Here is a 72,089-nt window from a genome sequence, read left to right on the forward strand (position 1 = left end):
TTCTCTTCGACGATATCTACCTAACCACCATTTCCCTGTTCGAATATCAGCATGACTTTTTCCAGAGATGTGAGGACACACATATCGTCCTTGCCAACGGCCACCCTACCCAAACAGAGCTCACTGAACAAGTGCTTGATGTTTACGATTACCAGTACTATGTTGATGACATTGCTCAGAAATACTCATCTCACCTACTTCTTCGAGATCTTAAGCACATTACAGCACTTTACGGTGACTGTCTGACATATAATTATGCCCAAGACTTTATGGTGGCTGTCTGACATGTAAGTATGCCCAAGACTTTATGGTGGCTGTGAAAAATGGTCTTAGACTAACGTAATGGGTTAACATATAAAAATACACCGCAATTGCTTACGCCCTCATTAAGCGTTTATCAGTGACAGCGTGGACCTAGTAAACTCCAGGACGCAGGCTTGCCAATATCGGAATGACGAAATATACAAGTACATCGACAAGCACAACGATAATGGCGCAAAGAGCGAACGCAGAATAGTATTGCAAGAAGTAAGGTATGTAGGTGACCGAGTAGATGACTGTGCATATACTAAAGTGGCAGGTAAAAGAAACATTACCTCGAATGACAAGCATACCGTATAGGATGTCATAGAGACCGATCTTACTATCCGAAGTCGTCACAGTATAGAAAGAACACTGGCGGAAAAAGGTGCTTCATTGTTCTTTGTAGGCCGTGGTGTCGCACAGGTCAGGTAGTACAGGGACAGATTGTTGATGATAAGCTCTACATTCATGGTGCTAACAGACACCTGGTTACAGCAAGCTGGCAACGTACCCTTTTTAGATATGACAATCCCATGCGCCTTCCACGTCAGGTCATTGATATGCGCATACAACTGCAAAAAGCTGCCGATTGTGCCGCCGACCGTCTAGCAACTGTTCATTTTCAGCATGCAGTAGTGGATCATGCCGTTATCGTCGACTTGGCTCGACAAAATATTATTAGTCAGTACCTCCAATGGGCCAACTGCCAAAACCTGTCGAAAAAAAATGGAACATTGACTGCTTTCATACAAGGGAACTACAAACTTACACGCATCAACAACTTATGTTTCAGGAACAACACTGCTCGAGAGCAAGAGGATGAATGCGATAAAGACGACATATACCACTAGACTGACATACACACACGCACACATACACATTTATTTGTCCAAATGAGGAACGTTTTACAAGGATATTATGTGGCATACAAACCAGAATATGATATCCAACTGTGGGTAATATCAACTGAAAGTTGTAAGAAAGTGGCTTTTACAAGAAACAGCTATCTAGGCCAATATGCACAAAAATCAGTGCACCAAGATCGTATAAGGGTTTGGTAAGGTATATCCGTCATCCATGCATAAGAGAGTATTTTCTTCGTCAGCAAGAAATACAAGATACACATTGCCAAACCTTTCAGGCCAGGACAGTAGTATTATTGCAAGCTTTGGTTCGGCAGACCCGACTATACCACCCTGATCCATGTGTTTACAAACACATAGTTGAGCATGCAATTCGTCGGATGTATGTGCATATGCATTGGAATCTGCGGAAGGATTTTTACACATTTTAGTACACTAGCGGGCGCTAGATATACCAGTTCGCGTGACGTTGTTTTACAGTGCTTTTCTATATTTATCTGAAAATAGTTAATCTTACCTATCCATACGTAATACATCAGTTTTGTTTTCTTTGTGCTCTTGTCGTTTTGGTGGTTCCATCAACCCCATCCATTTGAAAGGTCCATGATACAGCTAAATATGGCTGATAGTAACAAATATGTCCATTATTCAGTAGTCTCTCATATTCTTTTATTGGGATCAATTCTCCCTCGCAGTCGTCTAGATATTGTAGCAGAAATTCTCTTATTTCGTCTTCTCGAAGTTATCGCTCTTAATCATCACTGTTTTCTGGGTGTCAGCAGGAAGATCAAAGTTCGTCTATCATATGATAGAACATTCTTGTTTGATTAATTGTATAATCGAGCATTTCAATTTGCTTTTGCAATCCGTTTTCCAAGGCATCAAGACATTTGCAAAAATCAGCTATATAGGAAACCGTTGAAATGACAACCTGCTCATGCACAGAGGTGTCGGAATGAAATGCGATAACAGTAGCAAGCTCATTAGGTGGCAATAGTGGCTGTTCCTAATCCTGGTCCCCAAAACATTATTTCTACAATCTGGTGGAACCAATGACAGACTTCTTTTTTTTACCTCATCTAGTGGAGATGTTTCGTTGCAGCTAATCGAACTCATCACTGTATATCGTTCCAATGATCGGAATCGTAGTCCGGATGTTGGAGAACATGTCCGTCAATTCTTGACTAATCGCAACAATGAAACATTATCTGACTGTTGTGTAGCGTAAAAACCACTGAAACAGCAGCAAAATTGTTCCCTAGTTTTGTACTTCTTCTTGTTGTTGATGATGATGATGTTTTGGTTTTAACGCCATTTTCAGCGCATGACATGCTATGCATGGCTACCAGTATCACAGGTGGAAGAAGAACCCAGAAAAACCATCGGCCCACGGGAAACTGCTGACAAGTTTTCTCATTTTTCACTCAGAGTAATGTACCTGATTTGCTAACCTAGGCCGATAAATCAAACACGCACATATAATAATATTGATTTGCGATTCAGTGGCTTATATCGCCAATTCATTACAACCTTAAAAATTATGCAGACAATATTCTCTGCATACATACAGTTTATACATTTACCGGTATTTCAGATCTTGCAATATGTTCTGTCAATGATTGTTTAAACATGTTAGATACTTTTGGGATTAAGTTATGCATCTGTGCATTGTCCCTATGCTGAATGGTGCTGCTATGACGACAGATGTCCTTCAGTCCAGAATGGCCAATGCTAATATCGCTTCTGCATTATGTGCAAAATTACCCACCCACCCCTAGCAAATGTGACTTCACGAAGTTAAACTCCAGCAACCAGTTCTCAAACTTAGTTTCACTGGGCTTTGCTTGCTTTTTGTCACCCTTCCCTGATATTACAGCTGCGTTTGCCATTTTGTCTAATGAACCACATGTGTACTCTAATACAGCTAACAAAATGATCACGTCTTGTGTTTTATATAATGAATAAAATCAAAGAAACGTTGCCACTAATCATAAACTTGCTAATAATCTTTAACAAAGATAGCTTTAACATTTACATTTAGGCAATGATGTTTTTTTTTTTCTCAACAGCCATCTCTTTGATTAACTTGAAGCGAATTGGGTTGATCCACTTTGTGTCCTTGACCTATGCACATTAAGCTAATGGGCTCTCCCACAGCAACGTTCAAAGAATTTAACATATCACCCCGATTACCATAAACCATTTAGTTAATCTCTGAAATGGTGGTTATTTATCTCCTTCTGCCCAAGGACCATAACTCTTTCCAAAATGGAGGAGACGAAAGACGTAGAAACATAGGTCTGTGATATAATGTTCACATCATATTTCAACACAAAGAGTTCAATAGTTCTTGAGCTATGCTGATAACAAGCAACATCCCATCTGAAGGTATGTAGTTCATTGTCAAAGGTCATAACTCTGTCCAAAAGGGGTAGGAAAAAAGAAAAGCAAAAAATATCCAACCATAAACACAAAAATATCTTACCAAATTCTATCTGAATTTGATGACTGGTTCTTGAGTTATGACGAATGAAAGCAACATACAAAGTTTTTATACAGTATGACAGGAATATGCACAAGGGGCATAACTCTGTCCAAAATTAAGCAGATGGGAATAAATAAATGAATGGAACAATGAGTCTGTGATACAATGTTATAAAGCTGGGTACCATAAACAATTCTGTACCATGCTATACCACAGTATTTCTGAATATACTGCAACATGTACCACAGAATACCACAATTATATTGGGGATCAACTATTCATTGTTCAAGGGCAGGTGCCTGACACTTTTTGTTTTATTTCCATCTGTCAAAAGCTGGAGAAAATACTATGCTCTGATTTATAAAAAAATAACACCACATTATATCCTTGATATTATTTGGAAAAAATATGAATTATCTTAAGATAATCTTTAAATTTGTTAGCTACACTATTGATATAATAGGCAGGGAAACTATGAGATGCCCAGACCCAGACAAAAAATTTATCAGAGAGCGACAGTAAATATAAAACACACTTATTCAAACAAACAAGAAATTATTTAGTGAACCTGAGAAATTATGTGAAGTTCAGACAGAAACCAAGTGTGTGCCAAAAACTGAAGGATGATTTACCATATTACAAAAAAAATAAACTATATATATATATATATATATATATATATATACTTAAAAAATTCACATACATTAGAAAATAACTAACTATTACATGACATTTCTTTTCAAATCTGAAATTTTTCCAATTTTCCAAATGTTGGATTTGGTCTGAGTATGTTTCACAATATTCCATTTGGCCTCCATGTTGGCATACACGACACATATTAAACATATGATTAAAGGACCATAAATAAAATCTTTGTAATATTCACCAATAATTTATGATGGGTATAACCCTTTTGTAAATAAAAAAAACCTTTTCCAACTATCTTGTCATGAGTATTCAAAACACACTGTTAATATCATTTAAGTTATGACAAGATTCCTCAGAAATTTCCATACATTCCTTACTGACTGTACTGACATACCAATACAGTGAAAAAGCACCATGGTACGTATCATCGGCAAAAGATTTTTGTTGTTGTTATTGTTGTTATGGGGGTTTAATGCCATTTTTCAGCACATTATAGGCTATACATGGCGGCCAGTATTTATGGTTGATGAAGAACCAGGGAAAACCCCAGAAAGAAGCACAAACCCACGAGAAGTTACCGGCAAGCTTTCTCACATACCCACATTGGCTGTAACAGCAACAGATAGTGGTAAACCAATAAACCAGCAATACCATGCACCTCTACAATATTCATACTAAACTGTACCAGAATGTTTACAAGTTCTTGAGCTATGCTGCTTAAATTCCATGGAAAGATATGAAATTAATTGACAAGTGCCATAACTTTAGCCTAAAAGTATTCAAAACTTAAGGTACATGTTGATTTCTGAGTCAATGTTCATACTAAACTGCACTGATTGTCGACTGTTCTCCAATAATGCTGGCTACAATAAACATCCCATGTGATTAATTCATTGATCTGGTTGGTTTTAACATGTTATTGGCTATATCATGTGAAAGAAATGAAGTCATGTGCCTTTCCCAAAAAAACACCAAGATAGCTGAGCCAAGCAGGTTTGAGCAGATATCGAACCCAAGATCCATGGATTAGGAGTCTGATACTATACCAAATGAGCACCCATCATCACATTTGAATATTATGAACTTCCCAGTTAATTTAGTATCACACCTCAATCCCAAATGGAATAGAACTGACAACATCCAATCAAGGAAAATGCCTGTTGTACTAGATAATGTTCATACCACATTCCATCAAAATATTTTCAATGGTTCTTAAGCTGTGCTGGTTACAAGCAACATCCCTGACACAGGCCATCACTCTATCCAATATGCAGCTGATGAAGCAACTATGGCTATGAGACAATGTATGCAAAATTGCATGAAAATACATCAAATCTTGGAATATGCTGACAACAAGGTCATGCTGCAAGGGCGAATTAAAATTTATTTAAATAGGACATTAACTACATGAAAATTGGACATTAAGAGATGAAACCTTTTAAAGATGCATCATGGTCAATCTTACAAACAAATGGTATCCAATTATACCCAAGGGTTGCAGAGCTTTGGTGGTTACAAAAGGTCTGAATGGATGGAAAGCTAGTGATTTAAGCACTCCTACATCTTGACATTAGGCCAAAAACGAGACAAACAAAATTTCATAATAAGTTATGAAGAAACTAACAGTATCAAACATGATAATTAACAATCAAGTGGTATTTTAAATTTCTGTTCTCTCTTTGTAGTGAGAGTAGTACCTTAATATACCAATTAAATAATATTTTTCCAAAAAACAATTTATTCAACATTGAAAACTTACAATCCTTAATAGCAGCAACTGCATAAATTACTGTAAAATAAGCTTAAACATTCATTTTACAAATAGAATGTTTAGTAATTACATTTTGCCTGAGTATATAAACAGTAGGTATAGTGCATGCCTCATTTCCTGACTTGAAAGTGAAAAATAACATTGCCAGATGAAATCTGAAGTTCTGGACTGATCTTGTGTCTGAATCATGACATTTCAATAAATGAAGTCATTCTGAAGGAACAGTGCGCACAATGAATTACTACAGGATGTGTCACAGTTGTAAATAAGTTAAAAGTTGATTCTATTCTTCTAAGACAGCCAAATGGTTGCTAAGTAAGCTATTAAAACACAGCTTTTGAAACATTTTATTGAACATTCCAGTTAAGTATGATCACAATTTGACTGGTGGCTTTTAAGATGTACAGAATATTCTTTTACAACTGGTTGCTATGGGAGACAAACATTTGTCCCGAAAACTGTCCATAACAAATTAAATCTGAATGTTTTCTAAGGAACTGCTCTGCTGAGTTATAACTCTGGTCCACATCATAAAAGGATGGAAGCAATAAGACTTTCACAGCTGGTTTGCTATGAAAGCTAAAGAGGTTATATAATATAATATAAGCTTATAATATAAACACCCACACTGAATTTACTGCAGACCTGCCAACCCTGATGAGTTTGTCTCAATAAGGCAGTTGATTTTTTTCCGTAAGTTTGACCAGTTTTTAGTAAGATGTAACAAAATATCATAAACTGATATTGCAAAGCTGGAAAACGTAATTAGAAGTTCGGTATTTGGAACGTGCAGCAATGATAAACATTATGTCAACTGAAAAGTTTGCAAAGTATGAGTAGAGTTGAACAAATTTTAGTTCCAAACCCTATGCAGCTCAATGGCTTGCTGCTGTCTCTCAACTTGATGTAATTCTTGGAAATTCTTTTTCCATTTCACATAATGACGGCAAACATATTTCCTGCCACAAGTCATACTCAAACTGGCATGTGATGTCCAATACAACATAATTGTGTCCCTTCCAGCTCTTATTCACAAGAATCTGAATATTCCTTTTTACTTTTCCTGTGTTGATTATTAACACTTTTCAAGAAGCTTCTTTTCCCTTTCATCTTAAAAATGCATCAATTGCTGGACGCCATTGTAAAAACAATTCTATGATTAACAGTTTGATCATGCAGATGCTTCGCATGAACAAATAGGTGGTTTAAAACGTCTGAGATGCTGCTGTAAAGGTATTCTAGTTCCCTGACCAATTTAACTACTTCCAATATGACACACGGATCCAAATCAAACACGGATGAACAAATTTTCCCGATTTTTTTTAGCAATGATTATTTTTTCGCAGTTTTTGCTTTGATGCCCTAAGTCCGTATTTTAAGGGTAATTTTCGTAATTCGGCAAAATTGCAAGAGTTGGCAGGTCTGATTACTGTGCAGAAACCCTCTTTTATCAGAGATACCATGACCTAGACCTTTCACCTTTAGGCTCCAACATTTATATGCTTATTTCTTACCCTAAGTGTATGTCATCCATAAAGCTTGGTCAAGGAATTATTTCTAAAATGTTACTGTGCAAAATCCAATTTTTTTTCTTCTTCACAATTACCTTGATCTTTGAACTTCTGACCCCAGAATCAATAGGCTCTTTCCTTAAGTGAAAGCCCTCCACAATATTTGATCAAGGAGTATGGCTTAAAACTAAATTTATGCAAGAAGAATTTATCCTTCTGTCAGTATCGAAACCTTTGATCTTTTGAGCACAAAATCAAAAGGCATTTTTTTGCCTATGTGGGTATATAAGAAAGATGGCAAGTAGTTTCCCATAGGTCAGTTGTTCTTTCCAGGACTCTCTCTCAGGTTCTTCCTCCACCAAATATACTGGCCATGATGCATAGCCTATCATATGATGAAAAAATGGCAATAAGCCCATAACAACTGGTTCAGATATATGATTAAGAACCAATATTATGGTATTGAACCATTTTCTTATTTAAATCACAGTAACTAACACCTGAAACTTTTCCATCTCAAAATCAACAAGTTTCTTCCTTACCACAAGCGCAAACCATCCACAAAATTTTATAGATTGTGGTAAACTAATATTAGTGTTCTGAAACAAAAGAGGCATCAAATGGATGGATGTATATTTTTTGGATGGAAAGACAGACAGAATGATGTCATAACAATATACAATCCCCATTTTGGCAGGCATACAAAAATAACACTATTTTCATGCTCTTTATTGAACCATATTTTCATGCATCTTTCACAATAAAAAATGTTTAAAAATATTGAGAGTAATAAATAAATGTGGTTAGATACATATACAACCTTATACAAGAGTCTTAATACAAATAAAACAATCACATCATTATTATGGGCATGAATTTCATCCTGATTCAGGGTCTCTTCTAAAAATTATTTTTTGGGATCAAATCCTCCATCCAAAGCACACAGACTCCATGTAAAACAAAAGATCTGACATTGTTCACCTACATGGCATATGCCTAACAGCCAAGTGCAGGAGACCTGGCATTATTAACCTATATGGCATATGCCTAACAGCCACGTGCAGGAGGCCTGACATTGCTAACCTACAAGGCATATGCCTAACAGCCAAATACAGGAGACATGACATTGCTAACCTACATGGCATATGCCTAACAACCATGTGCAGGAGACCTGACATTGCTAACCTACATGGCATATGCCTAACAGCCAAATACAGGAGACATGACATTGCTAACCTACATGGCATATGCCTGACAGCTATGTGCAGGAGACCTAGCATTACTAACCTACATGGCATATGCCTAACAGCCAAGTGCAGGAGACCTGACATTGCTAACCTACATGGCATATGCCTAACAGCCAAATACATGAGACATGACATTGCTAACCTACATGGCATATGCCTGACAGCTATGTGCAGGAGACCTAGCATTACTAACCTACATGGCATATGCCAAACAGCCAAGTGCAGGAGACCTGACATTGCTAACCTACATGGCAGATGCCTAACAGCCAAATACAGGAGACATGATACTGCTAACCTACATGGCATATGCCTGACAGCCATGTACAGAAGAAGTTGGCTAAGAAATCTGGGTCAGTAGAATTCTTTCTGTAGAAAGTACATCTAATGCTGCTGATTGCATATTTCATGGCTATTCTATGTGTAGCATCTTATCCATGTTTGATGGAACATCATGAAAACTTACAAATATTGAAAGAAAGACCTTGATGGCATGAATTGTTTTCAATTCAAAGTTGGTAAATTCTATCAAGAAGTTTTCTGACATACTGCTTATGTGTCTCTACTTTTACTAAAGGTGCCATACAAATTAGAAAGGCCTTTACACTAGGATACTTTCTATGAAATTATGTTACACAGTTTTGTGAAAAACTGTTCTATATTTAGAAATGGCAGCCATAATAATGGCAGATTAGCATAATTTTTGGCAGTATGATTTGTCAAATTTAATAAATGGCATTTATACATTTTAATATAAGGCATTTAAGCATTTTAACCAATGGACAATTATGGCAGGATGCTTTGTCAAATTTAATAAAATAATGCTGAGCAGTAAGCAAGTTTTGAGATGTTTAAAGGTTTTCTCTTTTTAGTAACAGTGGCCATATCTTATAGTAGATCAGCATAATCAAGTCAAGTATATGCTTTGTCAAATATGGTTAAATTTAGTTGAGTGGTCTTTGAGAAGGAATTGAAATGTGTTCTATTATTGGTAATGGTGGCCATCCAAGGAATTGAAATGTGTTCTATCATTGGTAATGGTGGCCATACTGGATGGTGGACCTGCATCATTTGTATAGATTTGAAAGGCTTCCATGCCAGCATGCTGCCTGCCAAGTTGGAATTTTTGGAAAAGCTGAACATATTAATTATTAATATATGCATAATGCATGATTGACAGAGCCATGCTCAAGAGCCTGTATAATGGGATGATTTGAGAAAAACTAAAATGAACAATTTTCACATTCAGCTTATTTTGATGCTTGATTTTCCAAAAATGAGCAAAGTACACATCTTGGAATAGATCTGGATGACTTAGTCATTAAGATTTGACATGAAAGGTTTGGGATAGTTACAGTAAACATGACATTTCTAACCAGGTAATACATCAGACTGCATGTACTGTATTTTCAACTTTATGAAGAGCTAACCAACTGCAAACAGTAAAGAAAAAGATCTGCCATTTAACAACATTCTGGTAGATCATTGGCTATGCTCATCACTCTACTCGATGATTTCAGCACAGACCCTGATCTAGTGGTGAAAAAATGTAAATTATTTCTTTACATGTAAGAAAAATGTTTGTCTTTTTTTATAGATCAACTGTGGTTACGTTGCATTAAAGACGTTTTACTGCTTTAAAAATCCTTTGAAAAATGAAATAAATATAAACGGGATACATTTGGGCATATGAATTTGTTTAGGGAATTTGTTTACTTAATGTAGATTTATGATGGAAAAGATTGCTTAATTTTATATTATTTTTATTCTCAAACTCATACTTATGTATTCTATTTCTGTTTAATGATATGATTACACTGATTATTTACATATCAAAATTGTATTTATTTATGTTTCATCTCTCTTTATATTCACAACAAAGAAATGGGTACTTTTTGGTAATAATTTTACAATCATAAACAAATTCTAAAAATGCACACACTGATATTTTGAAGGCAAGAAAAGAGAAGACATTTACTTTCAAAACCAGACTATCCGTGCTTCCAAAATAATTTTACCAATTTTCTAAAGGAAATTAAGTATTTTTGTATTTTGCATTATAATAGGTTTATAAAATAATGTGTAATGGGCCAATTGGAAAAAATACATACATAATGGCTGCAAAAATATTATTTTCATATCTAGAACAGGGATTCTTACATAGAGCAATCGAGGTGTTTAAAGGTCAAATGTGGAGTTTCAGTTTAAACTCATTTTCACTAGTTTTTATTACTATCCATCTGTTTTTAAAAAACTTAGACCAACAAAAATACACCCTAAATTTGTTAGTGCTTATATCTCTCTATCATTTGTTCAATAGATTTTCCATCTATATGCTAAACAATCCCTCCACCAATGCTGTACAGGACTTAAATACTTAAAAAATTGGGGTAAAATGATTAAATGATGTATCGGTTCATTGATAATTTGGTTATTCATATATACACATCAAGACCCTAAAATAAAAAAAATTTCATCTTCAACAGCCACAAATAATTAATAGTGGTTTACTTCTATCCTTTACACGTATCGATATGTATGAACCAATTTATGTGACAGCCCATCTAAATCTAATTTCATGCCATAGGCGAAAGTGTGCTGCCCATCTTCTCACCAATATGATTTCAGTGTTGCTCATGAATATTTATAAAAGAAAATTATATCAGTGAGCCAATGAACCAAGCTCTTCAGTGGAAGTGACCTCCTACTGGTGGATGAGTGACTGTTTGGAATGATTCAGCTTCAAGTCAAGACAATTCAACCTTCTGAGAAAGATGACTGGCAATAATTGGTTAAACAGGTTTATATATATTCATGGGAAATGAGGAAATCTTATCACAAGCAGCCATGTTTGAAAACACTGCATAGTAGATTTAGACCCATGGCTAGCAATAATGATCTCAATCGATTCTGTTGGCAGTTGGTTCTGTATTCTACGGGTGCAAAGATTGTACATTTTTAGGGCTAACTATAATACAAGATTATAAGTCCTGCTATGCAGGTTAAAATTATTTATAGTTAATATAATCAATGCAAGCAATATAGATATATTTATATATAGACAATAGTTATAAAGGTCCTTAAGTTTTCGAATAAGAAATCTTTAAAAACTGTATCAGTGCTGCAGTTGGACTTACTTTAAACAGAGGTTTCAGTTGTTTACGGTGAGGTAAAATCATACACCTGTGCCACATACTATGTACACTCAGGCATAAACTGAGTACAAACTACAAATTATACATATATCCTGATCTGCCAAATCACACTGTTATTTGTTCTATTGTTTAGTCTTAACACAACAGTGATCCAGATCTGCCAGTATATTGCCAGTATCTAAAGATATGCAGTCTGCAGTTACCTTCGACTTATGAATACATACGGTATATTAATAATATTGCAATACACAACCTATGATCTCCTCAGCTCTGAGGAACTCCTCATCTCCTTCTCAAGAGTAAAAAAGTTCCTACATGTTGAGTTCAAAAAAATTATTCAAGTGATTTTACGTCATTTCTACATTCTTTACCTAAGGCAAAAACACTGATGTTGTCTGAAGTACAATGTAAAATCTCAATATGAGAACTAATTTAACAAAATTTTAGTGAACCCGGGGCAAGATCAACCAATACGCTTTGCGATATAACATCTATGTCCAGGCTGTATGTAATACAAAACACAATTTTATACAAGGATATACAGAAGAATCCTAATGAAGAAAAGCAACCGTTTATTTTCATACTAACCATGATCATCAATTACTGGCCATATTTGCATGATCCAAGTCAATATTTCACTCAAAAAATTAACTCCCATACTAGTCTGTTCCCTTACTGCACACAACATATCATGCTCTTTTGACTTATGAGATTTTGATTTCAAAGGTAATACAGTGGCCCACGACCTGAATCCACATGACCAAAACATAAATGTGATTTTAAGATGGAAATATGAAATGGATATAAATTAAGTTTCTTTCATACTTTATACGTAATTATTACTCAAACCTGTGTGATGACCCTCTAGAAAGGCTATTCTATTCATATGACCACCTTGCTGCTTCAGAACGGGTGGTCCATTAAGCTAGGGACCACTGTATTGCTGTGCATAAATAACTCGTATATGCTTGGTATAGGAGAATTTATGACACTGAGAAATATAATGACAAATTTAAAAAGTATTTTTGTAAGCTTTGGCATCCTTCTATGGTACATTTCGTGGAAGCTCCTCTATATTGAAACTGAGTGATGTTCTATTAATTATCTTTTCTGAGTGGTCCTTGATATTAAAAAAATAAACAATAAAACATATCTAAATTTAGACTTCCAGGTTAACTTTTAGTAACTTCATTCATTATTGCATTTGACTAGACCAATTTAAATCCCAGTTACAAAGGCACTGTTTGTTACAGCACCACAAAATCTTCTGAGTCTACTGTGGATGAACGAATTCGTCCCTCACTGTCCCTTTCTATTCTTCGCACACGAAGATAACGCTCATCGCTAAGACTCAGGTCATTCAAGTCACTAACATCAGATCCTTTCCTTTCTGAAAACACAAATAATGGATATGGTCCTGTGTTTTTCCCCTGAGACACTATCTGAAAGAAAAGAACAAGAATTTTTTTTATAAAAAAAGCACATTTTCTAAATGAAAAGAAGCCAAATTGTGTGCAACATTAAGTTTTGCTTTATTGACATACAATACAGTGTTCTAATGTTTGATGATTCGGGTATGGAATGAATTTAATTTGTTTTCTTGAATACCTTTTGACACGTGTCCAGCCATAATGTTCTCATTTATTTTGCATTAATACATAAATATGATGACAGATTCATTTAGTTAGTTGATAATAAATAAATGTCGTACAAGTTAAAAACATGTCAGTTAAAAAATGGTGTATTTGCTTGTGTAAATGTGTGCATGTGTTTAAATTTTTTGTAAAGCAATGCACAGTCATGGTTCAAGAATAGCATATAGAAATTGTCAGTCTCCACAATGCTGCTTGTCTTGAAACCACTGAACACTTCAACATACTTTACCACAGACATTATCCATTGTGTTACAGCATAGTAGAAAATGGAAAAGATCTGTATCATGACCATTTTGCAAAGACTTTTAGTTTTAGAATCTTGCATTTCTGAAAACCTCAAGACTGCTTTTAAACATTCCCTTCAGTGAAAACATCTAAGTTCACAGTATAAAATATAAGACTGTAATAGTTTAATAAATACTTAAATAGAAGACTGTAATAGTTTAATAAATACTTAAATATAAGACTGTAATAGTTTAATAAATACTGAAATATAACGAACTGTAATAGTTTAATTTTTACTGAAATATAACAAACTGTAATAGTTTATTGAATACTAAAATATAAGACTGTAATAGCTTAATAAATACTTAAATATAAGACTGTAATAGTTTAATAAATACTTAAATATAAGACTGTAATAGCTTAATAAATACTTAAATATAAGACTGTAATAGTTTAATAAATACTTAAATATAAGACTGTAATAGTTTAATAAATACTTAAATATAAGACTGTAATAGTTTAATAAATACTTAAATATAAGACTGTAATAGCTTAATAAATACTTAAATATAAGACTGTAATAGTTTAATAAATACTTAAATATAAGACTGTAATAGTTTAATAAATACTTAAATATAAGACTGTAATAGTTTATTGAATACTAAAATATAAGACTGTAATAATTTACTGAAAGAGTTAAATTAAGGTTGTACAACAAAGAGTCCCTCAAAGGGACTGATGCTCTCTACTGGATGAATATTTTTTCCAGGAATTCAAGATAACAACATTCGTCTATAGATATTGAGTACTGACACCATTTCAGTCTGATATTTTTATGCAATAAAATGACTTCCAAATTACCCACTGTGGCAGCCACATTGGATGTAACATTGGCACTATTTTTTATTTAGGACCAACTAGACATCATGATAAGTGTTTTGGTGATGTGAAATGTGAATATGGCCATCCATTCAGGTGTAGTGGTAAGTTGCTAATGGGAAATATCTAATAAAAAATGTGTATGACTCCACATTGTAAAAATTTAATCTTGTAAATCTTACTGCCAAACTAACCTGTTCCCCAAAACATTTAGGTCCAATTGTCATTCCCACTTATTACAGAAAATCCCTGTAACATAAACTTTTATCACTCTCACACAAAGTCAGCATTACAGCGTAAGTAATAGGCTGTCTCTTTTAATCTGAAATGTAAGAACTTGACACTCTTGCAAATAAGCATCCTTGGGGGCCATCCATCTAGTACATACACATGGAGAGGGGAGGGGGAGCTAAGCCAAATGCATATGCTTGCATATGGCGGGAGTCTACTGATAATGTATGTATGCATAGGAAATGGTGGGGGGCAGTGGCCTTCAAATGAGCCACAGCTACCAAGAGAAGTAAGACTGTGGGATAAGTGTGACTTGTATGCCACCATACCCCTGCTTGCTAGCTATCGCGCAGCTCAGCAGTGAGTCTGACATAGTCTGGCAGCCTGCCCCATGGATTACACATCCTTCAATCTGGTCTCACTGCGGTCTCCCGGTGGCTCAAGATTTTAGCTGCTTTGGTGCTCAAGCGTACGTAGGGGGGTGTGTGTAAGTATGCATGTGTACAGGGAGGGGGGAGGGGTCAAGCTTTGTCAGATTTTTGTGTACATACTAAATGGATGGCCCCTTGTCATGAATGCCACTCTTGTAAAATAATTTTCTCACCTTCTTTTACAATGAGTATTTGAAAGGGTGGATTCTCACTTACCCCAACAGTGTTTTCGACAAATCTGTCAAACTCTACTCTGTTCCTGCAGTAAAACCCAACAGCACAGCTAGGGTCCATCTTACCAAGGTTTACTTTTCGTGGAGTAGGACAATGAAAGGACTGGAAAAGAAAGGATGAATGTTACCATACAACATAGACAGCTATGCCTATTTGGTGTAAATAAAAAAGGTTTGGTTCAATATACAAGAATAACAGGGTTAGTAGCATATTTCTTTCAAAATATTCATGGCTTTTTCAAGGTTTTTCAACGTTCAAAATAATATTTTTCAAGGTGGATTCTTACATTAATTTTAAAGAAGACATCAATGAAACTGTATGCAAACATAACTTAATACTTACTATTACTTCTTACGAGGAACATCTCTTGCAAATTTTTTAAAATAAAAAACATGAAGTTGAGAGTATGATCATTGATATCATTCCCATTAACACATTAACCCCTGGTGACGTGTTTACGTGGCAGGAGTTAGTAGCCTACTGCCGAACTCTGTAGCGTCAAGGTCATGTAAGATACACTAAAGTGGGTGGTATTACAGAAAGGTAGACAGATGTAGCTCTACAATGATACCAAATAATCTGGAAGTTCTACTTGCAATACAAAATACTGAGGAAAAACCTCATTTTTTGGACCTGATTTTTTTCTACCCAAAATTTGCCCGTAGTCTGAATCTGATTTTGTGTCTCGATTTTAGACTTTTGGTCTCAGATCTAATGCAGACTGGTATGAACTGCAAACAGACAGATGAGCCTTTGCAAAAAGTAGGAGAAGATAGGGATTTGGAATAAAGAGTGGTCTCAATATGAAAATAATGGGTCTGTTTAGCAAAAAAAAAGAAAAGAAAAAAAAAACCTCCAACTTTTACCCTTTTGCTCATGTGTGAGCCAAATTGCCAATGAAAAACGATGTTTCTAACACAACTAGGCATTATGTCATTGGAAGATCACCTGGAAGTTGATGTTTTAGTATGTATTCAGAAATAGCTTTCAAAACGTGTTTCCTACTTGAATTTCAGACAAAAACGACAAAAACCTCCAGGGGTTAATGTGTTAATACTAAACATCTTACATCTGGGCATTATAATAATGTACAGTCAATGAACAATGTTTATTTTACTCTGTCTATGCTACACTATTTACAAAGCCAAAAATATTTACAATGAAATTTTCAGTTCTTGTAGCTTGTCATCAATGTTTTAAAAGCTCCAAGTTCAGCGATTTTGTCCTAAATACTTTTACTCAAACTATTTGATGTTGTGATGTTATGTGTTTAGGCTCTTTCAAAACATAAAAAGAAAACAGTGAAGACAACAAGCTTTGTAAAATTTAACAAATAATTTATTTACCCTAGAAAAACAAGGTAAAATTGAGAAAAAGAACTTGTGGTTTCACAAATCAAATCCAAAAATAATCCAAGAAAAAAAAAAAAAAAGTAGTCCTAGTAATAAAAAGTCCTAACAAAACTTGAGTTCAAATCCTGATTGTATCCAAAATGGAAGGTAATGACATATGCTGTGGTCAGTGTCATACTGATTTGTCAACAGTTCTTTGTTGAATCACAGAAAATAATGTTTTTTTTAAATTCTGAATAAATTTATATAAATGTCTTTGTCCAAGAATTTTGAGCACTAGTATTTCCAGAGAAAACAAACTTGAAATCTGAATAAGTTAAAGAAAACATAATAATAAGCCCAAAACTGGTCACAACATAAAACACTTGGACATCTCCAGTGTTAATGCAAGAAAGACTATTCCTTCTCAAAACATCTGTGATAATTCTAACTACAATGCAAAACAGATGCCTGGATGTGGGTCAATCCTCTGGAAAATCCGGAGTTTGTAACAACTGATACATGTTATTTGACACGTAGACCAGATATGACCTTGACTGAAATCGATGGTTCTTACTCTAGGAATTAATACCAAAACAAGTTTCAAAAAAGTTGTTTACCAGTACCCTTAATGGTTCTGAATCAAGGTCAGAAACTAGAAAGTGTTTCTAATTATTAGTTATTTACAACTGAATTAAATTTCTGGACAATGTCAAATCCAGTAAATAAAATTACATTACAAAAACATGTAATGGAAATTTAAAAAATTTAAAACTAAACAAAGTAATAAATTAAATCAATTATATATATGAATGATAAAGGAAATTTTCCAAGTGAATCTCTGCTTTGAATGCATAGTCATCAACAGCAGCTGTCACTGTCTTATTGTCTTTTCAGTACCTGCCTTTCTTCCTCACCCACCCCCATAAAACAATAAAAAAAGTAAAAAAGATATTTGTTTTATTAATCCAAAATCAGAACTGGATCGAACTAATTTTTAAAACATGAATATCTTTGTTCACAGACATACCTCTTTCATCAAAAATGATTTCATGCTGAAGGCTTCTTGTTTTGCAATATTAGCTGTAATGGGTGTTTTTTTTCTCCAGCTGCATGTAACCAAAAAGTACTCTCTCCCATTGCACACAAATCAGTATCCTTCTGCCATAATTTGCATTTTGCAAAGCTCTCTCATAATCCAAACTTTATATTTTTCTTCCTCTAACCACCAAAGTTGGAATTGGCAGCCAGACATTTCAAAGTATACAAATGATTCGAATTTAAACAGAGGCTACATCTGGGCTTCATGAAATCCGAAGTTCAAATGCACGACTACGCAGTGGCAAGATGTGGAAATTTCCATTCCCGCACAAACTTAACGAGAGATCATTTTGTTTTGGGGTTTTGTTGTTTTTTTCCTTTTTTTTATTATTTAAATCTGTAAAACAAAAACTTTTTAGTAATTCTTTGTGGTTTCAAGGAAATCAAGGCTTTTCAAGTTACCCAGCCAATATTTTGAATTTTCAAGGTGTTTTCAAGGCCTTGTGGGACAAATTCATTTTCAAAGGTTTTCAAGGTCCACGACAGACCTGGGAATAACATGTGAAATCAAACTGGGACCTTTACGTCATCAAATTCTATCAAAAGATGTTGAAATCTATTGTGACCTAGGTTTTTTAATATAAAGCCATCAATCAAATTTGGTATCAAGCCATTAAACTCTTCAAAAGTTATTTGTGGACATGAAATTTGTAATAAGCAAAGATGGCTAAAAATACATGCCCTCTTCAAAGAATGTGTAGGAACATTAAAACAAAGTGTCAGTGAAACATAAGCAAGATCTTCTTAATTGAAAGCCATATAATATGGTCCCAATCTAATCAGTCCTTCTAAAATTGTAGTTGCTGTTATTGTTATGGGTTTTAACACCATTTTTCAGCACAAGCTAAGCTATACATGGTGACAAGTATAACTGGTTGAGGAAAACCCCAAGAAAACACTGGAGAGAACTATCGACCCAAGGGAAGCTACTGATAAGCTTTCTCATGACCCTAAAATGGCTGATTCTACCAGTGAATGATTATTTGAGTGCAAATTAATGTAAATTAAATGAAGAACGAATGTAAATGAAGAATGCAATATGAAGGATTTTATTTGCTTTTGGTTTGCTTTAGTTTGGGGCTTTACAGCACAGCAACACAAATAGGTCATTTAGTGCCAAGGCAATTGGAGTAAAGTGCCTTGTCCAAGGACACACCAAGGTAGCTGAATTAGACTGGTCTTGCAGTAGGATTCGAACACATACGTTTCGGTCATGAGTCCAGCATGCTAACCACTATGCCACCGCAGCTCCAGATTTCAAACAAATGAATAATGCTAATGCAAAATGGATGAACAAATGGATTTGAAAATCTATTTACCAATAATGCAAAATTTTCATCGTCAAAAATCCTTTTGCATAAGAATCAGGTGACAAATTCTTTACAACGACAATTTCTCATCACTTATAAGCCATGAAATTGTTCTAACAACCATGATGGCATCAACGACAGCTGTATCTGCAGTTTTTATTTTAGCAAAATGAAATTAAAAAACATGCAGACAAAATACTCCACATTTTAAAATCTACATTTACTGCAGTTACTGTTATATTTTATTTATTGTCAATTCAATGCTGTCTTTTGAATTTTATGATTTTCTATTTTATAAAGCAAACTTTTCATAAGACAAAATATGAAAGCAAAATAATTCTCTCTATTTACAACTAAATGCATCACAAATGAACAAAATGTAAAGAACAGAACATATGCAAAGTCAGAATGCACTTCCAAGACTGTAAACAAAAGACTGATTGATAGCTAAAATGTAAATTTTAATGGAATGAAATGAAACACGAGTAAAGTGCAGTATGCATCTATTAAACAGAATGCTTAGAGGGTTTGATACTGCTCCTGTGGGCTTAATGCAATTTTTCAGCACGTGATAGGCTATACATGGTAGCCACATTAAATGGTGGAAAAAGAACCTCGGATAATCCCAGGAATAATCACTGACCCACGGGAAGCTACTGGCAAGCTTTCTCACACACACAGGCCAAGCCTGAGATTCAAAAACCAAGCGAACAGAGGTTAGATGGAAGTGGCTGGTGAAGGTCAGTGCTTGAAACCACCAAACAAACTAGAGGTTCCAAACATGGTCTGTAACATGGGCATTTATTTACAGACCTGACTGCACAAGCACACATTCAATTATGCTTAAACGGGCAGGGCAGGATAACCTAGTTTCTAAGTTGGAGATCTGATGGTTGGTTGGACAAAAAGATGGACAGATATTAAGTACCAGTGACATCTGGATAGGGATAACAATATCTCTTACCTCGATTCTAAAATCTCTCTGTAAGGTGTCCACAAAGTCCTGACATTTATGGGGATCCAGATAAATCAAACTGTCTTCTGCAATGAAAAATGACACACATTACATATTCTAGTTCTTCACTTACTCATTAGTAAAAGAAGAACTAAAACTGACATGCCTGGATAAATAACAAGAGGCCCAACCATGCCTGATATCACCCACCTATTAAACACAAGACCAACTGGCCAAAAACGTCAGGTGTAGCAGGATTCCAACCATTTTAACCATTCTGTAGATTGTTGAACTTTTATACATATCTGACAACAGATTATCAGATTTTGCATAGCCTTTATGCCAGGATGATTTCTTTAAAATTTGGTGAAATTCTGTTCAGTAGTTCTGGAGAATAAAGTCAATAAAATCTGCAATAGCAAACATCATGCCACTTTTCTGATAGCATGTATGTAAGTGAACAGATTTTCCACAGTGTATACATTGAAATATTTCTTGTCAATCAGAAATTTTTTGTGAGCTCAGAATAGAATTAAGTGTTGGAAGAATAGGAAGATTTCCAAAAAATCAGACTACTCTCAATTTCTACTCTTTAGCAAAAAATACTGTGTAATTAGTTATCAATCACTCAGATTGTTGACATGAAGCAAAATTACAACAAAAATTATAATAACAGAAAAGAATCAAGATATATACTATGTAATTCAGTCTAGTCTTTTCTCAAAAAAATCATTTGTTTGGATTAGAAAAGAATTCATGCAATTAACAGTCAAATTGGGTCAAATTGTGTAAAGTGATTTTTCAGAAGTTATTTACAGGTTTCCTGTTTTGAGAAATAGCTGCCTATTTGACAGTGTTTCAATGTCAATTGTATAAACTTAAAACATCTTCATACCAAGATGTTTCTGTCACATGTGGTTGAATTATGCAGAACAGTGTTTGAAAAGTTATTGGTTTCTCTATTTGTTAGCAATGGCAGCCTTATTTGATTGTAATTTGGCATTATTTGTGCACAAAGTCATTCAAGCCAAAATGCTTCCTTGCAAATTTGGTTGAATTTTGTTAAGTAGTTTTAGAGAACAAAATTAAAAATAGCAAAATTTTCAAGGACAAGGAATGGATAATGAATGCTGCATGATTCATGCTTTCTTACTCATTGAGAAGTTATATACAGAATAAAGCACAGTGTCTTCTGTCCATATGAGATAAGTGTCCATTATATCAAGGACAATTATGTAGAAATTTGTTTTGAGGATCTCGAAAGAACTCTTTAGGGTTCTTGTCTTTTATATGGCAGGTTTCAATGTAGTTACATGTCAAGGATATCCACTGCAGTTACATGTTAAAGATATCCATTGTAGTTACATGTTAAGGATATCCATTGCAGTTACATGTTAACTCATTAACCATTGGAGAGTTTTCTCATTTTCGCCTGCAATATGAGTAGGGAACACATTCTGGGGGCTGCTTCTGAATACATCCCAAAAAATCTGCATCCAAGTGATTTCTGTTTGGCCTGATGCTAGAAACATCATTTTTCATTGGCTATTTATCTCACGCATGTGCACAAGGGTAAAAGTTTTATCTTTTTGCTTATTAGACCCATCATTTTCTTGTCCTGGCCACATTTTACTCGAAATCCCCAACTTATCCCACTTTCTGCAAAGATTTGCCCATCTGTGTGCAGCTTAGTCCAGTCTGCCTTAGAATTGAGGCCAAAAAGTCTAAAATCCAGACACAAAATCTTATTCTGACAATGGACAAATTTTTGGTGTAAAAAAACTGGGTCTAAAACAATTTGTTTTTCCCTCTGTATTTTGTAATGCGAGTAGAAAGCTCAGATTATCTGGTATCTTTGTAGAGCTATGGCTGTTTGTTTTTCTGTAATATCACCCATTTTGGTGTATCTTAAATGACCCTGATGCATCAGAGCCCGGAAATAGGGTACTACCTCCTGATCCACAAATGTGGCACCAGGGGTTAATGAGTTAAGGATGTCCACTGCAGTTAAATGTTAATGATGTTCACTTTAGTTAGATGTTAAGGATGTCCAATGTAAGGATGTTCACTTTAGCAACATAAGGATGTCCACTGCAGTTTCGTGTTAGGATGTTCACTTTAGTTACACGTTAAGGATGTCCACTCAAGTTACATGTTACAAATGGCCACCAAAGTTACATGTTAAGAATGTGAAGATACATTAATGCATGCAATTTTAGTAATTGCAAGGGTGGTTGTGTCAAAGAAACTGATGAAACAAACAAAAAATACATGACATGTTGGCAAACCAATAATGATTTATGACCTACTGTAAATCAGCCTCATCAATTTTTTTTATGTGACAGAATTCCAATGTGACGTTAATAATTATATCGCAGTGCAATTTTTGTTCACTAACATATGCTTACCTCAGTGTGCCTGACAAAATGAATCTCAGCGTTTTTACCTATTCAAATGTTAACAATCTTTAACATGCATAACTGGCAACAGGGTACTGTTACCATGTAATGACTCTTACTTGGGAATAGATGCTTATGTGAAGCACATAAAATTCACATCAACCTATATACTTATTTTCATGGTTTTGAATTGCTTAGATCCATAACTGTGAAAATACACTTTTACCTAACACGTAAATACTCCAACATTTCACCACTTATCATCCTTAAGGTAAATAAGAGTCACAATAATAAAAACTGAGGTGAACATGTACCTTGCCAGCCTATAAAGTACAGGGAATGTTTTGGTTTTCCTCCAATGATTCCTAGACATGACTCTTGAGCCATCAAGTTCTTTATGCAGGGTGTGTACACATGGTTGAATTCCTCACCACCAAGTCGCACTGGAATGATGATTATCACTGATCGCTCCCAATCACCTTTTTCATCTGCATCATTATCTTTACAGGGACCTTTTTCCATTTCATGATCTGATGAACTGCTAACAACTGTTGATGTCCTTGGACGCTTTGTGCACATATCATATATATCCTGTTTATATACTGTAACACAAAGTTGTAGATCAAAAACTTTTGTCACATTTGTACCTGTGTAAATAGTATACCCCTATTTTGATAAAGAGATATATATTCTGCATGGTCTATTTGTTTGTTCATCCATGCATTTTTCCATCCAGATTTCAATTCTTATTCTTATTCAAATTGTGAGGTCAAAATTGCAGTGAAACGAATCTTGGGATGAAAACTTATCATAAAAAAACTGGGTTGCTGTGACCACCTTTGCAGAATTAATTCAACATTTGATAAATATATTGTTTTTATGTTCGATACCTTTAAATCTATGGTCCCCAAAGTTTGAAGGTTAGCATTTGGGGATAATTATGGGTATTTTTTACCTTGAAAATGTAAATATCTAACTCATTAAAGCTGTGCTCCCAGTATGGCAAGAAAGAAAAAGAATAGCATTCGGTTCAAAGCTTGCATTTTGTTAGCATGTTTACATCATGGTGTTGCCACATGTACACTGAAGACTGTGACTTGCACTTATTTAAGTACATTGATTGGATTGGAATTATTGGCAATATTGCACTAAACTTTAATAATACCTCCAAAATACGATAAAAAAATTCAGAAATAATGCTTTGAAAATAACTGTAATATCTTAAACACTCTGACGTAGTTTGGTTTGATGTAGTACCCGTTTACTTGGATAAGGCAATCATGCTAATTAACCATGCAAGTGTTCATGCCTTAATTGATTGACAATGATCATGCCTTAACTGATTGACAATGATAATCTATGGTGAGTCAGTCCAATATAATTTGGAGGGCTAAATAGTTTACTACTGCTATTATGCAGGGCATCTCATCCTGCTCAACCCACTTCAGAATTTACAACAGTTAATTCATGTGGATTAATGTTGTAAAACAAATGGTTTACTGGTATTGCTGCCAGGCAAAAATCACTCTTTTCACAAACCAGTTTGATGGTTCAAACAACTGCATGGTATTCTGTGAGAAAACAAAAATCAAATCTGCCAATTATAAACACAATGCTGAAACAACCAGCTGTCCAAATTAAAAAAAGAAGGAATACTCTGTTGAAAGTTACGAATTTGTGTTACAGTAAGCCGAAACACAAAACTAAAATGGCAATCAATTATAGGAATATACTGTATACTGGTTATGTGACTTGTACAATTAAAGATGTTTGTCATTTCATATGATTTACATCACTTAGCTTGATCGATTCTTTGCTGAAAAATGATAATTCTTGAGTGCATGGGTCAAATTAAATAAAATAATTGACATAATTTGTTTAAAAATTTGGGAGAATTAGATTTGGTAAAAATGATGAATAAAACAAAACTGGATCTAGTATTCTTGGAAATAAACAAGGATATACAATTTGCACCATGTAAGTATTATTCTATACACTCAATAGTACACTCTGTACACTCTACATAGTACACTCTATATAGTACACTCTATATAATACACTCTGTACACACTATACAATACACTCTGTACACTCTATATAGTACACTCTGTACACTACATTGTAAATAGTATACTATATAGTACACTCTGTACACTCTATATAGTACACACTGTACACTCTATATAGTACACTCTGTACACTATATAGTACACTCTGTACACACTATATAGTGTACCAGTTGCCTGGTAAACTCTAAGTGCCAATAAATTGAGTGACATTTGAAAAATCAGAAAATATGCAATGCAAAATAATAACATAAAAATAATCACAGTAGTTTATAACAGTTCATTGTCATAGTAAATGAACAAGAGTTGGTCACTGGCGCATTACGGTGATCTTGTCGAATTTGTCTTTATTTTGTTTTATGTCTATAAGTGTTGGGACACTGAAAATGCTATAATTTTTAAATGCATATAAATCTTGGGACACAAAAAAAAATAATTTTTTTTTCTCACCCATACAACAGTGAAATCTAACTATTTTGCTATCCTTACTTTTCTTATCTCAGTCAGGTCATCTCAGTCATGGTGTCCATGTGCTAGGAACTACTTTTTACAAGAAACCCCCTGTTGTCTTAAGCTTTACCTGACAGAGTTATTATAAAATAAAACCACAACAACAGATATATAACAAAAAGAAATTCACTCAAAAAGCAACTAAGGGTCTCTCTAGCTTTGATGACCCACCATACAAAACATTGAGAGAGAGACACACAAACATGCACTCGAGGTTGAGTTATTTGATATTATGCTAGAAACTATATACAGTATGGCAAATTTTATCCTATCTGTTTCTTAGTCAATTTTCAGGTTTGGTGTCACCAAGTGTAGCTATCAGTAATTAATTAGTTTAAAATACGTGTCAAATGAATTAGGTACTCTTAGCTAGATTTAATGATGCTGACTTGAAAATTTACTAAGCTACAGATAGGATAAAATTCACAATACTCTGTGGAATGAACTATTTCAGAAAACACTGTTCCATACACAGAGGCAATACATATCATTGGCTATACAAAAATCCAAACTCTTTCAAGAGCATCCACAAAGCTAGCAACAACCAGAAATGTATCATGTCTGCCCTGCATTCTTCAAACTTTGTCAAACAACCCCAACCAGCACCAGTTGAATCAAACATTGTAAATAAATGAAAATTACTACACTTACCAATCAGTGATTAATTAATCAGTCCACATGCTATTCCACAAGATTTCCATGTAGCATATCATTGTACCAGTAACAGCAACACTTACCATATTTCCAGGACAGAAATATAAATATCCAAGAATATCATGAATTAGAAATCTCCTCAATCATTACATACTTCATTAGAGCTGTGTTCTTTATCGTACCATTTCCTACCACAGAACTTTGTCCAAATTAGAACTGATGAAATTTACAAGTTACCTGTATAAAAGATGTTAAATATTTTTTCATATGACATCCATCGATTAAATGTGATAATACAGGTACTAATATCAAATGATTTTATATTTATATTTTCTCATGTGAAGAATTTGTGCATCTAGACTCCACTGAGCCATTGTCCTTATTAACATAATCATATTAATGCATATACAAAAAAAAGCATGTGGCCTGAGATGCATAGCTGCCAACCTTCCAGGCTCACAATTAGTGAAAATAGGGATAAAAAGTCGTGAATTTGGACATGAATTAGTGAAAAATACCATGACAATAACTCCATCTACTCTGACTGTCAATGCTACACTATATCAAGATCGCAATATAAAACTAAAACACTATATATATGCAGAAATATTTATTTATCAAGACATGATACTGTGGCATACTTGAACTTCCTCAACTGCTTGAACGTAAATTTGTTTTCTAAACAGTTCAGGCTTCTTGCCTGCTGGTTGATCTAGGTGACTAAAATTTCTGACAAATTTTCTGCAGCTAAGGAGGCCCTAAAGTCTGTCTTATTTTTCCTCACTAGAGAAAATACTCTTTCGCTGTCACTGTTGTTGTGTGGAATGTACAGTTGCTGCAGCACTTTTGGTTCTTCCACAGGAAAATTTGGAAGTGATTTTCGAGTCAGGGAACATTTGTCGGAACAAATATTAAGCATTGTCTCCAGCTGATAAAGGTAGATTGTGTTCGACAAGAAAACTCACACACAATGCTTCAGCATTGGTAGCTCGCATGTCTTCCGCCAATGGCTTAAAATATTCCAGAGCTGAAATCTGCGAATTCTTAATTTTCCCAATTTCTACGTGGTTTTTGCAACCAATGTGCTTCCTCACATCATCTCTGCAATGGCACACTGAGTGCAAAAAGCATGGTGTATATCAATGTTTAATGGCAGAATGAACTGCCAATTTTTGTTATATTCCAAATTAAACTTCACTTTTTGAGCAATACATTTCTTTTTCCTTGGTGGTGAAGACATTTTCAAGATCTTACATGCGATGCTGAACGGTAAATCAAATCAGTGTTGGTGACACATGCACGGAGCAAAATTCCAGTTAGGCCCCAGTTTCTCTCAAAAGCATTCGTAAAACTACTCTTATACATAGAGATTAAAATAGGCTAAAATGCTTGCTCTCGGGCCAACTGTACTAATTGGCTGTAGATCTACTAATATCGCGACTAGCAGTACCGGACCATTTAGGCAACTGCGAATATCATGACTAGCGCTTAACGGGAAACCAGTTATTTTATTAAAGATTTATAATAATTGAGAATTGGAGAATTTCGTGAATTTTTGGCTTGCGGCGTGAGTCTGTGAATCGCTGAAAAAGTCATGAAATTCACATCGAATTCGTGAGGGTTGGCAGCTATGGAGATGCTCATGATGCAATACTGCAGCACATAACACTTTTTTCTCTATTGTTTTGTTTCTTTTCTAAGATCAACATATATAGCTTGATTCTACTTAGAAAATTATTCAGATTTTCATAAAAGAGCACAAAACCTGATGACCTTTATACAGAGTCAAAAGCACAAATAGTACAGTAGTGTTTTAAACAGCCCTCAGCTGTTATATTTTATTCAACCCTGATACTCACAAGTGGATCATTATTTCATTTCAATCCCCTGAGCCAATGCAATGAAACTAAGGAAAGTCAATATACCAAGATCAGTGTTGGTTTCCTTTATGAACTTATTAAATGACAGTAATGATTCTTTAATTTTTAATTGCTGATATAGCATACCAATTACCCACTGTAATATAATAAAACTATGAGACAAACAAATTTGGATTTGAAAGAAATATTTGACTTTCAAATAGGTTGAAAATATATTCTTGCTCTTATTAATAGCTAAACAAAAGAGGGATGGATGGATACATAGATAGATAGATAGATAGATAGATAGATAGATAGATAGATAGATGGATAGACAGACAGATAGATGGACAGACAGATATATAGATAAATATACTATGTTAATTAAAAAATAAATTACCTTGAGGTAAAAGAAAGTGTGTGTGTGCGTGTGAGTTGTACTTTTAATGTAACTTTAACAATTTTTCAATCATATCGCTAAGATGTCTGCAGTGTGGCCGTTTATGGTGATGACTAACACTGGGGCATCATGTAGCATTATGTCCCACCCAGTCACATCATCCTGACACCAGGTCGACCAGTCCTAACAATAACCTCTTAACAATGAGTGCCAAGCGAGGCAGCTGTTAGTACCATTTTTATAAGTCTTTGGTATGACTCGGCAGGGTTTGAACCAGTGACCTCTGCTCATAAGGCAGACGCTCTAACCACAAACCACTAGAATGGTAGAGGTAAAAGAAAGAAAAAATAATATGTTAAAAGAAACAAGAACCCAACTGGCACTGGTTTAAATATCATGATAGGCATACTGGGGACAATTATCAAAAGGAAACCAAATCCACTGGTTCACAAGTTGTTTTACATGATTTTAGCACAGATAGCCATGTCCCGAGTCCCCATGCTAATTATGTACCACTTCTGAAGAAAAAAACGGGATGTCCTAAACTGATTTCTGAGAATCATAGACTATCGCACGTAAGTCAAAGAGAAATCCTGAGTTCTTACCCTTTGCAAAAGGGATATTTCCAACTCATGATAGCAGAACTCCTTATCTGTCTTTTGTCTTTTCATCATTATTGATAGGAAACATGTCAATTAGGCCATAACACAAGTCTCACTTAATGATCTACCTACCTGTACAGTCTTGCGCCACATATACACAAAGTTTAGACAGAACTGGCTGAGATTTACATGAATTCATCAAAGCATCTCTAAAAATAAAAATAACATAAAGACAAATTAGTCCATTTCTTTTCAAATATATAGAACAATAAAATTTTTTAATAAAAACAAATCTGTAAATCTTGGACAGGTGTCTCTCTCTCACAAAGATTCAAATGTGAAACATATCTCCTTATTTAAAGACTGAAAAGCTGTAACAATTCATATTAAATGTTTTTTTCCCTAATGATTACAATATTTTGTAAGTTAATATTAAATGAAGTAATAAAAATGTTCCCAATATGTTCTATGACAATGCATAAGGAGCAACACATTTTTGTTAAGCATAGAATAAGATGCAAAAAACTGTGGAGAAATGAAACAATATTAAGTTTCTGAAAAAGAACAATGTACTATCAATGTTGAGACTACAATCATTTGGGAAACAACTGATGAAAACATCTATATGAACCAGGCATTCTTCACATGAAAGAGTTTACATTAAAGGTCACTATTATGTTCTTTGTTGACAAAAGTTTAAAATTTCATGCTGTCCAGGCAGGTTTTACTATTTTATGTTGACGCAGAAATTATGAATTCTAAGTGCTAAAATTCTTGCTCTTAGGTCACAAACAAGCATATATTAAATACTGTAAGGTGGTTCTATAGGAACGAGACTTCATTTAATTTTTGGACTCAATTCATAACTTTTACTAAAGTTCCTCTTTTAATTTTATAACTTACATAATTAAATTATTTGCTAAGTTTTACAAAACTTATTGGTTCTGTTTCTTTCTGTTACTTAGTTTAAGACCAAAGAGTCATAACAGAAATTGGGGGCTCATAAGGGACACAAACTTTTGAAAAATATTTGAGAGAAATTCAATGCTTTTTATATTTAAATTCATTTTTGTTTCAGAATTTTCTCAGTCCCAAGTCTTTTGATTTCACATATTGAAACCAAAAAGCTTCTCAATATCATCTAAAGTTGTTTCTGATCCAACACAAAATGGGTAGAATGTTTAAAAATGGATGAGTTGCTGGAGCTCACCAGCCACTATTCTATTTTAGGCATAAAAGCATCTTGGTTAAAACAGGAAATTAAAACTATTTTAATACAATATTTGGTGGAAAAGAATATTTTTGATTTAAGTGCTTTGGCTTTAAGTAGTAAACCTCTATCTAACCCTGAAATGAAAGTAATTAAATTGAAATTTTAAAAAAAACTAGATGGAAAGAAGAAACTAACTTTTGTTAGTAAATACGTTTCTTCGATAATACTTACAAAATCATAATACCTTATGAGAACTACTACTACTACCTCACAAATCCAGCCCTCCCAGATTAAAACATTTTTCTAAATAGCTAAAAGTTATCTGCCTATCTAGTTGGCAGTTAAGAGTGACCTCCCTTTGATACTGGGATTGGCACCAAATCCTCTTAATTTATCAGTTACTACTGGAGTGTAAGGTAAGCTTTCTACATGGATATAACTGCAAGGAGGCTGGGAGGGTGTATGTGCATTATGATTGGTTAAGTATTATTGAAACTATATTTCACAAGGAAAATAAGTTTCTTCTTCAAATACATTACCCAATCATAATACTTGAGAGGAATAGGTAAGAGGTGGAGAAAGAGAGAAAATCTCCAGTGCCCTAAGGTAAGTAAGACTGCTTCCATATAATTCGACCTGAAAATAGACTCCATATGTCAGAGAGTAGCTTTGAAAGGGAAAAATATTTTCCCTCTAGAAAATCCAGTGTGAGTCATGAAGTCTATATAAAGCTATCAAATGACCTAGAAAAGTAGCCTTGTGCACAACTAATAAAGGTGTCTACTGACTGAATTGAGCCTTTTAGGATGAAAGATTTCTGATAAAAACTGGAGAACTCTACTCAGACCTCCATCCCACGCCATGGATAACAGTTTCCCTCAAATGCAATGTTTGTGGTGACTGTCCTAACTTCCTGAGCCAATATCCAACAAAAAAATCATTGGCGTGGGTTTAGCCCTACATGTGGAATACATGGCCCACTTTTTCAAGATGACAGTGTCAGTGTCGATATGCCTCTATCATCCTTCCTTTCTTTGAAGGCAAAAGAGTTATGATCTCCCTAAATGCAACAGCTCATTCTTCTTGAAATACCACTGCAGAGCTTGTAGTGGTTCCTGTAGATGACATTGAGAGGAAGTGTCCAGAGTAGACAGGCACAATTACCAATATCTGATTATCCATCAATTCAACCTGTTTTTGGCAATTAAAAGCATGGGACTTCATTACTGATACTGATCCAATGCATGCAGATGAGTTCACCAATATGAAATGTATTCGCTAATTTTGCCTAGCGATTGCCAAAACTGTGAAGAGGCAGGAATTATATGAAAGGTGAACTAATTAGGCTCTTGAGAGCAAAATGGTGTCTTTTTCAGCCCGGTAAATGCCGATAATAAATTCCACATAGCTAAGGACCCAGGACTGGTCTTTGGTTTCTCTTATATCTTCTCTTCCATGACAACAGAGTGTGCCTGTTAGGTTTAATTGTGACTGGTGCTGTTTCTTATCAAAGACCCATAGGAAATTAGCATCTGTGGTATGAATGCCTACATAGGTATAAAGTGCTCTCGTACACTCCAGTGAGATGTTCCATTGCCTTCTTATGCCTCCAAAGTGGATAGCCATCTCACTTGAGGGATTCTCCACCACATGGTGTGTGAACAGTCTGTTCTTAAGGGCGTATTTTAATAAAATTTAGACATGTAGGTTCTGTAACTCTGGATTTGGATGAAACACCTGCCATCGTGGTTGCTGAATGCAGATGATGGAGTATCTCGATTCCTGGCAATTCTATTGTGAGATTGATAAGAATGAACCAAGATTCCCATCTAAGTGAAGCATTTTAGGATGAGCCTTGGGTGCTGGAGAAGAAATTATTCAATCCCTGTTTTATACCCTGTTTTTACAGTTACTAGAATTTTGCCAAAAAGAAGTTGAGAATTAATTTGATCAGAAAATTATTCCTTTAGCTGATACATTTATTGGCGAGTCTTTTGATGAGGTCTCTCTTGCTCCAGGTATGGATCAATCAAAAGCTATTGATCACAGTGATCCTCATTTTGCTACTCATTCTCTCCATTCTAATCAGGGTTACAAAACACAATCAGCTGTTGTAGAGCAGGAATGAGATCCATAGATTGACTGCTTGTTTCTGAGAGAAAGTAGCAAAACTGAAGCCAAAACAAGTACCAACTTGTTACTTTGTGAAAAATGGAGTCTTTATGAGACCATCTAAAGTACCCACTGGTGATGAGTGGTCTGTGAGCTATCAAACTGGTGCTCCTAAGTCGCATAGATGGGAAATTCATAGTTTAGCCCATGAAACTCACATGGCTTGTAATTCAGCAGTCAATAAGACTTCACAAAATTCTGAATCATTTATACTGGCTGGAAATTAAAAGTGATGTTGCGAATTACTGTAGATCTTGTTACACTTGTTAAATGGTAGGAATACCCAATCAGAAGATACCTAAGGCTCATCTTCAAGCTATTCCTGCATCTGACAAACCAATTAGCAAAATAACAGTAGACTGTGTCTATCCTTGTAGACTATAAGATGTGTGTCAATAAGATCCAGAGGCAATTCCTTTGAGGAATATTAAAACTAAAGGCATAGTAAAACCTTTGATAAAGGTTTCAACACATGTTGGCCATCCAAAATTGGTCTAATCTGATCAAGGTTCAAATTTTACATCTAGGATTTTCTAACAAATTATGTATGAATTAGGTATCCAAGAATTTAAGACCTCTGCATATCACCCTGAAAGTCAATATAAAGATTGATTCATCAGGCTTCCAAGAATAAGATTTGGTCATATTGCTTTGATACTGGAAAAGATTGTGATGAGGGTGTTCATTTACTGTTATCTGCTGTTAGGGAATCATTCAAGAATCATTAGGTCCATTTGAAATAGCTTTTGAACATACTATGAACCATTTAAGTTACTAAAAGAGAAACTTCTTTCAAACTGAAGACTCAGAGATTAATATTCTAGATTATGATTTCAAATACAAGTTGTCAAAGGCTTGTGAAATAGTAAGAACTAATTATCAATCTATCAAAAATGAAGTTATGGTATGATGGAAATACAATGAAAGGAGTTTCCAGCCTGGTGATCAAGTTCTGGCTCTCTACCCCATACCTTAAAAGCTTCTTCAGGGTAAATAGTATGGTCCTTATACAATTAAAAGAAATTAAGTGATTCAAATTATATCATCATGAAAAGAGGAAACAGAAACAACTCTGCCACATAAATATGTTAAAGGAGTATGTTGATAGAGATAGCTCTGTTATTCAATCAATCAATCTAGTTGTACCTGTCCCACACATTAAGGATTGAAATGATGGCATGCAACTGAACTGTCATCACTTCGGTTTAACATTTCCTTGGAATTCAGAAATATTAGAGAATCTGGACAAGAAACTTCTACAGCCACAAGAGAAGAGTGAATTGAAACAGTTATTATGTGAATATGAGCACTCATTTCCAGCTCTTCCAACACAAACAAAAAATCGACCGTGGTGACGAAATTGTATATTCTCTCAAACAGAGGATCTAATTGGAGATAAAACATTTGCTTGAATTATTCATCTGACTTAGAAAGTACTCACATTACTTTTTGGACTTAATTATCATTCTGGGACTTTGTGAATTTATTCAAATGAGTTCTAGACAATGCCATTGTGATACATCAAGACATGGCACATCAGCACCGTTGAAGACATGGAATTCATTTGAAACATTCGATTCTTTCGGACTTATGTAGAAAGTTCCACTAAAAAAAAAAATCATCTTTTATAACTTAGGTAATTTAACTATTTGTTATCTTTTACAAAACTTGCAGGTTTTTGTTCTCTCCACTATTTAGTTTAAGACCATAAAGTGGTAACAAATGTCAAATAAATAAATTTCCTTAAATATTGCTGTTATTTTTACACATTAATCCCACTGCTATTATGTTTAGCCCCACCCAAAACCCAATTATCCATTTGCTGATAATAATTGCTTTTATTCATAATTGGCTCCTGTGCACATATCAAGTGTATCATCACCAAACTGTCTCATCTGTGTAAAATCCGATGGCACTCAATTTTTTAATCAACTCCAGGTCAGTCAATAGAAATGGAATTATGTATGACCACTTATTAGACTTCTTTTATGAACTGCCCAAACCCATATATACAGCATTATTACTACTGCTGTCACTAATGCAGTCTTTCCTCATAAAAAATCACTGAAAATGACTCAGGGCTATTCCATCTAAACATACCCCGGTGGGGGGGGAAGGCACATTCAAAAATGGGTGGCCACCCATAGAAGTGATTTTTTTTACCACCACCAGTCATAGCAGAGAATTTTGGACACCCATGCCCATGCATCTTTTGATATGATATGGCACAGAAGTGATTATTGTTTATTGATGACCATGCATGCAAGTTTTTTTATTTTGCTGTCCGTGGGGTAGTGGTATGCTTAAATGGAATAGCCCTCATATGGCCTCTACCACTAAGTGGCATTATCAATAGCAATTATAGTATATTAATGTTTTTCTTGTCTCATTCTGTCCCTGTTCACCTGAGAATGTATGATATGGTGGAGGGTCCATACCACTCTCCTGGTTGCTTGCCATATTTCTTGCCAACCTCTGCCATCTTGTGGACAGAAAATGGACATTGGTCACTGATGGAATCACCAAACCATGCAATTATCTGTCTGTAGAAAGTCTCCTCATCTTTCTTCTGCTCATGTAATCCCCAATCTGTTCCATAAATGTAAAAACTCACTGAATACATTTGGTTCTACAATAGTTCAGGTTTTCCTTTCTGGGCACATTTTGTATGGTATTTGATGAATAGAATAAAATCTCTAATAAGAAATATTGCAAAAATTAAAATTATACATCCTAACCAAAACTAAGCTCTACTTTTTCTATCAATTTATTTGTAATCAATCCAATTTATAAATTATTGATTTTATTTTAAGATATGAGATAATGACACAATGAGATGACTACTGATATCGACAGTGAGCAGCCTGCATGAATACTGAATAAACTAAATACTTTATATACTTGCTTCCAAGTCAGATCCAATTACAAATTGCACAGACCTGCCACTGGATAAACAAACAACAAAGATTGTGATCTGCCAGCACATTATGTGACAGCAGTTATGGGTATGTGTTCTCTTACAAGCTAGTATATATGGCTTAAAATGTTGTAAACTATGCATAAAAAATTAACACTCCATTGTGTGTGTGTAATTAAATAATTTTGTTTAAATTCAATTCCAATGTATCTTAAATCTTTCTCTCCCCCACTCTCTCCGACAAATATAATTTATGAAATGGCATATATATAAAAACTAATTTTTCTTTGTAAAGTATGTTTCTTCGAAAATACTTACCCAATCATAATACCATAGGAGAACTACCACTACCTTGCAAATCTACCCCTCCCAGATACTACTTTTAGCAAAAGAGAGCTAAAAGTTGTCTGCTGACACATGTGGCAGTTGTGCAGAGTGATCTTCCCTTACCTATAAGACTTGATGGCAATGAGTAAGGATATTTCAGTTATACCTGGAGCAGAAGACACACTCCTTATGGATGCAACTGTGGAGATGATGGGAGGGTGCATGTGTATTATGATTGGGTAATTATTTTCATATTTTACTAAGAAAACTTGCTTTCTTCTTCGAATATATTACCCAATTGTAATACCTTAAGAGAATAGGCAAGAGGTAGAGGGGCCCCAGAATAGAATCCGGTCACCTAAGGTAAGAAAGACAGCTTCTAGGTAACCCGAATGGAGGAGACTCCATCTGTCGGGGCATGGCTTCAAAAGGGAAAACAATTTCCCCCAAAATCCAGAAGAAGCTGTGAAGCCACATCTTTAAGAAGCCATCAATCAACCTAAAAGTGTGACCTGCTGAGCTGCTGAGATAGGTCCTACCATATCAAATTGGACCCTTTGGGATGACAGATCTCAAGAGATAAAAGCTAAAGAATGTAGACAAACAGTTTCATTTGAATGCTAGGCTGGTGGCAACTGCCCTAACATCATGAGCCGAGATGCATAAAGTTAATTTCTGCCAGGGTTATTTCCCATTTGATCCAGGATGAGACAGTTTGAAATAAGTCACTACTTTAGAATTGTTGGACAGAATCAGGACTCCCTTGCCAGAGAGGCGTTCCTGCCATCAGTGAAAGGCTTTCACAATGGCCATCATTTCCAGAAGACTGATGTGCAGAAGACATTCATGGGGAGACTATGCACCAATGGCTTCTCAAAATGACTGTAGGACGTGGGCTCCCCAGACCTCTGTGCTGGCATCAGTACAAATTGTAATCTCAGGAGGTGGTATGTGCAGAGGTATACCTGCCGTGAGCCAAGAAAGGCTGCTCCAATGCTGCAGATGGTGTCTCAGCTATGAGCAGATGGTCAGAGGTTGGTTCAGTGGGCAAACTTTGGGTTTCCATTGAGAGAGAAGATGCATTTGTAATGTGTGCATAAAATGGCAACCTAGGACAAGGATGTCCCCTGCTGCAATGAGTAAACCAGCGCGGCAAAAAAATTCCCGTCCTGATAGGGTTCTCAAAAATAAAGAAGCCACCATGTTCGGATTTTCAGTGCCCATCCTAAGGAAGACGAACCATGTTTTCCTGTGTATTGAATTCCATACCTAGTTGAACAAAATGTTGGGCGGGTACTAGGTCGGATTTGTCCTCAATGATGAGAAAGCCCAGATTGGTAAGTGATGTGACAAGAGTTATCATGTCATGATGTAAAATAGAACTCACCTGATGTTTCTGTAAGATGTCATCCATGTAACTTGATGTTGGCGCCTTAGCAATGGTCCGGACATGCACTATGACTTGATTCATAAGACAAGTGAAGACCCAGAGGTTGATATTGAATGGGATAGCCCTGAACTGGTATACCATGTCATTGTAGGCAAACCGTAGGGACCTCCTGGAAACCTGATGAAAAGGGACATGGAGGAAAGTGTCTTTAAAGTCCACACTGATGGCAAAGTCTCCCTCTTGAATGACACTTAGAATGCACTGTGGTGTTTCCATTGAGAACCAAGGAGTGTGAATGAAGAGACTGAGGGCGCTGAGGTTGATGATGGGGTGCAGAGTGCTGTTTGCCTTTGGAACCAAGAAAAGTCTTAAACAGAATCTTGGAGAGAGAGTATTTCAAGCAAGTTCTACCACCCTTTTCTGAAGAAGGTTCCTGCTGCAATGTGCTGTCTTTGAGTGGATCCAATGGGATGCTGGTGAATGTCAGAACTCTGGACAGTGGTGGAGGAGTGTGAAACATGTGCCGAGTCCCTCGTGAACCACTTGCCAAGTCGAAGAATCGTTGTGAAAATTTTGTCCCGATCAGCAGCAAAGAAAATAAGTCTTCCACCTACCAGGATATTTGGAAAGGGCAGATTGGAGACTGTGTCATTTTTAAAGTAGGAGGAGACTGTCAAGGGGAGAAATGAAAGGATCCCCTCTATGTTTTATTAGCTTTGATTTGTGTTGAATGGATCTCTGGTAGGACTGTTTTCCAGAGGTTTACTATTTCCTGTAATATCCCTGTAATCATGCTGTAGTGGCAGGTTAGGGAAATTTATTTCTTTGGTGGCCTCTTTCTGAACCTCTTCAATCTGACTGTTAAACAATGGGGTTGGATGATGAAGGCTGTGTTTGCAGTCTGGCTTTATGGTGGACCTTTAGAAAGGTGGAGGCTGTGAGTCCCATTCAACCAACTGTAGATTAGTAGGGGCAGTGACAGCATGGTCCAAGGTGTGTTGGAGTGTCCTATTTAAAACCATGCATGATACCGACTCCCATGCATGTCCTGTAGAAGTTGAAGTGGGAGGAGAGAGGCTATGTTCCACTTGTTGGAAAATTGCCATGGAATAAAGTCCAGTAGAGAGCCCTCAGAGACAATATTGTGCCCTAACTGTTGAGTAACGTCAAAGGCCACTTGTTCCTATATGTATGGAGTGATGTTTGGACATCCCCAAAGCAGCAATATCCCAGTCTATTACTGGGGGTTTCCAAGTGAAAGGTTAGTGTGTGACAAAAGTAGAAACACCATTGGAAGGCGGTTTTACATAAAGAAAAGTCTATTAATGCTTAGATCCTGCAATTGGTGGTGAAGACAGTTCAGAATGTCTGTAACTCTCCCTAACTGTGGTAGTAACTTAAACGCAGGCTCTTCCTTCTTTGTCTTAAGATCAACAGCAGCTGGTACTCTAGTCCAGTTTGGTGTTAGTGTAGGGGGAGGTGTGCAAAACTCGAAGGGTAAAAGGCAGAATATGTCCTCAATGGGGGCCCAGAAGGCTGAATCTTCACATGACATCATATAGTCCAGAAGCAATCACATTCCTTGAGAACAAACATCACTGTCCTTAGGGGTATGTGGTGAGTCTGAAGAATGACGAGATCAGCCGCCCACGAAACTCATAGTATGTTTCTAATTAGAAACCATGACCTCCAGACAATCACTGAGAAGGGAGACTCTTCCCATGGCAGGGTGTTGAGAGATTTGTGAGGTGATGTCTGTAGAAGTGTGAGGAGCTAAACAGGGCATTGTGTAGGATGGGAGTCATGAGGAGCGATCTTTCAGTATGTCAACAAAGATCTATTCTGATGAACTGGTATAAGGGGTGTTGTATGATTGAGCCCTAAAAAAAGGATGTTGTTACTGCTCCTGATCACTCAAACATGGCCTAGGCCAGTTGCAACAGAAATAGGCTATGCAGGTGGGGTATCATCTGACTCGTAATGTTGGGACAGATTACAGGATGCTTGATCCATCAAACCTGTCCATATATATGTAGATTGAGATGGAAGTGATGGCTGTTTGTAAAGTTCTTTCCCTCATTGTTCTGCAAGAGAAACAGAGTCAAGTCCAATAGAAATCGCTAGTAACATTGGGTCTGGAGGAGGTAACTTGGGTGCCCAGGCTATTTCTGATGTTGATTTCTGGCGCTTTGTGGCTGAAGGGAGAGAAATTGAATTGTCCCCCTTTTCTGCCAATTAATCCTGTGCGGATAAAAGGTCAGCCTAAAGACTTATGATGTCATCATCCTTTGAAGTCCATTTCTGTGCTTTGTCCATAGTTGAAACCTGTAAGTATAATGAGCAGAAAACATAAACATGAAGGGCCTAGACCTCCCACACAGAATGAATGTGTGAAATTTCAAGGCCATCCTCCTAGCAGCTTTGAAAGGAGTAGCAATATCTTGTACTAATGTATGGATGGATGGACATTAGATGATGGACAATAGACCATCCCATAAGCTCTTCTGGTCTATGATCTTCATGAAATACTGTTCCAAAAATGTAAAATCTGCAACTGATCAAGGCTTTACCCTGAAATGGTTTATGTCATATTTAATCAATAGGATGCAGAGACTTGTGATTTATCATCAAATATTCAACAACAAAAAAATGGATTAATATGGCTTTGTTAAAGTGACCATCTTTCTAAAGGCACTCCATTGTACCAAGTGAAAGGTGTACCTGATGCATGAAAGGCTTAGTGTCATGCATAGAGTTCATTATGGAGAAGCATGACCCAAAGTTTGTGGTGAACTTAAAATTCCCACTGGCACTCACAAGTTTATTCAAGGCTGAACTGAAATTTTGTGGTATTACTTGCAATGAAGTCACAGCATCGATATTTTACTAACTGATAGATGGATGGACATTAGATGATAGATTATAAGACAGACAGGATTATAAACTATGAAACCATTTACCAACCCACCCACTTTCTCTGTCTCTGTCCCTCTGTCTCTATCTCTTCACACTGTTAATCTCCAACCCTTAATTTTTCAAAAGTACCTCCACAACTTGCACCCTCACTCATGCTGCAGTCTCTATTTCTTAGTCCCTTTTTGTGTGCAAGTTATTGAGGGAGATATGTATATCAAATAATTTCAAAAAATGTATTTCCTGTAAGTAAGATATTTTGCACTCCAAATATTAAATGAAACTAACATCACCAATTTGAACTATGCTGAGTGAATAGTGTATGGAATGTATACAGCATGTACATTAATAAAACTAATTATACTTAAAGAATAATTTTACTTTAAAAAGGATCCAACAATAAACATAACAAAGACACAAGTGAGCAGTAAGAAAATGTTAGATGAAGATCAATATAGCAGCAATAACATCACCTCTTCCCAGAAAGTGAATGAGGAGGGCTTGCGCTAGCATCATCTGACCACTCCGCAGCATGCAACCCCAACCACAGTCTGTTGTCAGCTTTGTGCCAGGGATGGATGGAAAACCCTCTCGGTATGTGAACCAGATCCGACTTGTAAAATCACGACGGAACAGCTCCATGCCTGGAGGAGAATGTAGCCTTTTGCCTGGGGATGGCTCTTCATCTGATATAAAAAAAAAAATTAAAAATGTACTTATGGAACATGGAGACCCACCCATTTAAAAAAAAACTAACTTACTGCAAACCTTAACCAAGGCTTATTGAATGGACAGGGTAATAGTACATGTATGTCCTTCCACTATTGTACTGAAACATAATGGAATTAGAAGAAAAAAAATTTCACCTATAGATAGTTCCCAAATGCCATCAGCTGCCATATTTGTGGTCAAAGGGCTGATTTACCGTTGACTGTATCTGGTGTTTGGAAGTTGAAATATATTTAGTGAAATGCATGACTTGCATGAATGATGCCCAAGAAAGTTACATTATATTTAAATATAAACCAAAGCCATCTGACCATAAAATTAAGTCCTATTAATCTACTATGAACAATGCCTTAGAAATTCAGATAAACATCTAACTTGGCTTTTAACAAAACTTGCCACAGAACTGAACCAAAACAAGGTTGTAAGAAACTGTAATTTTATGACTTTAAACTTTATTAATTTGGATATAACACAGTTATGGTGTTTGGTTCCCGAAATTTTATATATATGTATTTTTCTCGTATATGGAAAATAATATCATTCTTAAAAGTAGGAAAACAATGTAAAAAAGTTATTCCGGAATCACAATTGTGATTTGTTTCCTTATTGGTGGCAAAATACACCATCTGGCAATTTTTTAATTGGCAACATTGTTGGCTGTTTAAACTTGTATATACAACCACTGGTTTGGAGTGGAGAAATTCAGAGGCCCCACGAAAGAAAGCCACAAACTTGATAAAAATTAATTATCTTACACAAAAAGATTGGTATGTAGATGGTAAGTAAAATTCCTCTTCTTTTCACTCAGAATTAAATCAATCAGAACATTCACATTTTCTTTAGTAATCAGTGTCATCAGACCAGAACACCTCGTCTCTATCGTCCATAGACCCTTTGTTAAATTTTGGAAGCATTCGTGGAAGGCAGCATCACTCCGCTACCACTAATGCAAAAAAACAACCAAAAACAAAACAAAACAACGTGTTGGTCTATTCGATAGGCAGGGAAGAAGAGCAACTCAGTAACTACAATCAACCAAACGACAGCCAGTTCTTTTTTTAAAAATGTGTCCAGACAAACTAGTTTGCAGAAATTTCAAAGAAAACATTAAATCTGAAGCATCGCTTGTTATGAAAATGTACTAAGCAAATGGAAAAAAATCAGTCTCAATCATGCAATACAATTATTTCATGTTACCACCACAATGAGAAACGGGCATTTGTTTGGTTCTCCAAAGATGTCCTTTAGTGGTGACTTCAAAAATGCAAGCACCCTTCATCAAAGAAAGCTGACTACAATCTTCAATAAAAACAAAGCTTTTCTTCAAAGGAAGTCAGTACCAAACTTAAATAAAAGCAATGGAATCTGATAAATTTTTTTTCATGTTCCAATATGACTGGAACACGTTTACTATGTCATGAAAGTTTCCTTCTTGCAGGGAAAAAGTTTATGCTCAAGAACACTACCAACAGCAGCTTAAACTGCAAACTAATGTTACGTGATTGTGCTGTTTTTCCACTTAATTCAGACCTATATGACCCGTGACAAAATTACTGAATATTTTAAATCTGTGTTTGCATCATTTCAATGGAATTACTTGCATCGTGGATTCAATGTATGTGACAAGGTTCGCGGGTGAGTACACTGTAAATATAAACAGTATACAAATATACATGGTTCTCTAAATACAGTAAAATATTATATATGCCTTCTCTGTTTTCACCACAGGTGTCTTTCTCATTAAATAAGCATTGTTTTAAGATGGTAACTGTGACAATGAAGCACGTATTTTACCGCCTCCATTTATTACCTACCCCACCCCCACCACCCCACAAAATTGTTGGAGTACATGCATCATTTTCATCAGCTAACCGACCTGGCTGCTTATAACAGAGTTCAGTCTGTAACACGGGTTCTATGGCTCTCAACTACCAAGTTATAGCAGGGTCACACTGTATCATAGGTAATTCCAGGTGTTCCCTAAAGGAAACTGTTTAATAATCCCACGTATAAGAGCACCTAGTGGCATGAAATCTTGGTATAAATAAATCTGAATATCCTTAATATCATTAGTTTTTACTCACAATCATGGTTGACAAGTCATACATTGATATAGTATCATATGTTAATGATGGCACCTACACTGCAAATCTGGCAGCTGTCAAAGATATCAATAAGAGAAAGAGTGAAAAGCTCAGCATGCATATTAAGGCTCATGGTTTTACTGCAAGCAATCGTGTACTTTACAAAGATAACTGCCATGTTCTAAGAAGAAAAGACAGTTGCAGGAAAATACACATCTCCTTTATGAAGCAAACAAAGAATAATTTCCATAAGACATCCTCAGCCCCAACAAATTGTACAATGTGATGGTAATTATATGCTCAGAGCTATAAGCTTTGTGATTTCAGGAAGCAAAGAGAGCTACAACATCTGCCGTGATGGTATGTCAGACAGATGCACTCGGCAATTACCTTAACAACAATGTAAATATGTATTTACAGGACAGTAATATGGAGACAAATAGTGTTGGCAACTAATGCCAAGATTATGGGTGCAGCATCACTGTTATCCACAAACATTTATGTGTATAGTGCTTGTAGATTAAATTCCAAAGGAGTTAAGCAGTATGATTGGTTAAGGTACCCAGTTACCCAGCATCCTTTTCCTTGGACACTTTCATTCAGTCTGGAATTTATTTAAAAAACCTTGCAAATGACCATTTTAATGTAGTGTTAGATTGCTAACAAGAAGCATGAACATTAATTAAAAGTTATGTCTTATTCCATGTAAGTGATTTTTGAAAGGTTATTAGTCTGAAATTGTAATCTATATTAATGTAAAGGCTCATTTGAAATAAACCCTATGTGAGAATTCATAGAGTGAACCATTACATGTATTATATTTCACAGGTGGGCCTTAAGCAGATTAGGAAAGAGTCCATTAATGAAAAGAAACAAATTGGTTGTAGTGGGGAAAGAATCTGCTAGCTGATTTCTGTCCCCCCGCCAACATTTGTTAGGTGACCCACTGTATATACATTTCACTTGTAGGCCTTAAGCATATTAACAAGAGCCCATCAACAAAAAGAAATTATTTGGTTGTAATTGAGGAAAGAATCAGCTAGCTGATTCTGCCCACCCCCCATATTTATTAAGTGACCCATGTATGATATTTCACATGTGGGTATTAAGCTTATTAATCGAAGAGTCCATTAATGAAAAGAAACTAACTGGTTGTCAGGAGTGGGGAAGGGTAGAAATAATTACAGGGGGAAACTAACTTACTGTAAGGGGAGGGGAAAGAAATAACTGAAGGGGGAAAGAATCAGCTAGCCAGTTCTTTGTGGGGAAAGAACCAGCTAGCTGATTCTTTCCCCAGGGAAACTGTCAGCAGGGGGAAACAATTGGCTGTTACACCGGTTTAGCCAAGTAATTGAGGCACTTATATATGCTAATCATTATAATATATATATATATATAATCTTATTAAAAAAATACCTACCTACCTTAATTTTTAAATCAGTGCAATAGGAAACACATATTTTTTTGGCCTAATAATAATAATAATAATAATAATAATAATAATTATATTATCATCATCATCAATGACCACAATACTATGCTTAAGCATCATGATCAAAATATACATACCCCGGTAGTCTCCAAGATGTATCAAACTTACCCAGTTTTGCCTAGAGCATAGGTGACTTTCCCTGTTTGTTTGTTTGGGGAGAGGGGAGAAATAAAGAAACACTTTGCCTATAAGCAGATATCTTTGCCACATGTTCAATCAGCCTTCCCTGATGATACCTGAATACATATATATTGCATGATGACTTTGATGCTTTGCATATTAAATTGATGACCACATAGATACATAATAAACTTACCATCTGGTCTTCTGTGGTAGCAGCGTCCAAGAATAAATATTGGAGTATCATATCTGAAATTTGTCTTTTGCTTTATTGTCCAGCCTGAAAAAAAAGATCAAAACCAGGCAAATTTGCTAACTAAAGTTATATTAGGTAATACAAATGCATGCAACAGGATTACTGGTAAATGTGATATTCTTCCCTGGAACTTGTAAAACATTAAGTGAATCATCAACTAAGGTCTATATTATCAATATATACTGAATCATGCAAACACCTCCAAATACAAGAACACCTACCCACCTTATGCTCCCACAAAAATATGTTTTCAGTCAGCTGACCATCCACATCTTTAACTGCTGACCCTATAATTCCCCACCCACCCCAGTAAAAAAATTAATTTCTCAGAATTGACTTAAATTCATTTGTGCATCTGAGCTGGCTTATCCCAGTACTTTAAGTACTTAGAACATTATATATACTAATCTTTATATATATATATATATATATATATATATATATATATATATATATATATATATATATATATATATATAGTTTTTTTTAAAAAGACACCTACCTGCCCTACTATTAAAAGCAGTATAATTGGAAACACATTTGTTTGGCCTTTTGTAGGTTCTTCACCTTGTCAAGTTCATCTACAATATCAAAAGCTATAAACTTTCTGTACAAAGCAAAGCACATGACCTTTGAATATGGAACAATATTTATGTTTTCCACATTTCACTGGTTATTAATAATTTGTGCTCACTTAAATGAATATTAAGCTGTCCATTGCTCACACCGACTTGGCAACGCATCACTGATAAAATATAGCAAGTCATACCCATGCAATTATTTGTCAATTAAGTTAAAATTGGGAATTAGCTTCGCCTATGTCGCAAATTGTATTAAAAAAATTCTTGCTACTGACAAAATATACCATCTGGCAATGTTTTGCTGACAACATTTTTGGCTGATAAAAACTGTATATACAGTCTTGGGTTTGGAGTGGAGAAATTCAAAGGGACCATGACTGCAAGTTGCAAACGTAGATATAAAAATGCACTGGAATCTGTTGTTACATGAACAAATCCTTGTTTCATATTGATGAACCACACTAACAGTGCACTGTTATATGATAATCCGCTTATGCTGATGTCTGGCCTTGGTATTGTATGCTGTAATATAACGAAAATAACCATACAACTGATGAGCTACAATCAACCACCTCTGCAGGTGGGAATAGGAAATGGCTACAGTCAACCAGGTGATGGCATGTTTTTAAAAAATGTACCAGAAAAAAACAGTTTTGCTGCAACTTCAAAGAAAACCAATTACCTTTGAAGCATCGATATATACTAAGCAAATAAGTTCTACAATTATTTGATGTTGCTGCAACAATAACAAATGGGCATTGGTTTGGTCCTTCAAAGAGAGCTTTTAGCGGCACCTTCAATAACACATGAACCTTCATCAAAGCAAGCCAATGACCTTTGATCAAAGGAAGTCAGCAACAAACTGAAATAAAAGCATTGTTTAATTTTTCATAGCGATTAGAACATATTTATTGTGTCGTGAAAGTTTCCTGTTTGCAACAATAAAGTACACATGGAGGACTCCTGCATGAGTGATTTTCTGAATCCCAGATCAAAAATTTGCATCCAAATATGTGTAATTAAGCGTTTCCGAGATCTTTGTTTGCAATGAATGCTGGAATCAGGGCTGTCAAAAACCACGGAAAACTTCACCTGGGTACCCATTGCGCCATTTAATGGGTAACCGTTAGAACATGAAAGACATATACAACCCTAGTTACCCCACTGTCAAATTTTCAGAAACCTAGTTTGTTGTAGGGTGAGTAAATGAACGGACTATTTACATCATTTTGTACATTGTTTACCACACTTTATCCACTATTTCGCCTACCGCTCCGGTGGCCTAGTGGTTAGAGCACCCGCATAATGTGCGGGAGGTCGTGGGTTCAAACCGGATGTCGTCATACCAAAGACTTACAAAAATGGTACACACACACATACACACACACACACACACTATTTTGCATTCTCTTTTTTGCATTTTCACATCTGCACTTTACCCACACCCAATGGGAGACGGCTGATAGTCTGTCGACAGAGATAATTTGTTTTCATGTTGTACTTCAAATTGTCTATTACAAATTGTGCTATAATATTTTGTCTGATTTGTCAATAATAATGAATTAATATTACAATGACGTTTCACTTATTAATAAACTTCCAACAACTGCCACAGCATGTTTTGTTATTCATTACTCATGGCAAATGGCGATGAAAGTCAACTTCCAGTTTAGAACTGGAATACTAAAGGAGGTTTACACTTAAGTAAGCAAAACATTACAATATTAAAATTTCAAACTAGAATAAAATAAAGTTTTCTGAATGTTTTTATGAACTAAAAACTAACAAATGAATGAACTAAGAAAGAATTTATCAAAGCTAAATAATACCAGTCTGTCCTAGTGTACAAGTACATGATCATTGTCCCCTGCAAAATTTCCAGTTTCTCCTAAAAAAAAAAAACCAATATATCGACCATATCTGGTGACAGCGATGCACATTTTTGATAGTGTTGTTGACAAATTATTTTTGTAAACGGGTAGTCGTCATTAATTTTCAATGCCCAGGATTTTCGCTATGGTTGGGTACCCATTGACAGCCCTAGCTGGAATAATTTCAGTCCCTATTATACTGGTTCTGGCTGGTTTCTGGAATGCAGAAAATTCTTGTCTTTTTTCAACTTGATAAAAATGCTATACATTTTTAAAAGCAGTAGATTTAAACAATAAAGTGGTGTGTGCAGTAGACAGCTTTTACAAAAGTATTTTGTCCTGCTATCAGCAAAACTATATTTTTTTTAAAGCCAAGTGAGCACTAATTACAGATTACCCAGGCAATCTGTTCTCCATTCATAGGTCACATGCAGTACATCATAAAGAAAGTTTATAGATTTCCAAAGTATGAGAAGTAGACAATCTTTTTAAAAGTACTGGGCATATATGAGGATACTTCTTAATAGTCTTCTAGCCTTTCAACAACTTGAATAACAGATTTCCAAATTTCATCAGTGTAATCAAACATGTTTCAATCAAATTATATATATTTTTTTACAAGCCTGATGGGCACTTCACTTAAATACAGTAGGGGGCCCCCATCGGGAATTGGAGGAATATATGGCATTGGGCTATCAAAGATCTTATGCACTGGATTAATGGGTGTAATCTGGGTTACAGGTTAGCCTGCACCTGTCCAAAGATTCCTAGCTCCATTTGGTCATTTTCTTTTCCAGGACTTAAAAGGCAAATAATAAAAAATGAGCCAGTAACTATTTTTACTTTATAAATATTTTTTAATTCATTTATTGCACTTTCAGAATTTGGTATTGCCCACTCTGGCAAAAGCTGTTTTCCCCCATTTTAATAACTGCTTACTGTAAATTAGCAAATTTAACATGTGTCCTAGTATAACACGCACTCATGTATTACCCACAATTTTTCTATTGTGTGTAAAAAATATATTAGATTACCAGTGGACATGCATAACCAGTATGTTTTCTTGAAAAATAATAAATGGCCAAAATCTGTATTGGCTTCTTTTATTAAAAAATATGGTATACGATACTAGGGTATGGTGAATCATCGTTTCTGTTTACTACTGAATCCTTAATCTGTCTAAATTTCAATCCACGTGCTCTGCTTCTTAAAAGGACATACCACAGCAGAGCTATTTCAACCAAATGGGGTCAATTCAAAATTACTTTCCTCACCTTGAGCCATCTTAACCATTCCCCAATGAAGCCATGTGCTTTCTTTGTTAAATGCAAGAACAATTCTGCTCATATATGTTAATTCAAAATCAGTAAAATAATCACCTACCCATAACAAAATCTCCAGATGGCATGAACTGCACACCTTCCAAATTGACCATAAACAAACAAGTATGGCAGCTTGGACAAGAATAACATTGGCTACCATTTTGCAATCAATTCCATAAATGTGAAATTCTTTCTGGAAGTCAACTACTCTTGCTCTGAATCCAACTATGATAGCAAATCAGATGTAGCATCACAGGTCGCAACCATCTATGAAGCATGCCTAGCTAAGATTATGGCTGTTTTTCAAGCCCGAGTATGTTTAAATTCTAACTACAGTACCAAGTTCTGTATCACTCATTTTGTAATATTATTGACAATGATATACTGCGCTATAAAAGTTTATATGAAAAAATCATATTTATGGCAGTTTAAAATTATATCTATGGCAGTTCAAAGATTTTAGTAAACAAAATATTGTCGCTCTTCACAGATTAGTAAGTTATTAAATAGAAGATGCTAATTTTGTTATGTTGATCTTTTCTTATTATCTTGTCTTTAAGCTTCAAAAGATTTAGCAGAAATATTTTTTTTTAAACTGGATAATCAACATTAGACTTGTTTAATATTTCACACTTGGTGCGTTATTTGAAATAGGAAATGAGTCTATTAAAATATTACTACAATGCGGTAATGCAAGTAAAAACAACTGTTTGACACACAGACATATGCAGTGAAAAATCTGGATAAAATGTGTGATATTCGCTGATTTACAGTAAGTTAGTGTTTATTAAACTAGTTTATACTGATTTTTGAGTATACAGGTGCAGCCAAATTCATATGTTTTGTGCTTAGATCAGACACAATTTCCACAACAACCACATGTAAAGAAATTTCATCCACAGTACATGCAAGTATTTCAGAACAAAGATATGCCTCCACTCGTATACTTCACTCGACACTCGTCACTCTGTCTAAAGAACACAAGTGAAATTTAAGTCAGGGCAAGTAATCCTTAGTTAAAACCACTTGCCCTGGACCTCTTTGTGAAAATAATTCTTTGTACACTGAGCTAGGCCCCATCAACTCACCCAACTGGACTGTCAGAGACTTTTTTTTCAAAAACCAAAGAAAATACTTATTTCAAACTGGAATCTTCCTACACGTGTTACCACACAAGACTAGTTAAACATCCTACAGTAATATGAAACATTTAGTAGCAAAACTGCATGTAACAGATCATGTCCACTTCGTACCGTTTGGCATTTTCAACTGTGAAAAATATGACTTTGTTTGCAAGACGTGAATTTAAACTTACCATATTTCACATTATTCCACATGGATATTATCTTATTTTTCACCTTTTCGCCTTGAATAATACCATCTATATTATGACTAAATTCTCCATCCTGATGGTGATTATTATGTTTACGTTCATGTTTTGACTGTTTATTGTGGTATAATCTTGCTGGATTTCCATAAGGGACATGGCCACGGCCGTGATTTGATTGGAACATGTACTGCTGGTGGTGAGGGTGATGCTGATACATGTGGTGGTGAATACCACCTGCAGTTCTGGACTGAAAGACTGTACTTTGATTATGTTGACCTATTCTGTTGGAGCTGTCTTGCTCTGTTGAATTTCCAAGCCTACTGAGATCTGGGTACAACTGATTTGGTCCGGAATGTCTGTGAATACCATTGTCCTGAACATGGTCACCTTCACTTACATATGGACGGAGATCAGGATACAAATTTGAACTTTCTGGCTTAATTTTATTTTCTTGTATATTGTCTAGATACCCATTACATTCTTGATATAATGGATTAAATGGCTGATGTTTTTGGCTATGAGCTATTTCACTCGAATGGGGTATATTAGTTCTTAGTAACATTAAAGGTCCAGTGGGTGACAACTCTCCTGACCGATCCCCATCACTGGAACTTGACGAAGATTTAGTTAAATTAACCCTTTGAATTTGAGGTTCAGTTGGTTTTAATTTTGACGGATCCATTATGATCGAATTATCTTGTTTTCCTTTCGACTTCCCCCTATCTGATGCTGCAGACATTATAGGGAAAGCGAACTTGTCGACGTTGTACTTGCCACCGGTATTGTCAGGTGGGGAAAGCTCGCTCCATGAATCAAGAGAGGTTACGTCGTCTGATGGATTCCTTCTCCGAGCTTTATCATTGATTTTCCCGTAATCCATACTTATTTGTGACATGTAAACTACTAGTAAAGACAAAAAGTATGGGTGTCAAGAGACACTACACTGTTTGGGTCGCCATCTTGACAATACTTGAATCACATGAAGGCCATGACTAGTTTCACTTAAAATGATGATTAGTACTGAGGTTCCGGAATTGGGTCCAAGACCAAACGATCGATTTTTCCCTACGCTAATAGATATCAAAAACTACGAGTTAGTTTTACTAGAAACACATTCGTTTAACGTAAAAACAATAAAATTTCCATCCCTGAGATTCGAATTCAACTGTATGCTCATTAAGAATAACGTGAATGTATTATTTACAGACAAATATGTATTTTCAGCATATGTACACTTGGCATCAATGTGGATATTTCTTTGGGAAGATGGATATTTCTTTTGTAAGAAATATGTCTTCCAGTGGATTTTGGAGATGTTTTTGACTTTCCCAGCTTTGGTAACTAGCTTTTTGCTTGATATTATATATTTAATATCTGTTATAGTTTGCACTACATAATAGGGTATAATTCCAGCACAGATTATATGTTGTTTATGTCAGTAGGTTTGATCTTACGCTTTATTTAAGAAAGGATGAGTTGTAGGTGTTTCCCTGAGTCAATAATAATGCTAATAATAATGCTAATAATAATAATAATAATAATAATAATAATAATATTATTATTATTATTATTATTATTGTAAACTGCAATGTGTAAATGTTTTTTCCAGTTTTCCTTATCGTATTCATTATTTATATGTACCTCACAACCATTCATTTTACTTTCATGACAGCTGAATAGGAAATTTATATAGTATGAACAATTTAAATAGGATATTAGATGGAAAATAATGGTTCAGCAAGTGTTTCTGTAGCTTATAATTGTAATGAAAGTATGATTATTGAACATTAAAATCAAAGTCTTCAAAGTATAGTTAATGTGTGTAGTTATTAGTTATGTCATTAAGTTCAGAGATATGCTAATTTATTTTGTTTTGTGTGTTTTGACAGTCATAATGTTTAAATAATTAAAAAATTCACATGACTGTTAATCCCATGCAATTTTTTTTTAAATGTGGGGATTATGTCTTCATGTCTGTCTGTCATTCTGTCCTTCCATTAGTAATGCATATATCTTCTACACTATTAAAGACACAAACTTTAAATACTTTTATTCTTATTATAATTCTTGGGATCAGACCAGTTTCTTGGAATAGTTGTTGTTTGTTGAAATCTAAAGATGTAAAGTCTTGTAGGTAGAGATATGAAGTTGGTCTGTGTCATCTTCAAAGCGATGGGATTTACTTTTTTCATCTGAGTGCATGGGTTAATCTGTCTTCAATGTCCAAACTAAAACTCATGAACATCTTTACTTTTCAACATTAGCCTTTCACTGAGGAAGAACACATCCTTTTATTATTTTAAGAGAGAGAGAGAGGGGGGGGGGGGGTCTTAAGACCTAATTACACGAGAAATTTACATGCTTATCCACTGCTCTAAAACTGCGTATAAAATGTGCTTTAGTTCCAGGAGAAGGAAGTACTACGCATTTAAACCTTTTCATTTAATGGACGGGGCCAGTTGATATTCTTGAACTATCACGCATATTAATGGGAAAGCATAAACATCCACTCACACCGTTTGCGTCTTAGCTTACCTGTTTGATTTGTCACGTGAACATATTACGTGTCCACAAATTCTATTTTTAGACTATGAAAACCCTACCTATGTCGAAGTTTGACAGTCTTTGAATGCGAATTTTAGCGTTGTTAGATTGAACATAAAGTTAATTTCAACGAAAGCAAAGTGAAAAATGTGTAAATGTATGCAGTAGTGTTCCTTTTATCAGACACTGTATCAGATCATTTTGGACTGCTGAAGGGTAGTTACTGTTGTTTGAAATGCAAGACAAAAGTGATCAGTTTTGGTTAGACCATTACCAACAACAATAAAAAATATTTTTTTATTTGATTTTTTATTTTGTCTGTTAATCTATAGTATGTCAAATGGGTGACCACTTCGGCTTTTACATTTGTAAATGAAGATTCTAGTTTGATTTGGTAAATTGTATTTTTGATTCAGATGGTGGACTATATTTATGTCACCGAAATAAATATTTTACTGAATGTTTAAGTAGCATGTACTGTCATCAGATCTGCATAAAGAGAAATCTTGCAATCTTCCGTTGCACCAAGAAAATTTACATGTCGGCAATTTCTTTTCCGGAGCGCAGTTTAGGTTCAAAAGGTTCATGCACTGTTACATACAACAGTAGGAAGAAACTAGAACCTGGACGTACGCCCCTTAAAACTGAGACGGATTCCATATTTAAAAAAATATTAACTATAATTAAATAATTTATATCTGTGTAAAATAGTGAAATCAATTATGTTGAAATTTTCATTGAAACATAAAGAATGTAAAGTTGCTAGCTAGAATTTATAGTTTACTCCTTTAAAAGATTTTGATTGCTCTAAACGAATAAAAGCACCAGGTAGATCTTTCTGCTAAACATAATCGCATATGGTTTGCATTAAATGGTCATAGTAGAATACCGAACGGCCTTTAAACCACACGTTTGGTTGATGTGTATAATACTAAGCATAACACTGCCTAATTTATTTGTGATAATTTTGAGAAAATTTTCTAATCCAAATTTAATAATGAATTTAGTGTCCAATTTGTTCTTCTTCGAATTTTGCGGATACTTACAAAAAAGCGTAATCTATGAGAACTTTTGCCGGTCGAATAAGGTACTCAACATATATCTCCAATCAAATCAAAATACGTCTGGTAGAATTCTTTAGTTAGTCCGTCTGGTATTGGACATTTCGTATTAGTAGTGAAGTGGGGCACTCTAGGGACAATGGGAATTACCATTAAAAACACCCCTGGGTCACTCTGGGGACTATGTAAATTTAACATGCGGAAAATTGCTGGGTCACTCTAGGGACAAGGGAAATTTAACATGGGGAATAGAGTTTGGGTCTGTCTAGGGACAAGGGGAATTGAACATGGGGAATAGAATTTGGGTCTGTCTAGGGACAAGGGGAATTTAACATGGAATTTTTTTTTGTTTTTTTAAAAAATAAAAAAAAAATCAAAAAAAATGGGGTAGGCAATTGAAAGTCTATCTCTTTTCGAGAAATGTGGGTGGCCCTGAAAAGGGCCTTTGGGTTTCTTCTTCTTTTAATTTCTTCTATTTCTCCATCAGCTTCTTATTTTCTGTCCTACACTCTTTCTCTTCTTTTCTTTCTTTTCTTCCTTCTTTTTCTCTTCTTTCTTCTTCTTCTCCTCTTCTTTCTTCCTCTTCTCATTTTCTTCTTCCTTTTCAATTTTTTCGTTCCATACTCTCATCCTTATCCTTTCCTCTTCATCCTCCTTCTCCTCCTTTATTTCTTTCATCAGATCACTGATCATTTCCTTTCCTTTTCTTAAATTGTTGATCTCCATCTTCACTCGATGGGGACTATAAGAATAGTGATCCTCGTTTAACCTAACTAACATTTGCTCCATCATACCCAAATTGTCCAGGACGTCTTGCAATGTTTTCATTTTATCAAGTTGTTTTTAAGCCATCTTCTTTTTTATTCTTTGTAGAATGGTTTGAACGATTGATTTTTTTGATTGATTAGTTAATTATAGTGGCGTTCGCTACATAATGAGCATGTACCACTGGTTTATGTGCACACGGTGCACTAATTGATTACTCCTGAGGGAGAGGAATGGTGCCACACCCCTCAGGCATTTATGTACTCACAGAGTACTAATTGATTGGGCCGTTAGTTCGTAGACGGTAGTTGCGTGCCCAACCGAACTAAATGTAAGGCCTAAGATTTGAGTAGGAGTAGTACAAACCCACACTCATGTATTCAGTTTGCTATTGAGAGCCCCAGGTGTCAACCCAAGCAGTATGTAACGGCAGCTGCCATTGGCCAGCTTTTGCCGTCACATTAGGACACCTGGGCTTGTGGCAAGTGGAAATCGTTCCACATCTTGCCACTTTTGTACGAAATCCGAGCGTGGTAAAGGAGGAAAGGTGCTCAGCAAGCCAGCCCTGGATGTTGTTGTACTTCCCGAAACGCCAGCCCGTACTTATTTCAAATTAAGTCCAGTTGTACTAATGGACATACCTAATACCAATAATGTGTAAGCCACCTGTGCAATTGAGTCGAATTCATTTAAGTTGTAGAATTTTAGAATAAATATGAACGAACAAGTTGGGATTTCGTGTACAGAGTGTACATAAAAAATGTAAATTAATACCAGTCGGTGTAGTCTGTGCGACTTGTATCAGTTTCAATCACGCTAGGTTTTTTAAGTAGTAGGTGAGTTTGACGGTGGTACCAATTCAGATCATATTAGGTTTACGAAAATAGTTAGCCAAAGAGGGAACCAAGCCAATCTGGTTCCCTATTGCATTTAAAGGCAATTTTTGTAGCCCTAAGAAGGGCTTTTTGTTTATGCAAAGGTCCCCCTCTGGTCCTCATATTTTCTGCATACTTCCGCTGTTCTCTGCTCCTGTTGGGTTGTCTCGGGGAAGTAGAAGCCGTGTTGGATTGCGATGTGTCGAGCAGCTTTCGTTACGAGATCGATGTTGTAGTAGTCGTAGGCATCTTGGTAGTACTGGCTCAGAATACGTACGCCGTAGTGCCATTGGATCGGTCGTGGTCTCTGGATTGCTAGGGAGCGCCAGTTTAGATATTGAACAGCATTGATGAGATTTCCGGCTTTCTTTATGTCTGTTACTGCTGCGCTGAACCCCAATTCCTTGATTAAGTTTTTCATACTAGTTGGTAGATCTTCTTGTTCGCTTTCATCGCTGCTTGTAGACAGCTCCAGATCCTCTTCCAGTATAGACTTTTTAGCAGGGAGAGGCTTTGTTTGGGGAGTTTTTGCTGGTGCTGGTGTTGCCTGTTTTTTTGCTGAGTTTTGCCTTTTCCTCAGCTGGTTTTTGTTGTTGCTGTGGTTGTTTCTTTGACTGCACTGGTGTAGTCAGTAAAGCAGTTTTTCCCTCTTTCCTGGCCTCTGGAATGGTAGTAGTGGTGGTAGTCGTAGAGGGTGTAGACTGCTGTTGAATGTTGGTCTGTGTAGCCGCTGGACAGGGATCACGTGGTTGCGAGGGCAACTCTCGCACCACGTTTTTACTGTGTCTCCAGTTCCGACTTGAGGCCGTCTTTTAAATTTCTTTATCTCTGTTGTTTTTCCAGATTAGAAGTAGAGTTGTTCGCTTAGACTGCGCTCTAATGCTCCAACCTGTGGCAACTGCAAGCCCTAACCCTTGAAGTGCCTTCAGGACTTGTGCTGGGATTACATCCGTCGCTAGCTCCATTGTTCTTGATACGTGTTGCTGCTTCTACGTTCGCTGCAGACTATGGTTTGAACGATTTGTTGTTGTTGTTGAGTTGGATTATAGTGGTGTGCGCTCGCAATGAGCATGTACCACTGGTTTGTGATGCCACAGGCACCTTTTTGATTACTCCTGGGAGTAGTGAAGGGGGGCACTTTACGGTCAATGGGAATTAGCATTACAAGACCCCTTGGGCAAGATTACCGTCAAGGGAAAATTAACATGGAGAAAAATCGTGGGTAAGATTACCGTCAAGGGAAATTAACATGGAGAAAGAAAAAATCGTGGGGCACTTTAGCGTCAAAGGAAATTAAACAGGGTGGGCCTTTATAGCGTCAAGGGCTTTTACTAAAGTGGGCCTTTATAGCGTCAAGGGAAATTGAACATGGGATTTTTTAAAATTTTTTAAAAAAAGGGTAGGCAATGGAAAGGCTATCTCTTTTCGAGATATATGGCTGGCCCTGAAAAGGACCTTTGGGTTTTTCTTCTTCTTCTTTTATCTTCTTAACTTTTTCCAACATCTTCTTAATTTGTCCATCATTCCTTTCTTCTTCTTCTTTTCTGTTTCCGGCAGCCAGTCCGGGTGGCCCATGGCCCGGAACTTCTCTTGGATTTTCATCCAGTTTGTGTTCAGTTTTTCGAATTCATCCTTTTTTCTTCTATTTTCTTCGTCTTTTCTTTCATTAGACCACTTTTCTTTTATCTTCTTGACCTCTTTGGTCAGCACATTCCTCATTAGTTCTTCAGCTTTCTTAAGTTTTTCTAACCCCCACTTTGCGAAACACCAATCTGTCCATTCTACAACGTCTTCTAAAAAGCACCTTGCACTTGTCACATGATCTATTGCTTCTTTTAACTTACCCACTTTGACATACGGTGGGTTAATTAAACCTCTGATTCTCTTCTCCTCATCCTCTATCATTTCTTTCACGATGTTTACGGCTAAGTGCAGGCTCTTTACTTGTCTTGTGACGAAGTCTTTTGTCACTTCATACCTCCATTCCTGTTCAACCCTTTCTGCTACACTCAATCCATCTACCATCCAATACCAACTTCCCATAAGATCGTTGTATAAAGCTGAAGCTGCTGGCATCTTCTTGTTTGCTTATTCCGTAGAATGAGCTCCAATGGCCAACACTGTTAGTTTTATACTGAAAGTGCGGACGTGATGGAAAACATCCCCCTAAAAAACATAAAATTGATCTTACCTAGATCATGACCCAACAACGCGCGGACGTGAAGGAAAACATCCCCTACTTTTTCATTTCATTTCATATAATATAACCCAAACTATACTCTCCCCATTTGCTAAGAAACAATAAAGAAACCCATAATCTACTTTATCACTTACAAACACAAACACACAATCACACAAACACTGACCCTCACATTTTTTAAAGAAAGAGTTAGTGTTTATATTCACACTACTCTACCTACACACATTGGCAAATCGATAGTTATTTCTTTTCTAGAGTATTGGGTAGCCCTGAAAAGGGCTGTTTTGTTTGGAACTTCATGGGCACCTGGTTAATGGTGGCACCTTCCAGGCCTGGCGCCACATACGCATCTTATCCCCCAGTTACTTTTTACCTTTTGGGGGGAGAGAGCAGAGGCAGGATATGTCGCTTCAGAATCCCAATTTTCGCTCTCTGGGATTTTGAAATTTTTTCTTCTCTCCTTTTCCTCCTCCTCTTCTTTGTTTCTTCTTTCCTCTTTATATCTTCTTTCTTCTTCTTCTTTATATCTTCTCTCCTCCTCTTCTTTGTTTCTTCTTTCCTCCTCTCTTATTCTTCCCTCCTCGACAATGGCTTCCGCGGCCAGTTCATTTAATATGCGCCTGGCATATTCCAGATGCACATGAAGCTCCAACAGTTTCTCAAGTCTCGTGTTCATTTTTTGGTGTTGATCAATCAACAAGGGTAGCTGGACTGCCGAACGAGTTTCAATTTATACTGAAAGCGCGGACGTGAACTAAAACATCCCCCTAAAAACATAAAATTCATCTTACCTAGATCATGACCAAAAAAACAACAACGCGCGGACCTAAAAGAAACACTCACTTACTCTTTTATGCTACCCATTACTATTGTAAAATTTTTTATAAATCACTTCAATAGACTATCCACATTAGCAAAACAATCCAATCTAACTCCAAATATACACCTCAAAAACCCAAAAAACATTATTTTAATCTACTATCCTCACCAACTTACTTTAGCTCTTACAAACACAAACACACCAACACATACCCTCACATTTTTATAAAAGAGTTAGTGTTTATTTTCACACTACTCTACCTACTCACATTGGCAAATTAATAGTTATTTCTTTTCTAGAGTATTGGTTAGCCCTGAAAAGGGCTGTTTTTTTGTTTTGCTATGGCATTCTTTTTTTAGTTTCTAAGAATGCGATGTCCTCTGAGGATAGACTTTCTGGCAATAGGTCTGCTTCTTCGGAAAGAGAAGAAGAACTCTTTGGTGTCGATACGGCAATCGACAAAGCCTCTGTCAGGTTCAGGTTGCTGCTGCTGCTGTTCTTGTTGTTGCTGCTGTTTTTGAAGTCTGTACTTCTCTGTCCATTCTTCTTTTTCCCTGTTCACTTCTTCTCTGAAGAGCTCTTCTATTAGGTCTTCAGTGATTTTTAACATTCTCACATTCTCTATTTCTTCTGGCTTCGGTATCAGACTGTGTCTGACCCTATGCAAATTCACGTAGGCTTCGTTGAGCTTAGCTAGTTTGGAGCACATCTTCTTAGGAGGATGAGTCGACAATGGATGGTTAGACTGGGAACAAACCGGTTCTTAAAGTTAAAGCGCGGACGTGAAGGAAAACATCCCCCCACACGGTTTTCTCGAGCCGCAACGTTCATGAGAGAGATAGTAAGAAATGAAAGAGCATCAATCCAACATTCTTATAGCTAAACAAAAGACAAAGGCATTTTTTGCTAAACACAACATTTTTTATTCAAAAATCACTTAACACTAAACAACAACATTTCTAACATTTTTAACAATAATCCAACACTATAACATCTAACAACCTTTTTCTAATCACAAACATTTTTTTCTTCAAATACTAACTACTTTGAACAGGGCTGACAACGTTGTGAATGAAATTGTGATTTCCACTGTTGGAAATCATTAGGCCATTGATGGACACTACGTTTCCTAGCTTGAGACAAAAGATAAGCATAATGGTCACAAAACCATCGATCTACTTTCACATCGTTTCTAGCAGAAGAACGAGGATCGAAATGAGTCACTAAATGTTCTAAGGAATAGCCCAGGCTGCGATGATGCAGAAAATACACACAATATTGTCCACACACCAAGGAATCTGTGCCTTGTAATTTCACATTATTGAATCGGGTGGTTTGAGCATTTCTTCTCATAAAGTCAATGATATCGTCTTCCAAAGGGGGCAATCCGTACGAATCGAAATATTCCACACATCCTTCTTGAGGAAAGTAGACGGCTACCCAGTGGGTTCCTGGGAGATGACTGTCGTCCGTGTTGATCACGTAAGCTTGATGGTCTTTAGGTTTGCGATGAGGGAGTTCATCTTTAGCACAGACGACAGGATTCCAAGAAGCTGTATACGAACTGTGGTTCAAAAGGTAATAAAGTTCCCAGGTATCCATTGTTTTCTGTGTTGTTTTTTTCTTCTTCTTCACAGGTAATAATAAGTTGTCAATTCGATTCTGACTTTTTGCTTGAAAATGTCTGACGAATAAACGGTTATTCGTTCTGTTTCCTCACTCTGATTTAGGAGAGCTTCGATACGATGGATCTCTTGAGTGGTTAATGGTGGACAAGAATGTTCACGCAAGTCTTTATACCACTGGTGCAACACGTCTTTGTTTGAGATGAAACTCCAAGCTTCGTCCAGATACTCGTCCAATTTTTCTTCTTGACTTAACATCAGGCATTTATCGTGTTGAATTTGACTGGGATGATCGTTTTGACATCCATAGCAATTTTTCTTGATCAATTCCGTCATTTTGTCGACCAAGTGTTTGGCAAAACAGGAGACTAAATGGGCTTCTTGTTCTGGCCATCTCGACTTCATCATGATCACTTCTTCTTTTTCCACACATTCCATCTCCAAAGTTTCTCCACTAGGTAAAGAGGGAAAACAGTCTTCCATGGCTTTCTAGTAATCTAGAATGACTTCTCTCAAACTATTGATTTCTATGGTATTATCAAATTCGGCATACAGGATGACGTTCACCGTTAAATCAGGGTCTCGGTTTGCAAACTGAAGTTCCACACGAATTTGACCAGATTTTATAGGGTGGAAATGTCCCTCGTCGCTGCCTTGGTCTGGAGTGAAATCGAAAGCCCACAAAGCATAACCTCCTGCGTAATCCTCGTACGTAATGCCGTGACTGGTGTTGGTTCCTAACTGGCCGGTGGCTTCGTACAGGGACAAGTACGATCTCAAGTAATTCTTCTTCTCAAAGTCAGGTTCGAAAGGTCGGGTACACAAGGTCTTGCCATCGCGACTGACTTCGATCTTTGACACACCAAAGTGTTGAAAGTAGAAAGGATTTTTTTCGACAGCTCCGTTGAAGGCTGTATTCTCGACGATACCAACGATTAAACGTTTGGGTAGCTGTCCATGGAACAGATGATCTTCGATCATGGATCGCTGTCCCTTGGGAATGGTGAACGTTTTCACTTCCACGCGTCGTATGGGATACTTGGCGGTCGTTCTGCTCAACGTCTGACTGATGTCGTTACCCACTTTAGGTAACACTTCCACACGGCGTACGTAGAGCCTGGCTTCCTCGATGACAGTTTTGCAAACAGTAGTACCTATCAAATGGAAAGCGGCACTGCTACGATTCAGTCTCAGGCGAACATTCACCCCGTTTAGCAAATATTTCTCTTGCAACCACATGTCCAGATGTAAACGATCCATCAGTTCTAAACTTTGTCCGTTTTTGATTTTGTCTCTTCGTTCTACAAATCCGTCATTGTTTGGTGTTTTGCTTGCATCAGTTTCGAATCTTTCAAACTGGCCTGCTTCGTCAGCTTCCCATAGCACACAGGCATTGAGATGAGTGTTCTTGGCATCTATTCCGTACGTCAAGAGATTTTCCAGGTACGCTCGATAAGGGTAAGTATCCATGCTGCTGCTGACCAGTTTGTTGTTCAAGTACAAGTCCACTCCGCTAAACAAGGAATGCATGAAATTGTTGACGGGAGCTATTACCTCATCGCCATCTAGGGTCGAATTGTCCTCATCGACAACTTTGACTTTCAAGTACAAGTAACTGCTATTCAGATCGATGTAATCTTCGGGCTGTCCTTTGATTTCAAACTCGATGGGAGCTGAGGCTGTCAATGAGGAGACGGGGTGAAATTCCACCCACTGGGATTCTTGCATGGTCATCATGGTGGGGGGCATGGCAAACAGATCCAGTTCCGTCTTGGAACAGGCGCAAGACTCTCGGTGCATCATTTTTTCTATGTTTCAATAATCGAAAACGTCTAAGTCTCGAACGGTTCTTCTTTTCTTGGCCTTTCTCGCTTGAAGTCTGGTGAAAGGGTGTTTTCTGCGTCGTCTCTTTCTGCCTTGTCCTTGCTGAATGCCTGACTCGGTAGCGTGCAGGGCATTTATAGGTGTGTCTCGTCGGCCCAAAATGTCTTTACCCGTTTGCAGCAAGACATTTTTGCCTGCCCTCATGAAGGCTTCTTTAGGGTTTTGTTTGTCGATGATGACATTTTGGAGAAATTCTTTGCCTTGCGTCAGTGCCGCATCTTTCAAAGCGTGCAATCCGCGTGTCACCATCGGTTTCAACACTGGGGCCACCGAACGAAAGGCCGATTTTAACATGTCTCCTAAACCGTGTCCTCGCTGTCGAGCAACCCCTCGGTACACTGGATACATGACTTACTTACGAGTCGTGAGAAAACCGTTTTCGAAAATGGAGTTTCACCGTGACTTTTCCTTTGGTGAATGGAATATTTTGTCCCAAATCTCCTTTTATAGTAATGTTGACCGTGTCCAAATACGACTTGCTGACAGGTAAATAGTGAGGATGGACAAATTCGCGGTGGACGTGGTAAGTGTTTCCACCTTCCTCGTCAGCGTTTGCGGCAGAATCCACTTTGAAAGGAATGACACGCAGTAACGGTACGGAGGTGTGTCCCACCACGTTGTACTCCACCACATCGGAGTACACGAACATCAAATTCAGTCCTTGGTTCAGTTCTACCGGGGTACGAAAATACTTGGCAAAAGAATCGTTGTCAGAAATGACTGGTAATTCACCTTTTTCTTGTTCTACTTTCTTCCTTAGCTCCATGTCACCGCCCAACATGTCAAACAATTCATGACAAAATAAGAAAGACATGATTTTGGGCCCCTCAGGAAATTTCATCAGGAAGCGACGAGCTGTTTTGTGGTACTCCAGGGTGACACTTTTTTTGACACTTTCCAAAGCTTTCAGAAACACACCATTAAACCTGGTGGCTATGGTGTTGACCAAATGTTGACCACTAAAATAATAGCCTGGGGGAATGAACAAGTGATAGGTGGTCCACTTTGAATTTGGTGTACGGGTTTTCTTGTCATATTTGCCATAGGTATCCAAGTACTGTTGCATTTGCTCGTCATGAACTTCTACATCAAATTTATTTTGATTGGGAAGGACATTGAGGACTTGGGTCGGGTGAATCATTTCTACTAAAGCCACTTCCCAATGGGCTTCGTGATCTAAGGGGATGGCTTGAGGTAATTTGGCCGTGTAACAGCACAACGTGTTATTGGGAAACACCTCCATGGAACTGTCACTGGGTAAGGTCAAGTAAAATTGGTTTTCGTGACTCATAATTCTAGAGTTCTGTGGCTGTCCGAGGGGATATTACTGGACGTCAGAGGCGTGTCTCCACCCAAAATGGGGTTCTGGTTGTGGTTGGAGTGGTGACTGGCACTGGCACTGGACACAACGTTCCCGTTCGAGGAGAATTTCAGGGAGGGATTGGGAAGCAGGTAACCGATGCAACTGCTCAATAAAATGGTCCACAATTGTTTGTCTCCTTGTTGCAAACTCAAATTGGCGATGGCTGCCCCGATGACACAATACACCACGAAGATTTGGCAGAAAAAGACGATTTGCGTTTTAGGCACACGTTCTCCACACCACACCCACAAGGGTTGTTTTTGTAAATCTTGCACAGAAGAACTAGGGGAAGAAGGAGTGGTCGACGTAGCTGCGTCTGCTGTGTGAAAGGGCATGATGGTCACTTCTTTTTATAGTCGATGACTTGCGAAGCGTCGATCCAAGAATCGAAACTGGGTGGATATCCTTTCCAACGTACTTTGACTTCTTTGACACGTCGTTTGCCCACTTTACGGGTTCTGCGTTCGAGAATGCTTTCGATGTCGTACACGTCGTCTTCTTTTTTGGTCACACGTTGTAACTCGGGCAAATAAAACGTTCCTTTGAGCACTTCTCCGTTCATGTCTTCCAATTTATAGACGGCAGGATGACGGCCATGCACTCGTCCAGTGACGCGAAACAATTCGGTCGTCCAGTTAGGTAAGTAACCTTTGTCGAAAGTGCGTTTGGTTTTGCCAATGCGCACCCAATCTCCCACGACCAACTCTCCACTTTTCTTGGGGACAGCCCTCGTCGGGGACGTACCGAACAGGCGCTCAAACACCAGCACTTCGTTGTCGGGAGTCACGTCTTGCGGGGCACGTCCGATGCTTCGATGGTAAGATTGGTTGTACGCTTGCACCAGGTGCGGTAAGATGTCGATGTACTTCAGAGTGTGGTGATGCGTAAAATATTTCCACATGCGTTCTTTCAAAGTGCGTTGAAAACGTTCCACGATGCTGGCTTTGGTTTCGGGATTCTCGGTGGTAAAAAAATGAATGTCACGTTTCTTTAATTCTTTTTGGAAAGCTTGGTTCAGAAATTCGGTGCCTTTGTCCGTTTGCCATCGAAGAGGGTGACGACCGCTTTGTTTCAACACTCGTTGCAGGGCTCGCACTAACTCGCTGCTGGATTTGGAAGTCAAGGGCACGACCCAGGCAAATTTGGAAAAGACGTCGATGACACAAAACAAATATTTGTAGCCGCGATTGTAGCTGGCCAAATGAGAGACATCGGCTAAATCGGCTTGCCATTGATGATCGATGCCTTCCACTCGGGTGCGACTTCTGGCAAACTTGCGTCGAATGGGTTTGTGTAAAGTGTAGGTAGCTTGTTCTTGTAACCATCGTTGCACTTGAGGTAAACGGAGACTTTTCAGTCGCGTTTTGGCAGCACGATACAATTTTTGAACTCCTGCGTAACCTGCAGGATGCGAGGGATCGTAGTAAATGCTGGCTAAGACTTTTTCCATTTTTTTGTGTTTGTGTGTTAATAAGGCACCCACTCTTGGAAGAGGCTACTCTTTTTCTCTTGGGGTATTTTCTTGGATTGCAAGGCTTTGCGTGTGCGACCGGCAATAGGTGTCGAAGAGGAGGATGTCTGAGCAGGGGATATCGGTTCTTGTTTCACTTCTGTCTTCACTTCTTTTTCTCTTGTGATGAAGAAGGGGTGCCCATCATCTTTTTAATCCATCCAATTCTGGAGGTAGGTGGTGTTGTTAACTTGCGTACTTTTTCTGGTGGAGTTTGAAACCCTTCTTCTTCTTCTTTTCCTTTTTCTTTCTTGACCACTGGTACCGGTACTGGTACTGGTACTGGTGATGGTGCTGGACTTTTCATCAAGGTCTTAAAATCTTTCAAAGTGGGTAAAGCTGTTTCGTCTAAAGCTTTCTGGTGAAAGACTTGCTGTCTTTGCAAGAGTTGACCGTACTTTTGCGATTTTTCTGTTTCGGACAAATCTTGGCGATCCATCAAGGACTGCAATTCGTGTTGTAACTGGGACATCTCGCTCAAATTGGGATTGGGAGGTAAATGCGGGGTGCGTTGTTCTTGCCACCGATGGTATTCCATCCATCGTTTGTAAGGCACTAAAGCTAGTTTTCGTCCTTCCATGGGGTTGTCAGGGGTCGATTCTGAGATCTTGGGACTTTCGAAGGCCTTTTTATCTTGCTCCCATCAGTCCTCCCAACATGGTTCCCAAGACTCCTTTCAGTATGGGGCCTAACAAGAGAGGCAAAATGCCTCCACGTTGAACCAACATCTTCTTTTTTTGACGAATGGGAATTTTCTTTTGAACCATTTGGCGAAGAACGTGACGATGTTTGCCTAAGCATTGTTTCTGGTGTTTGGACAAAGGGATCGTGCCTTTCAAAACGTTCAAACAACATTCGCACACGGTATCGATGACCTCTTTGGAGGCCGTTTGAATGAGTTTTTTCGTAGGGGTGGAGAAGCTTTGGACAGGACAGATAACAGGTCCCCATGTTTAGCTAAACGTGGTGGCAGTCCTTTCCTTTTCTTTCCTTGGGGTTTTCTGGAGGGTGACATTTTTGCTTGTGGGTTCCGGGACATTCACCGAACAGACACTAACGTCGATGACTTAACGCACACCCTTTTATCTTTTTTTTGGGACTATCGCTTTGTCATAAAGGTGACAATGTTTTTCCCAAAATCGCCAAGGAATCCTCCCCTTTGTTGACGCCTCTTTTTCTTGGAACGACTGTGTCTTTTCTTAGGGTAATGTCGATGCTTGGCTAAGCTCTTTGTCGGATGACGCGTCTGCCTTTGTCTCTTTCTTTTGTGGCTTCTTGGAGGTGACATCTTTTACAAGTTCACTGATACCCCGACTTGGTCACAGGCTCTTTTTATACTGGAACGCGTCGCCACTGATTGTCTTTACGTTTTATCAGTTTGAGGACAGGCATGACACGTCGTGCAGGGGTACGCAACGGACTAAATCGAGCCAGTTCTTGCTTGGACAAATCCAGTAAACTTTGTAACATGCCCGATCTTTCTTGGACTTTGATTTTGGGAGAAGGTACTTTGTGAGCAGCAGCCACTGCCACTAAATTGGAGGGTCCTGCCACTGGGGAAGTTCTTTTGGGGGTCATCAACGGAGATGTTCTTGGTGTGATCAACGTCTCCAAGTACTCTTCAGTTCTGGGTGTCATCAACGGAGAAGTGGATGAACGTGAGGATGCCGGAGACGCAGTCACTGCTGTGGCAGGTCGTGGTTTGCGAGTGTAAGGTTGCGTCCTGGCCGAAGTGCCTCTCTTGCGACTAGTTTTCTTCTGTGGACTTTTCTTTTTCTGGGGACTTTTTCTCTGTTTCTTTTTCTGGGGGCTTCTTTTCTTTTTCCGGGGTGGTGGTGTCTGGTAAGAGGAGGGTCCTGCCACTGGAGAAGTTATTCTTCTTGGGGACCTGGTCTTTTTCTTTTTCTTCTTGGGGCTTCGTTGAACTTTTGTCTTGGGGATAACTTTGGGGGCATTAGGATCCCATCTTAAGAGTGAACGAATGATGACCCCTCCTAGAGTACCGCTCCCTCCAGGTTTCAAAATGATTTGTTTTTTGGTTTGAGTGTCGATGCGGGGATCGGCCAGTTGGACCAAAGCGACTTTGTTTCGATCGAAAAAGCGTTGGGTTTGATGAGGAATCTGAATGATTCCTTGGAGTAATTGACGTGCCGTCACCGTGAACCATCGTAAGACTTCTTTGAGACTAGCTTCTAAGACACGGGCTCGTGTTTGTGGATCTTTTTCTCGACTGATGCCATACAAGGCACGAATCAATTTGACGGGAAGATGCGACTGAAGGGACGTCATGTTCACACTGTGTGAGACAGACGAAAAAGGGTCTGAGGTTTTTATAGATTTTTTTATGGGGAGTGAAATGAAGTCGAGGACGGAGACGTGTACAGGACAGGCCCTCCGTCTTGGCACCAGTGGTGAAACAAGTGGGTACGAAATCGCAAATCCTCGGGGGTCGTAGGTTTCAAATCGACGAGTAAATAGGCGTGTGGTGTTTGAGTGGCATCGTCGTACGCCTGAGTCAGCCAAGGCGTTCCTAACTGTTTGGCTAAGACTTGCACTTGCGATTTATCTCGAGGGCTTTTAAACAAGACCACGTAATGCGCATTGAGACTGATGGTGCGATGGGCTTTACTTTGTTGAAACAAATTTTGGGTGATGTAAATGACACTGGCATTACGGTGATGCCCTTTGCGCGTGAACCACAATTTAATTTCTTCTTCGTCTTCTCCTAACATGTCGTCGAAAATGACCAAATGGGTTTGACGGAAGTCAGAGACGATGCCGTCGTCTTCTTTAGGAATGCCTTCCACAAACACGATGGAATCGCCTTGACTTTCTCGCAAGAGGCTGTACGCCGATTGCCACTCTTTGTAACACCACACGATCCGTTGAGGGGGCCAATCGATCAAATGATGTTTATGTTCGATCAAACGTTTGACGAATTCGGTTTTGCCAGAACCGCTAGGTCCAGCAATGAGCATGTTAAAGGGATGGCGAAGATACAAAGCCTCCCAACTGGCACGATCTAAGTGTTCGTCGATGACTTTGACAGTAGAGGAAGAGGGAGCAGAGACAGCAGAGGTAGCCATGGTGTGAGAAATGTCACTTGTGACACGAAAAACAAACAAGACAAGAGTTTATATACTTTTTTCAGAACACGTTTATTGAATGTTTCAAATATGAACACGAAAGACAAAAATACATACAACCCAAATAGTGATGTACAGGAATATAAAACACAGCAAAGCGATCAAAGTGGAATATAAACAAGTGTCTGTACAACATGTTTTGGGTAACCAAGATGTCCTAGGGACAGTGTGTAATGTTCTTACAGTCTCTACATGAGGTATTGTCACACAAGTGTCCTCCCGGAATGACCTTTCAGGAATGTCCATGACAGTCCTGTCCTGAAGCGAGTGGTTGTTCTCGGTGACGGGTTCTTCTGGCACCGTCACTAACACAGGTTGAAAAGTAACTTTTTTCCTTGAACAACTCTTGTGCATACTGGGCCACTTCTTGGGTCCAAGCCTCAAAACCCCCCTTTTTCCAGCCACGAACATCTGTCCAATGAGGGTGTAAGTCACAAGCTACACACACATCGTCATACACGTCTTGGGTAGCTAAAAGTTGACGAATCTTTTTTTCCTGTTGAGGTCGAGAAGTATCCAGATGAAACCGCAAGGCTTTGAGCAAAAGGAGTTTTTCGTGACCATTTAAGGCCATGGAGGTGGTAAGTACTGATCGTAAAGAGTCCACAAAGAATCGGCTGGTAAACGAAATCCCAAAAAACAAGTCACTAAGACACACACCACTTGTCGTCCCAAATTGAATGGATACAGTTCTTGTAATAATCGATGGTAATGATCCACGGTTTGAATATGGTCATTGAGTTCCTTCCACAGAATCTGTTCAATTACATGTGACATAAGTCGTGGCATGGCAGCCTGTTTTTATAGTCTCTTTGTTTCGGAAACAATACACGTACTTTCTAGCCAGAGATCTTCGTTCTCCAGTAGGGAATCTAAATCTTGCATACTGTAACCGAAACTTCAGAGTTCGTTTAGAAGTTTCCTCTTCCTCTAAGTAGATTCCACGTAAAATATGTTGATAATCCTTTAACTTGTCTTCCTCAATGTATTGCTGTAGGTGAATCTCGAAGTAACCAAAATAATGAACATTTCGATCATTCACTAACTCAAAGTGTTGAACAAGGTCTGACCACTGAAACAATTTCTGACGAATCAGTTCTCTTATACCATTCAGGTACCAGTGGTTAAAGATCTGGTGACGTAACGGATGCAATTGTTCTTTACGTTTGACTTGTATTTTGACCAGCTCTCGGTAAATGCGTTCTCTCAACTCCACAGGCAAAGCACGAATGTTCTCTAGCAAAGTATCCATGAATAGGTCATACTAAATCCTCTTTGGTCTGACACAAGAAATGTACTCTTTGCACAAACATGGTTTCACTTCAGTGTCGAATTTAAATCGTTGAGTCACTAATCTACACATTACAATTCGTTCAGAAGTTTCCTCTTTCACTAAGTTGACATTGTGTTCAAGATGTTGGTAATTCGTTAACTCTTCCTCTGGAATTCGATGCAGTACGTTTACAATGATGTAACTGCAATCGTCCATACCAAACCAATCCTTTTTAAAACTAGAGGATCGTTGATCAATGTCTGTCCGATGGAACACTTTCAATTGAATCAATCCTTGTATAGCTTTCAGGTACCAGTGGTTCAAACACCGGTGACGTAACGGATGCAATTGTTCTTTACGTTTCACTTGTATTTTGACCAGTTCTCGATAAATGCGTTCTCTCAACTCCACAGGCAAAGCACAAATGTTCTCTTGTAAAGTATCCATGAACAGATTATTATGGTAAGAAGTTCCTTCAATGTCTCGGTCCCACTAAGGGTAAGTAATGACAATTCGGTGACCATCGAGCATGTTCTACGTAGGCCGAATCTTGCGGTTCCCAGTGGTGAAGTGTCACATCGCAACTGAAGCACCTGACTTTATCTCCTTCGCCCAAGTAGAAAAATCCGGCTCTGGCTAATTCTTCGGGGGTCGGTCCTCCCAGATACTTAGGCCATTTTCCTTTGAACGATTGAAGACGATTTTCAAAGTCGCAGTATTCCGACAAACGCACAGGAAACGAATATTCGTCTTTCACAGGTTCGTTTCGATGAGGGTTGAGTGACATGGGTAGGAGTTTGCTCAGGGCTGGATGACATCCGTAGGGAGGCAAACGTGAAGGTCGACATTCCCCTTTAAACCCGGTAAAATGTCTAAGAGGACGAGCGGCATCGCTTTCGCATCCCTCGGGTTTGACACGCACAGCATCACTTTCCATGATAGGGGCAGTGAGAACAAAGTTCCCATGATGCTTTACGGCATCGCTCAGGTCACAAGGTACAGCATCGTATCCATCGCAAGGCTCACAATCGCACTCGTCTGCAAACTCCGTTACGCAATTACAATGGTAACCACATGGACAATCGCAGTTTCCTTCCGGACATTTTCCGTCGCAATGCCTGGGTCTTATCCATCCAATATTAGTCACACTAGAGGAAGATACAACTTTTTTACAATCCCCAAACTGGAACGATGCCTCTTTCAAAGTATTCATCTTGTTCGCTCGGTCTTGGTAGTCACGATGAACTATCGATCTTGCCTAGGGTTCCTTTTTATATACAGACCAATACCAACGTGACCGTACGGTAAGGTGAAATGATTGGGAAGTCGAACTCGCTTCTGGTACACGATTTGATAGACTTTTTCCAAGGGTCGACTGACGATGTGGTGAGTGGGTAAACGTACAATCTTGTTCGGTTGATAGGTGGTCACTTTAAAGTTTCCATCCTCTCCCGATTGCAAGGCTTCTTTCAATACCCCAAAGTTGACCACTCGACTGGTACGATGATTCAGAGTCAGTCCTTTCACTTTGCACGTCGTGTGCACTTCTCCTTGTTTGTCCCGGTATTCGTAGCCGTAATTTTTGGGACCGCCACTGACGAAACTTAGAATCTTGTCGTCAGGATGCTCGTCTGTCCAGGCTCCTAAACGGTCTCCTTCGATGTTAGGGTGATGTTGAATCGGGTGATGGATGTAAATGCAACTGTCCGTGTCAAAGTACAGGACGCGTTCTTCTAACAGTTCTAAAGCTTCGTACAATTTTAAGCGAGCATGGGCTGTCACGTAAGCCGCAATGATGGCATTTCCAAAAGGGTCGTCTTGTACAAAGTCCAGATCTTCTTCGTAATTGACCAAGATCAAATCCTCTCGAACGACGTCCACGTGTTTCATGTATTTGGTTTTGTCGTGAATCATCTGGAAGTAGCGGGAAGGTTCTGTCAAATATTCCGTCTTGGGTAAACACGGTCGTTGTGCCATTTTACCCCACAAGCAATTTAACATCACTTTGGCAAACGATCGCCTGCCTTCGTTTTTCTCGATGTGGTCTAAAGTGATGCCTTCTTGTTCGTAGTATTTCTCTTTGAATTGTATTTGGTCTTCGGGAGTGTGACACCAGGAAGGATAGCCACTGGCTTCTTGCTTCAGTTTCAAAAAGGCATCCACGTAGTCTGTGAAAATGCCTTTCTGCGTGGGGTCACCCTTGCGGTATTGTTGTGTCTTGGGAAAGTGGCAAATTTCGTACACTTCTAACAGTTGGTATCCCATGTCCAGAGCTTTGAACAATTCCACGCTGACCCAGGTTCCCGTCAAGGCCCGTTCTTCTTGGGTGTGCTGACAAGGTTGGTCTTGGTTGCACGTTTCGGCACAAGTACGGCACAAGGGAAACATCAGTTTGCCTTGACAATGGTGAGGTAAGACGGGATGGTATACGTTCGTGGGAGGCAAAACTTTACACTTGATCAAGCCTTCGTATTGTCGAATGTTGACCAGGTCGATGTGTTCCGTCAGCAATTGCGGGTGGCCTACAGGAAATATTTGCACACGTAGGGATACAGCGAACACACGTCCAAGTATTTGATTTCTTCTCCTTTCTCTTCGTCGGCTTGGTACAGCAAACAGGTGGCATTGGTCCTTCCTCCGTACAAACTATCCCTCGGGTTCAGCGGGTCCATGAACTGGTAACTTTCCACGAGGCGTTTAAACTCGGGATCGGTTTTCATACGGTGATCGTACTCGTGTTCCCACATTTCCACCACTTGGTATCCTTGCTGTTCTAACTTTAGGCGTCGCTGACAAGTGTTCTGGTACAAGTCTTCCATGGTTCGTTGTAAAAACTGATTTTTAGTGCCACGGTCAGGGTAACAGACGGGACATCCGTGAAATAAGCAACCGTTAAACTCGTACACGATCTTGGGGTTTTCTAAGTCCCAGCCATCGACCGAATACGTTCCGATGGTCTTTTCGCCCCCTCCGTTGCGGGCATGCTGAATCCACTTGTCTTCCTTGTCGCACAAGTAATGTAACCAGCGTAGGGCTTTCACCGAGTATTGACGTTTGACATAGTGGGTCGTTTGAGGGCTGATGACAGCCACGGTGTTTTCAGGCATGAATCGTTGTCGATACACTAAGGAACACGCTTTGGCAATGGTGCAAGCTTCTTTCAAAGGATCGACCCCTCCGTGTTCCATGAACAGTTCTCGAAATTTTCCACAGCAACGCCGTAAAATGTCCACGTCGGAACGACAATACTTTAGCATTTCTTCCTGAAAGTCGAAAGGGTCCGAGGCGTGAGCCTGGTACCAAGCGTAGAAAGCTTCTCGTTGTTCGGTACGCATGTTGTCGGGGTCGTAATAGTGAGCCTCAGGCAAATGGGGTAGAACGGCGTGTTGATTGGCTTCCGTATTGAAAAAGTGTGGAAAGTACCCTTTAGCCATTTCTGTCATTCCAAACGTTTTAGGCATTCGACTCAAAGGCATGGCCAAAT

General features: G+C 37.5%; 1 protein-coding gene across 1 annotated transcript; it reads right to left on the reverse strand.

The window, feature by feature from the left end:
• Positions 1-8,294: 8,294 nt before the first annotated feature.
• LOC149806534 (cysteine protease ATG4C-like) lies at positions 8,295-50,501 on the reverse strand. The gene is made up of 9 exons (XM_089954214.1): positions 49,525-50,501; positions 44,376-44,459; positions 40,228-40,440; positions 34,613-34,796; positions 28,955-29,031; positions 23,046-23,333; positions 20,342-20,418; positions 15,618-15,737; positions 8,295-13,422 (listed from the first exon to the last, which is right to left on the reverse strand). The coding sequence occupies exons 1-9, from the start codon at positions 50,432-50,434 to the stop codon at positions 13,228-13,230; spliced, it is 2,148 nt and encodes a 715-aa protein (XP_089810340.1). The 5' UTR covers positions 50,435-50,501; the 3' UTR covers positions 8,295-13,227.
• Positions 50,502-72,089: the final 21,588 nt, after the last annotated feature.

Source organism: Sinohyriopsis cumingii, chromosome 1 (genome assembly GCF_028554795.1).
Source record: "Sinohyriopsis cumingii isolate HCF-2022 chromosome 1, ASM2855479v2, whole genome shotgun sequence".
NCBI lineage: Eukaryota > Metazoa > Mollusca > Bivalvia > Unionida > Unionidae > Sinohyriopsis > Sinohyriopsis cumingii.

Coding starts and splice junctions, on each gene's coding strand:
- LOC149806534 (XM_089954214.1), bottom strand. CDS start 50,434: ATGTCACAAATAAGTATGGATTACGGGAAAATCAATGATAAAGCTCGG. Junction 40,441..44,375: donor CTACCACAGAAGACCAGATG/GTAAGTTTATTA, acceptor TTTTTATATCAG/ATGAAGAGCCATCCCCAGGC. Junction 23,334..28,954: donor TGTGGCGCAAGACTGTACAG/GTAGGTAGATCA, acceptor TTTGTGTTACAG/TATATAAACAGGATATATAT.